Genomic DNA, 72,089 nt, shown 5'->3' with positions numbered 1-72,089 from the left:
GTCAGGACAGCATGTTCGGAGGACCAGAGATCAGGGACCCAACTAAAGGACGTTTGAGGAATTAAGGGGTGATTAGGGTCACATGTGAGGGGATGCACTATAATTAGTGTTTGGGTGGTGAACATGATGTAATGTATACAGAATTCGAAATATGATGTACATCCGAAAAAAGTAAAAATTTAAAAATAAATAAATAAATAAAATAAAAGACATTCAATGGTTGAAAATATGTCTCCCAAAAAACTTGCACATGAATGTTTATAGCAGCTTTATTCATGATTGCCAGAAACTAAGAGAAACAAGGATGTCCTTCAATAGGGGAATAGATAAACACACTGCGGTACATTCATACAGGGGCATATTATTCAGCAGTAAAAAGAAATAAGCCTGGAAATCAAGGCTTATACCTTGATTTCATACCAAGCCATGAAAAGACATGAAGGAACCTTAAATGCATAATAATCTAACTATATGACATTCTGGAAAAGGCAAAACTATGGAGACAACAAAAGATCAGTGGTTGCCAGGGCTCGAGGGGAGGAGGGATGAACAAGTCGAGCACAGGGGCTTTTAGGTCAGTAAATCTATTCTGTATAATAATTTAGTGGTGGATACGTGTCCTTGTACATTTGTCAAAACCCATAGAGTGTACAACACAAAGAATGAACCCTAATGTAAACTATGGACTTTTATTAATAATAATGTATCAGTATTACCTCATCAATTGTAAAATTGTACCACACTAATGCAAAATGTTAACAATAGGGGAAACTGTGTGTGTTGGGGAGGGTGGTTAGGGAGTATATGGGAACTCTCAGTATTCTCTCTCAATTTTTCTATAAACCTAAAATTGCCCTAAAAATTAAAGACTATTAATGAAAAAGACATTCAGTGTAGCTGAATTATTAAGTACTAGATAGGGTGTGTTTGCTGGGATGGAGCGGGGCAATCATGTCTGGGGAGGAGACTGGAGATGTAGGCACTGCTCGCAACATGAAGGCTCTGTGAGTCATTAGACTCGACCTTAAAAGGAATAGAAACCATTAGGAGGAGCAGAGATGAAATCAGACATGCCTCTTCACAGGACAGCTCTGATTGCAGTGTGGAGACGGCATTAAAAAGAGGAAAGATGAGAGGTGGGGAGGCCAGTTGCTGTTGCAGTCATCAAGGAGAGATACGATGGCCTACTCTGGCATCATGGCAGTAGGGACACCATGAAGGAGATGGAGTAAAGAGATTATTGAGCCTGGAACAGCTTTATCTATCAGATGGCTGGATGTAGGAAGAGAGAAAGAGGATTTTGAGAGATTCTAAAAACGTTTTTCAAAAACAATCATGACCTCCACGAATAAAGTGTGAGAAGCGTGTTTGCCAAAGAGGCTTCTGGAGAGAAAAAAAATGTAGGCAAGTTCCTCAACAGGCCATTTGTCTTCCCTGTAACTGCCCTCTTAGTCTGGGGTGCGTCAGCAGCTGTATAAGGGTCTTTTTTAAAGCTGGGGTAAGCAGTTGGTAATTATTATTATAGTTTTTCCGTGAAATTTGAAGTGTTCTGATAGATGTCAACCAAGTGTTGAACAGGTCTTATGGAATTAAAAGATAAGAAAAAGCACTTAGAGCTTCCTCAGGGCATTTATCTGGTCTAATGCTCCCAGCTTTGAAAAACCTGTGGCGGTTGGAGAAAATAGTAGTAGTTAAGTGTGAGGGAGAGAAACGAGGGATCCTGGATATTTATCTTTAAAAAATAGTGTATATAGGTGCCTGTTTAATTATAACAATAATATCTATGCAAAGTTAAAAAGTGGGAAATATGGAAAAACATAAAGAAGAAAATGCAATTCTTCATATTATCATTATCCAGAAATAAATATTTTGATGCTTAGCTTTTCAGGTTTTTTCTATGTATACATACATTTTTTTAAAAGATTCGAGATCATAATGCACATCTTGGTTAGGTTTTTTTTTTTTACCTGATTGATTGAGTTTTTAGGGTAGATTGAAACTACCTTACAAAGAGACCCAAAATATAGTGGTCCCATCAAGATATAAGCTTTCTTCTCTCTCATGGATAGATGCAGAGGTGGACAGAGGTTCCAGGGCGTCATAGGCAGTTCTGCTCCTGCAGTTGCTCAGGACCAGGTCTATGCTGTCTTGTTCCACATCCCCGGGGTGCTGCTCTAGTCTGCGTGGTTGAAGCAGGCCCAACAACACCCATGTTCCAGCCCAGGGGAAGGAGACAGAGAGGCGATGGAAGACCGGCAGCTTCCTCTTTTAAGAATGTGCTCTAGTAATGGCTTACTTCTTTTCTCCCCACTTACCGTTTGCCAAAATTCAACCACACGGCTGCACTTAGCTATAAGGGAGGCTGGGAAAACTTAGTCACCCATTGCCTAGCCATATATCTTGCAAAATCCCAACATGAGAGAGCTTATTGCTAAATGTAAGGAAAAAATGAATACTGGGAACAATTGCCAGTCTCTGCCTCAAGTCCCCCAGTAACTCATCTGTGCCCTCCTAGCCACACATAGAAAATACTCACTCCTTCACCACGAAGACAGCCTAAAGAGCCATCCAGTTACTATATCCAACTCAAAGTTCAAGATTTCTGGATGACATCAAGTCTTCCCCATCAGGGCTGGAGGTGCCTGGATCTGGGGATTTCTAAACTAATAGGCATGTTTTCTGGCACTTGCCCCAAACTTACTGTTCAACAATGTAGTCAAACAGGATAGCAGCAATCAAAGTTCTCATTTGGAAAAAGGGTGAATGAGAGAAAGAACCGTTATGGTCCTCAAGAATGATGAAATCTTCCTGGGAAGGAACTGTGACAAGCCTCTGCCGCAGCCAATGAAGAAAATTCCTTGGTCTCTGGGAGAAAGTCCTTTGTCCACTGACCTCTCAGAGACTCTGCTTGTCCACTAACTTCTGTAGCCACAACTAAAGTGAGTGTGGGAGCGCATGCCTTACTTGGGGATGCACAACTCCCTGGGGGTTGCTTTAGGGATCTGAAAATTACAGCTTTCACAGGCCAGGTTTGTGGTTTCTTTGATTTCACGATTCTTTCAAAATTCTTAGCAGTTTTCTAGACTATTTGCTACTAGTCATTTCCATGAACATGTAAAGATAGCCAAAGATCTTGTCTGCATAAATCTCAAGTTTATGAACACTCGTTTGTTTACTCATCTCTCTACTTGGACTATTTTCTTTCTAATTCAAAAGCAACTTTGAGGTCATTTGAAATAACAGGCTTGGGTGAGACAACAATACACTTAATTCTATATTTGCCATCAGATTGGCTCCTATGGTTCCATTAACAACAGGCCTTGGAGAAAGGCTCATAGACACAGTATTATCTCTTTTTGTTTATGGTACTGAAGCAGTTCAATTTTCCAGCTCCATGAGGCTTAAGTTACTGGACTGCAAGTCAATTCAGACTGCAGTCCCAAGCATAGGGGACGTCCCTATCCGAGCTGTATTTCCTTCATCTCTGCTGGCAAGCTGACAAATTCTTGCCAAACTTCATCTCTGTCTTCATCGCTCCCTACTAAAAGCAGCAAGGAGCAGCTGACAGAAGCCAACATTCCGATTTTGTCTCACCATTTCTCCCAGAGCTCTAGACCTGGTAAGCAGGTAACCTGCCTTCAAAGTTACCACAGGGACAAGTTTTACCAAATGCTTTGCTTTGGTTTGACAAAAGTCACCAGCTTTCAGCCTGAAATATCTGTTTTCTTGCTTCATATCACACAATTATTAAAGGATCAAGTTTAAACACAATCAATTTTAACACAATTGTTAACAGATGACACAATTGTTAAAGTGATGTAGTTTGTCTTTGTGTTACCCCTGCAGGATACTATTTCTTGTCCCAATTTATGATCCAGACTAAGCCACTGTTAGAAAAGACCCAAAAATACAATATTGCAAAATAGATTGAGTTTTCTCTCACAAAATAAGGAGTTAGGGACATGAAAGTGTCTCGGTTTATGACATCATCCAGGGACCCAGGTCTCCTCACCTGCTGGAGCCCTACCCCAGATGATGGTTGGAGCTTGCGCCCAAGCACCGCATCTGTACTGCAGCCTGGGGCAAGTAGAGAGGAAGCAGAGGGCAAGCAGCTCCTTGCTTTTTATGGATGTACCTCCCAAGTGCTCACATCATTTCTGTTCACATCTCAGTTGTGAGGCTGGTGGGAGACCACGTGCCTTGCTAAAGCTTGGTGGGGGTGGGGGTCTATTACTAAATGCATGATGACTAAATATGTGGATACTAGGGGGCAATTAGAGCTCGTCCACACTCACAAATGATGAGTATTTCCCAATAATCTTAAATGATTTTGCAAACAAAACCTTCGCTGGCTGTAGAATATTTTACCACGTCCCTCTATCGTTGGACATTGTTTCCCAATTTTGGCTGTGCTGCATAACACTTTATTGAACATCTCTCTCTGGAAGCTTTACTAATCAGAGATATACTCAGAAATGTTACTTTAAAGGATTGACTAATTGCCTTCTAAAGGTTTGTAGGTATTTGTAATTCCAGCTGGAGTATGTAAATCTGCCTCCCCACATCATCTCCAATACTTAATATTTTTACATTTTTAAAATCTCCTTAATTTAATGTATTCTTGCCTTTAGAATTAGTTTTTACTGCAAGAAATGAGATCATCAATCACAAATATTTCCTGACCACCTATAATAATACTTTCTCTGAGGGACCAAGGTAAATAGAATGATTTTTAAAGGGCTCTCCCTGTTTTAAGGAAATATTTGGGGAGGAGAGAAGAGTCAGGTTGAAGCACTTGAAACAATTTTTCTTTTTTTTTGAGGAAGATTAGCCCTGAGCTAACATCTGCTGCCAATCCTCCTCTTTTTTGCTAAGGCAAACTGGCCCTGAGCTAACATCCATGCCCATCTTCCTATACTTCATATGTGGGACTCCTGCCACAGCATGGCTTGACAAGTGGTACATAGGTCCACACCCGGGATCCGAACCAGCGAACCCTGGGCCACGAAAGTGGAACGTGGGAACTTAACCGCTGTGCCACTGGGCCAGCCTTAACAATTTTAAACTGTGTGTGTTTGCGTGTAAAACTTATTTTCTAATTTAAAAAATAAATAGAATCTCATTGGGAGAAAAAAACAGAAGAAATTTTTTAAAAATAAGAATCATCCCTAATTACACCACAATAGAAAATCACCTTTTAACAGTTTATTGTATATCTATCTATCCTTCTTCCTAAGTATTTATATTTACGTTTATGTTTATATTATTTACAGATGTTTTCTTGATGCATATATCATTTCATATCGTTTCTTCTTCACTTAAATACATATTCATGTATTTTCCCATGATATTAGAAATCTTTCAAAAATCTAATTTTTAATAAATACATTATATGGCTATAACACAATAGAAGCTAGCATTTATTAAACATACTAAAATATCAGCAATTGAATTTAATCCTTTGATAAACAATATAAGGTCAATAATTTCATAACCTTCACAGTAGCAGATTTCATTATTGTACCTAATTCTTCATCCCTCCCTACAGAATAGCGGTTCTCAACCAGTGACCAGTTGTGTCCCCTAGGGGACATTTGGCAGTCCCCTAGACATTTGGCAGTATCTAGAGACATTTTTGGTTGTCACAATTATGGAGGTGCTACTGACATCTAGTATGTGGAGGCCAGGGATGCTGCTAAAACATCCAATGATTCATAGGACAGCCCCCACAAGACAGAATTATGTGGCCCAAAAGATCAGTAGTGTCAAGGTTAAGAACTCCTGCTATGGAGTCATAACCTTTACTGTGTGATTTTTTTCACTCCTTGACTTAAGGTTTGGTCAATGCAACTTGCTCTAGCCGATACAATGAGGTGGAAATTACAATGTGACGTTGTCTTATGTGTTTTCACATTTCCTTCTTGTGGCTTTTCTATCACCATACAAAGAACACGCTTGTCTATCCCACCAGGTTAAGAGAGGAGGATGAGAAACATGTGGAGCAGGGCAGTGCAGTGGCAGGGCACCCAGGGGATGCACGGACCTGCAGTAAGAAGCAGAGGCGCCCAGCCAACCCCAGCCGACCTGCACAAGTGGAAGCTGGGATAATTAGTGATTGCTGTTCTAAGCCACTGAGTTTTGGGGCAGTTTGTTGTTTAGCAATAGCTAATTAATACATTAGATGAGAAAATTAATTTTCTGCAGATCTCAAAACGGAGACCTGGCTGACAGAGTATAGACCATTTTTAACCTTTAGACTATATTGTTTTTCTAATGCCATCATTTATGTAATCATCCTCCTGGTGGATAATTAAGTTGTTTTCTGTATTTTGCAATTGCAAATAATGCTTCTTTGGTAAACATCTTTTTACGTATATGTTTATCTCCCATTCTCATTTCTCTAGGACAGAATTTCTCTGTCAGAAAATGTGGACTTCTTAAGGAACTTGATGTATTTGACCACATAATTTTTAAAGTATCATCCAAATAATTCTATTAATTAAAAAAATTCTAGTGCTATAATCATTTTGCAATATATGTGTATCAAATCATCACTTTGTACACCTTAAGCTTCTGTAGGTTATATGTCAATAATATCTCAATAAAGCTGGAAAAAATGAAATGAAAATCCACCAAAATTCGATTAATTAAGAGTTTAATTAATATATCCCATAGCCAACATTATAATTTCAGATAAAATATACAATGCATAAGAAATGTATTCTTAGGCAATGCTCATAAAATTTAGACCGCATGAGCAACCCTTCTGTTACAGACAGCCGTGGGATTTTATACAAGATGCAATGTGTTTGTTCTTTTGTCTTGTATATCATTGGCTGCACCTATAGTCAGATATAAGTTGATTTTTACATCTGGAAAAGTGTGGGCCACTTCTGTAGCAATTTATTTTGAGGGGCCTTTTTTAACAATGAATTAGATCGCCCCAAAAAGTGGCCCCGTCTGAACGAGGCTCTCCTTGAAGGTGAGGTTAATAGTGATTGTGTGGCAGCAGAGGAGTTAAGGCTGGCCGGAGGTGATGATTTTTAGAGGGCTCACGTCTAATAAAATGCGTGTCGAACAGTGACATGTGAATAATGTAACTTCACCACTGTGAGCATCGGTAAAAAATATAGATAGATGTAAACGGCTCCCTAAAGCCAGCATGTGACCCAGTGTGTAAAGCAGGATTTATTAGTGTTTGTTTTCACTTAGCACAACTGCTTCAGCCCTTGAACCTCAATGCCCAAGCCCTCCTCCCAGGGGGCGGCGCTCAGCAAAAACCAATGCAGAGGAAGACCGTCCTTGGTCTCCCCAAAGGGAGGGCGGAGGAGGCTGAACCGGTAGATCGGAGCCAGGGAAACTAATAAACATTCCTTTGTCGCTGGGGCTCTGCGTTTTGAAACGTTGCCTTTAGAGACTGCAGGGGTGGAATCAACCCCACCTCCCCCGCAAGCCCGCCCCGCCTTGCTGCAGAGCACTCAATTCTGTGACTGCCCAGAGCAAGGCACGCCCCCGAGTAAATTATTCACTAATTTAGTATTGTCAGCAGTCAGAGGGGTCTCTGTCCAAATGTTGTCTTCCTCTGACTGGTTGCTGCCACCTCTCCCTGCCTATCCCAACAGTGAAGGGCATATCTATTCCCTCTTTCTGTGTCCCCTCCAATTCCACAGTCATGAAGATAACAGCCATTTATAGTGTGAGTATCTTCATTTTGGTAATGAGAAACTTTACACTGAGAGAGGTTAAATGGCTTATTCAGAGTCACAGAGCTAACAAATGGCAGAGCGTAGACCCGAGACAGATCTTGTGACTGAATCCAAATTCCAGATCCAGACTTCCTCCCACTGCAACACTGCTGAGGCCCTTAATTAGGAGACCTAATACACGATGTTGAAGCCCGAAGCCTGCTCAACCTCTCCTGTCTAAATGTAACGAAAGACTGCAGTTAGCTCTCATTAACTTCTGTTGCCAGGTATTTAGATAGGAAACTGATGGAAAATGGAAGTCAATGCATTCCAGGCCCATTGTAATATACATAATACAGTGTTGATTAGTGGCCTCTGGAGTATGACTGCCTAGGTTTGAACTCTGGCTCTGCCACTTACTGTGTGCCCTTGGCTGAGTTGCTGAACCTCTCTTGCCGCAGTTTCTCTATTCTAAACATGAGGATAATAATAGTAATTATTTCACGGCCATATTAGGTTTGATGGCATCTCAATAAATGTTAATTATCATTATATAATAATATATAATTGTTGTTGCAATACAATCTTTCACTATTTTTGCAGCTGGAGGGTAGGAGGGTTGAAGTGTATGCTATGTGTCCTTACTACACTTTAACATCAATATTTCAGATGCTGAAATCTGACCTTGCTGCAATAACCTTCTGACTATTCTCCCCATACTCTTGCTTTCCTCCCCTTCCACCCCCATTGTCTCCACTTAGCCTCTGAAGTGACACCCTGTAGGAAATTCAATCACTCTGAGGCAGCCATACTGTCAGGAAGCCGAGGCTGTATTGAGAAGACATTTGAAGGTGCTCTGGCCAGCAGCCAGCATCAACTGCCAGTCATGAGTGAACATGTCTCTAAATGATTCCAGCCACATGGTTGCTTTATGCAACTAAGTTTTGGGGTAGTTTGTTAAACAGCAATAATAACCAGAACAGTGACACAGATATTGAAGTAATCAAACATCAAACACAGATTAATCAGCTAGAAAAATAGATGACAAAAGGGAGAAGTTCAGCAGAAAACTAGAAGCTATGAAAAAGAATCAAATAGAAATTCTAGAACTGAAAAATACAATAACTAAAATTTACTCACTAAATGGGGTTAGCAGAAGATAAGAACAGCAGAGGCTAGGATGGGGGAGCAGGAAGACGGATCAGTAGAAAATACCCAGACTGAAGCAGAGGGACAGACCAAAAAGGATGGAAAGTACAGGAAGAAAGTGTGAGATGCATATGAAAATAGTAAAAAGGTCTGATATATGTGTAATTGGAATCCTAGAAAAGGAGGAGAGAGAGAGTGCTTTGAGAAGCATATTTGGGAAGAAAAACCAAATTAAAAAGAAATAAGAGTCTGATCATCTGACTTCTGCATTCAGGTTCAGTGTGGTGTGAAAATAGGGGCTTTCTCAGGACTTTGAGCAGTGACGTCCAGGGTTCAGAAACAACAAAGAACAAAAAAGAAGGGCAAGTTTTATGAGATGAGAAAAGGGTATAGAATCTGAGGTATCCAGAAAAGAAGATTGAGATGACCAAATTGCAGACCACCAAAAACTGTGTCTAACTCATTTTTCTCCCCAGAAGAAGATTTGCCCTCAGCAACCACCTGTTGCCAATCTTCCTCTTTTATTTTTGCTGGAGGAAAATATGCCCTGAGCTAACATCTGTGCCAATCTTCCTCCATTTCGTATGTGGGTCATCACCACAGCATGGCTGCTGATGAGTGATGTAGGTCCGTGTCCAGGAACTGAAATCAGGCCGCCAAAGCAAAAGTGCCAGACTTAACCATTAGACCACAGAGCCTGGCCCCATTTTCTTTTTTTAAATATCAGTGGCACTTGGCACATGCCTAGCATAGAAGAGGTGAGGAGCATCTGCTCCACGGAGAGAAGAAGGCTGTTGCCTGCCCTCTTCAGGCTGGCTACTGAAGCTAGACACTCTCTAGAGGTGACCTTTTGGATGCTTTCCTTACCTTCAGGCTTAATTCATACTCTCACCCGGAGACAAGACTCAAAAGGGAGACAAAGAGTGCTAGGATTTAGGATAGCCTGTCGACCTGCTTTCTTCATTCCCACTTACTCCCTCCTTACCTCCCTCCATCCTTCCTTTCCTCATTAAATATCCCTTGGACAGCCCCTAGTTGCTGGCCACTGTGCTAGGTACCATGCCCACAAGATGAATAAGACACAGTCCCTGCATTAGTGAGGGGAAAACCAGATGGATAAATAATTACAGTTCAATCTCTAAGCCCTGAACCAAAGCACCACAGGGACCTAGAGGAGGGACTGACTGACTGACGGCCATAAGAATAAAGAAAGCTTCATGCGGATAGTGATGTTTGAGCTGCATCTTCAAGGATGAGGAGCAGATATGAGACAGAGAGAGGGAGGAAAGGCCACCCAGGGCTGCATGCACCATCACGTAGGTGTGAAAGTGCGTGCAGGGTCAATGAGGCAACAGGTAGTTCTTGGTGTGACCGGGGCGTGGTGTGTAGAGGCCAGGCGACAGAGATTTCAGGAGAAAACTTTTTAGAAAGAGGTTGATGCGAGCAGATATTTTGCACTTCATCTGTTGGCATTGAGAAATGATGTAAGGCTTTGAGACAAGTGAGTGACATGGCTGTAACCGTGTTTTAGAAAATTGTCCTGCCTAGAGCTGTGAAGGAGGGTTGGGAGCAGTGCAGAGGCAGGGTTGGGTAGGGAGAGCAGAATAGGGCCTGGCCGCATCAACTTGCTGACACGAAATCAACTGTGGTTCCTTTAGGACATGTTTCTCAGTCATCTTAATGACCCATTTCTGCAGTCATTTGGGCCAGTTATGCAGTTTATCCAAAGCAGTTGTTAAGTCATCTGGGAACCCCAAGTGGTTATCAATCTCATGTTTTGAGCAGGCAAACAAGTTTGGAAGAAGAAGCCTTGAATAGGCTCCATCAGGCCAGAAAGGGCTCAAGTTAAAGGAATGGACATTTTTATCTCCGATCCTCAGCATCTTGGCTAGAGAAGGAAATAGAAGAGGAATTTCAGATTTCAGAAAAAAGCATGCATGCTGGAAGTGTAGCCCCAAAGCATTACTTGTGAGCCAAGGGAGCACAGGGGGCAAGGGTCAGGTGAAGGTCACACAGCTGTGAGGGGATTAGTGCTCAATGGGGTTTTGCTGCAGAGAAATCTTCCAGTTTGTGTTCTGTACGCAAAAGTGGCATAAAAATCCTTATCAGTATGGTTTTCCATAAGCTAAGCATATAGCTCCCTCTGCTCTCGTTTGACTTCTGACTACAAGCTGGCTTGTGGGAATTGCAAAACTTACTCTCTTCACCACTGAGAGCCCTCATGGCACTGGCTGAGCCTGGACCAGTGGTGCTTATTGTTGCTGAACAGCCATAAAGGACGGCAACTTTTCAAGTCCAGGGGAGGTGGTAGCCCTTCTGTCTCTGTCAGGGTTATGCTGCATCAATAAGTAACTCTGAATTCAAAAAACTAGCGTTTGTATCTTGCTTACAGTGTGTGTTTACTGTGTTATCGGTGGGAGGCTGTGTCTACATCCTACTCACTCCAGGACCCAAGATGTTGGAAGCTATGCGACATGGAAGGCTACTGATTTGGGTAGCCAAGTAAAGAGACCGTCAGAGGGTTCTGTACCAGGAAGTAAATGCTCCTACCTAGACGTGACACACGTCATTTAGTCTAGAACCCACCGTCTAGACCTAGTTATTTGACCCCCATCAGTTACAAGGAAGTAGAGATGTGTAATCTGCCCGGGTGTGGGAAAGGACAGGAGAACTGAATGTAAATGAAGACTAGTAGTTGCTACCTCACCTTCCAAAGCAGAAGCAGGCCTCTCCTGAGCTGAGCCCCTGGAGAAAACTTCTGACTGTATCTCCATGAAAAGAAATGTACCATGGAGGGGCTGGTTCCCAAAGGGCTCAAGGTGTGACAGCTCCTTTTGGGGACCTGCCCTTTTCAGACCTCACTCCCCATTTCAACAGGAGCACTCATCTGCCCCCAAGAATTGAGGGCACGTCGTTCTATAGAGGTCCGGAAAACCCCATTTCTGCAGGAAATACTTTTGTTGACTCCACACTTGAATTTTAAGTAGGATGGACAACTGCTCCCAGTGTGACAAGGAAGACCCAGGAAACACTGTGAAATCCACCATTGCTGCTCATTCTCATATCTCTATTCTCCACTCCTTCTTCTCCACTCTACCTTTATTGGGGTCCCTTTTCTCTCTTCAACTGCACAAGGTCTTCATATTCTTTCAAATTTCTTCTCAACTTTCCTAATTAAACTCTTTTCTCCACTCCTTCTCTCTCCACTCCTTTATCTGCTTAACAACTACCCAAACCTTAAGACTTGTCTTAGCTGTCACCTCCTCCTGGAAGCCCTCTCTGAACTTCCTGGGATGGACACTGTGCCTCTCCTCTGTGTTCTCAAAGCCCCAGGGACATATTCCTATTATAACACTTTACCTAACGTGGAAACTTACAGCTGCCTCCTCTTCAAAGTTCCTAGAATTCAGGAACTCTGTCATTCATCCTTTTGTTCCCACTGCCTGTCTGCCACCAGTCAATGCTGAATAAATAGAGGGCTAAATTGCCACGAAGCCTCTCAGCTTGGGATGGTGCCCGCAAATGTCCTGCAGAGAACTCTGAGGTTCCTTTCCTCTGGGTGGAAAATCCAAACACTCCAAGAATTGTGAGTTGCAACCCTGATGAGGCTGTGGCATTCCTGAGATCTGACTGTTCATCTAGTACCTAGAACGAGTACTGGGCAGTGAGTGGGTATCTGAACGAGGAAGGCAGTTTCCATTGTGAGAGTTGGAAGCTTTCCAAGCATTACCGACATTTATTCTTCCATCATAGCCCTTGTTCTGGTATCAGCCCATCATATGGAAAGGAGAGTGGAGGGAAGAGGAATGAGAAAGAGAGTGGAGAGCCTGTGACAACTATCCAAGGGAATTTGCAACATAGTGGGATCTCATGAGTTCAGCCTATACAGATAAAGACTGAGAAAGGGGCCAGCTCTCAGGAGAATTGATCTGTCCTAATTTAAGGCATGCAGCTCCAGCTGGAAGAGCAAAACCAACCAGAGCCCCCACCCGCCCCAATTCCCACATCACCCAGCCATACTGGAGTGACAGCTGTCCCCCACTGAGGATTTAATCAGTCTCCTACTTGTCAAAGCTTCCTTTACTAGCTAGGGAAGCTACCATTAAGTTATATATAAATATGTACCCAGTTTATTGTCCCCAGCAGACCCAAAGTGACCCTCTTTGAAAGAAGAGGAACATGAAGAAAAGGGGTTAATTCTGGTCTGCAAAACGGGACTCATGCAACTGTTCTGAGAGCTGGTAGTTTTCGTACTCCATTGAGAGAAAGCCAGTCTTGCAAATTGTCTGGACAGCTAGTAATATGTTTGTCTTTTTCATAATGGATTTATACTATATGAACTTCATAACTTATGTTTGTCTTTGGGAGACGTGTGTGTGTGCATGCTTGTGTGTGTCTTATTTAACAATTACTTGCTGAACAAATGGTTGACTAAAGAGGGCTGTCCGCACCTCCTGCTGGGAGGAGATCTTGAGGGGGACTGCCCTTGGAGTCCCACGCCCTGGACCTCCCTGTGGACTCAGAATACAAAGAGCTTCCTACTCACCCTCCTTTCCCCACCAACAACCCCAGTCTATTCTGAAGGACTTGCAGGGCAGAGACCAACTAAGAATTGTCCTGCTGGCCTCTGCCAAAGTTGGGGAGACGTACTACTGTAAGCATGAGACTAGGATGAAAGGTGGGCATTTCCTGATAAGCAGGTGTTTCACATAGAGAGATGAGAATAAGGAGACTGATGCTGAGACATGCAAAACCTAGGACAGAGAAATAACTTTGGAGATTGGGATCTTCATGACTGGAACTTTAAAAAGGGCTTAGCTCCTGCATTTTTCCTTGAAATATGGCACATTGGTTGGGGTAATACTAGCCACAGTAATAAATAAACACCAAAATATCAGTGGTTTACCACAATAGAAGTTTACTTCTCACTCACATAGCAGGTGTTCCAACAAGGAGATGGCTTTCCTCCACATGAAGATTTAGAGATCAAGACTCCTTCCATCTTGTGGATCTGTTATTCCTTAGACCCTTAGAGTCTTCTTGCTTCCAGCCAACAGAGAGGAAGGAGTGCTTCTTAACCACCTTGGCTTGGAGGTGACATTTCACTCTGCTCACATGCCATTGGCGAGAATGTGTCATATGGCTCCATGACACAAAGATTAAGAAATATAGTCACTAGGTGGACAGCTACTTCCCAGCAGCAACCCCAGAAAAGAGAGGTCCACACTTTTGGTAAATGGTTAGGTGTCCCTGCAGCCTGGGTCAGTTGGAGAAACGTTAGCATTCAGTCCTCATTCAAAGCTCTAAGCCTTTCAAGTGACTTCGCAGAAGAGTTCAAGATCATCCCAAAGGGATATGTTGTCTTCAAAACCCGGATTAGTCACAAAGTGCTGAGACTCTCTGCTAGCAATAGAGAATTTAAGATGGGGCAACTTGTCCTACACTTTAAACCCCTACATCTTTGATAGCCAGAACTACACGGGATTTCAGAACGGACCCTTGACCCAATCCCTGGGTCATAAGCAGGGAGTTATGATCACTCATAAGTGAGGAGATATTGCCTGGGCTGCTGTGGGAAAGTTTTCCCTGCTACTGACAAAGTGATATGAAAGGGTAGCCCCTTTCTTCCTCTGAACACTGTTGGATCTGGATTCAATGCCCAGAACTGCTGTGACTATTTTGTTAACACCAAGAGGGTGAAGCCGATACACGCAGGAGAACAGATCAAAGAGAGCAGTAGGAAGCAAGAGCCATGACATACGACGCCTGCAGCCTAATCGAGTGCTCGACTTCCTATTACGCAAGAAAACAAATGTCCTAATTTCTTCATTGTTTAAGCCACTTTGAGTCAGGATTGTCTCTTCCAGATAAAAACATCCTAAGTTATACCTCCCAAATATACAGGGACACAACACCCCCCAAAATATCTCTTCTCCATCCAACCTTTGCTGTCTAAAATGCTTCTCCTTAGTGAGGCATTCTTTTCATTGAGGAATTTTCTTGCTATAAGATGCATATCTCTGGGAGATTCTCTAAGTCTTTTCATTTTTCTAAAAAATTGGTTTAAATTTTGTTAAGTATTTTATTGAGTCCTTACCAAGTGCTGGACACTCCAAGCTGTGAGGATTTTAGGTTAAGGGAAAAGGCCAATAAATGGGGGTGGTCTTTAAAGACTTGTTTTTTAAAAAATTAAGAAGAAGAATTGTCTAGGCCGCCATCTTCTTGGACTCCCCTCATTTTCACTGCGGGACTTGCCACAGGCTGACCGGCTCCACCGGGCTGAGAGGGGAGTACAGCAGTACTCGGTGAAAAGAGAGAAGAAGGTGGATTTGGCTCTGAGGCTCAAATTCATTGCTACTTGGAGGACATTTTTACTTTGCCTGCAGGAAAGAGAGTGTGCTCCATCGCAACTGTGATGGAAGTGCATTTCCCTTCCACCATTCCTCTTTCTCTTCTACTTTAGAAAAGGGAAAAGGGGGAAGAGAGAAGTTCAGTCTCTAGAATGTGAAACCAGAGCTCAACAGGAGAAACCCACTTGAAATACGAAGTCAAAGTAGAATTAATTTGTATATCTGGGTCACCATAGACACCAGGGCACGAATTGACCCCATAGACCTCTAAGATCTTTCCCCAGAAATGATTGCTAGTTTGGGGGATGGCACCAAAAGGGGTATGAATGAGCTGGAGTGGGAAAGCAGCTTCAGGAAAGGAACTAGATGTCCATCAGGTCAAATTGTGTAACTAGTGTGACTGACTTCAGCAATAATAACATTGCTCAATTCATAGTACATCTTTGTGACTTGTTTGCACATTTGTTGTTTTACTTGAACCATAGACAACACAAAATAGTTGATGTGGCTATTCTTATTTCAAGTTTATGAATAAAGAAGTGGAGTTACAGAAAGGTGAAATGTCTTATTCAAAGCTATGAAACAATTATTGAAGAGACAGGACTAGATCTCTGATCTCCCAAGATCAAATTTGCTTATCTTTCCACTCTGTCATACTTCCCTGCTATAGGATTCTATGTGGAGGCTTTACAACTGGAAAAGCTCATAATGCCAAATGGCCCCTTTGGCTCCATCCTCACTCCCACCACCCACCCAATTCTATATAGCCCAAGCAAGAAATTGGGGTGAAAATTCAAGAGATCCTTGAAAGCCACACAACAAAAGCTGGGCTGTGGTTGTTCATGATTGACAGGGGACACAGGTGAATTCGTCAATCACATATTCAAGAAGCCTGTATTGAGTTCTTCTCTGTCCCAATTATCTGCTCAGCATCTTTGGGAATATAAGAAAAGCACAGAGAACAGATTCTCCCTGCACTGAAGTAGCTCGCTCACCTCTTGGAAGGCAAGACAAAGACTTAGGAAACAATTAGAAGCTTGTAGAAGATAAGAGATAACTGCGCCTTAGACTCTGTAGTTAAAACATGAAGAATAATAGGAGTTCACAGGGAAAAGGTGACTGATGAATTCACGGGGGAGGTGGGGTTTGCCCAAGAACTTGAAGGATGATGAGAATCTGGCCAGCTGAGAAGGGGGAGGACATTTCAGGTAGAAGGAACTACATCAGTCACATTGTCTGTCACAACAGGTGTGTGGAAGAAAGTCCTATAGGGTTACAGTCAAATCCCAGACACACACACACATTCCAGATGTCACTATAAAGTGGGACAGTGATATTTACTGCATAAAACTGTAGTGAGGGTTAAAAAAGATTGTGTGTAAGAACAGCCCGAGCATAGTGCTCAATACATAGGAGGATCTCAACACTTTTTGGGTGAAACTGAAGAGAAAAGAAGCAAGTCTTGCTGCTGTCCTAAGCACAATTTTAACCATAGGATGAATGCTGATGGGGATCTCCTAAAGAGAAGAAACAAGTCCAGATATTTTTCTTTTTCTTTTCCTTTTTTTTTTTTCTGAGGAAGATTTTCCCTGAGCTAACATCTGTGCCAATCTTCCTCTATTTTGTATGTGGGTTGCCCCCACAGCAAGGTTGTTGACAAATGGTGTAGGTCCGTCTCTGGGAACTGAACCCAGGCCACCAAAGGAGAGAGTGCTGAGCTTAACCACTGGGCCACAGGGCTGGCCCACAGATATTTCATAATCATTGATCCAGGCAAAGAAAAATGAATAGAAATGCATTAATAGACTATTGATAATTTTTGACAATTTCATGTGATATAGTCAGTAAGTCCTTTTCAGTGATGAGAAAGGAAATCATTTTTTGTGGAAAGACTCATGACAGCAGTGCTGTGTTTTATAGAGCCAAATTTGGTGGGCTGGAGGGGCTGGTGCCTGGGGCACTTGAAATGAAATGAGATAGAGATGGAGAGAATAGATTTACTCCTCTGTGTACTAGGAAGGAATTTGTTTTTGGCCCCAGGGCCATCCACAGTGGTCAAGATCCTAAGGGACATGTTCCTTTATTGAAAGGGAGCTGCTCAACAATTTAGGAGGATTCTGATAAACTGCAGGAACCCTTTTACCGAGTGGTATGTGCCAATTTGGGCCAGATCTGAACTGTTCAGGACAGCCACAAGGAGACTTATGCTGCCACCAGCAACCCCTTTCTCTGTTTTTTTGTATACATCACTCTCCTTCTCTCATAAATAAATCCTGAAGAGGTATTTTAAAATATTCATTGAAAGTGGACTAAACTGGTCAACCCCTTGTGGTTCAGGACCTGTGTTCTGGTACATCTAGGGCATTGAAGGACTTCCTCCTTCCAAGGATACCAACAACTACAGAAATCTCCCTTACACCCCTATAAAAACAAGATTATGTCACGTATAGCTTTTTAAAAATAATTTAAAAGCTGCAGACATTAATATTAATAGTGTACAATGAATTCCAAAGGATTTTTTTGTAAAGCACAGATAAAGAAAGTTTTCTAACCACGTTTGCTTGTTTCCCTCCCTTTAGCCAGCTTTTACTAATAGAAAATCAGAATTTTTGTGCTGTTGTTGGGTCAGAAGCTTACCCCTCTTTTCAGGCCAGCAGATGCCCTAAAGCCATTGTAGCTTACAGTGTTGGACTTCTGTGGGCCAATATCTCAGGTCTAAAGAAGAACTCCTAGGGTGTTAAACACCAAATTTCTGTTTTAAAAGAAAGCTTTTATCACCAACCCTTATTATATCACAAACAAAAATGTCCAGCTAACTTAGAGTTCCTTTCAACAATCCAGTAAAAAAAAAAAAAAAAAAGAGAGAGAGAGCGAGGAAGAAAAGCACCTTATTAAACAGCCACACAGCAGCTTTACCCAAGCAGCTTGCACGCTAAGGGGACATTTCAATTAATTTGTCTCTGTCAAGCTCACTCCCTTGTCAAGGGCAGAAAACAAGGTGAACAAGTTGTCAAGTTATCTTTTAAAACCTCACTCTGAGCCTCTTGGGTTTGTTTAACACATTCAGGAAAACATTCTTCTTCTTTGAAACTGTCCTGCTTCCTCATTTTGTGTTCTGAAATCAGGGAGAATGGTGAAAAAACAAACGTTAGGAGGGAAGAGGGGAATGGTCGATGCTAAACCTGGTGCCTGTGGGGCATTCTAGCCCCTAATTCCGAATGCAATCCAAGTGAAAGGCTGGAAACAGGGGAAGGCGCTGCCTCCCACTCTGCAAAGCTGGCTCCTCTCTCATCCAGCTGATGCACGGTCTCCGAGCCTCGAGCCTCGGGGGAATTCTGTTTCAAAAGTGAGCAGGCCTACATCTGGGCCCTAGGTTCACTTATCGCCAAAAGCTGCAATGTCATTTCTCTATTGAAAAGATCAGCTTTAATGCTCTGTATCATTGAATTCAATGGCAGTGTAACAACAGTCAGCGAAATTTTGAAAAGAAGGAAATATCCATAACCCCAGCTCTCTAACACAGCAACACTCTCATATCTCTCTATCTCCTCTGGGACCCGTCTCCGTGCGTTCACCTTTGAAGAAAGTCGCAGATCTGGGGATTTTATATCATTCAGTATCTTACTTATTAATGGTTTTCCCAGTCTCAGCGTCTTCCCAGTGGCTTCCCCTTCTCCCCCTAGCAGCCCTAGCTCCAAAAAGGAGGATCCCAGGGTGACCGGCCCCATTGATGGTTGGGAGTCAGAAAGTTTAGTAGGTCGAATGGTGGTCTCGAAAAGAAATGTCCACATCCTGACCCCTGGAACTTGTGTCTGCGACCTTATTTAGGAAGCAGGTCATTGCAGATGTAACTAAGCATCTGGAGAGAAGAGCCTGCTGGATGATCCAGGTGGGCCCAAATCCGAAGACAGGTATCCTTAGAAACAAGACAGAGGGAGAAGAGAGGGCCGCGGAAGACAGAGGCAGAGACTGCCGTGAAGCAGCCACAGGGAATGCCTGGAGCCGCCAGAAGCTGGAAGAGGTGAGGAAGGATTCTTCCCCACAGCCCTCAGAGTGAGTGCAGCCCTGTGATGCCTGGATTCTAGGTTTCTGGCTCCAGCATAAATTTTTAAATTTTTTTTTTTTTTTTTTTTGCTGAGGAAGGTTTTCCCTGAGCTATCATCCATGCCTCCATGCCTTCCTCTGTTTCTTATTTTGTGGGCTGCCAGCACAGCATGGCCACTAGCAGAGCGGTGTAGGTCCACACCTATGAACTGAACCTGGGCCGCTGAAGCAGAGCATGCTGAACTTGACCACTAGGCCACCCGGCCTGGCCCAGATTTTTGTCTTTTGAAGCTACCAAATTTGTGGTCGTTTGTTGCAGCAGCTACAGGACACTCATTCAGAGGGTTACAGCCTTTCATAGTTTCAGGGACAGGATTGCATGGCAGCTTCCTGACTCTTCCCCAAAGGTCATCTGCCTGTCAGGCCCATTCTGCCCCGGGGACCACGGCCACTCAGGGGCTCTTTCCATCCTCAGGCTCTGCAGTGTCTCAACAGGAAGCACCGTCTATATCCCAAGGTGGCCAGAGTCTGATCCACTTCTGGGGATCCTGCAGTCTTCTTTCAGAGCTGAATCCCCGCTTGAGCCCCTGGCCACACGCTAACATCGCATCCCTGAGCAGACACGCACCCCTAAGTTGCATTGCTGTTTCATTCTCTTGGGCCAGACGCTCCTCACCACTCCCGCGCTATTGACCTGGGCCTGAATTTGGATGGGACTTGCCTTTTGGATTATGGGCCACCTGTGTGGGTGATTTTGTAGAAGAGGAAGTGGTGAAAGGTGCTGCTCCTGTCCCTTGTGTATGTCTGATGCTCCGTGGGGGCCTCTTTTTCCCCTGCTGTGTAGACAATGTCTCTCTGAACCTTGGGGTTTGGGTAAACTCTTCTAGCTGTTCCTCTCCTATTTCATGACTTATTTCCTCATTTAGGCATTTTGGAAAGTCTCATTTATTATTTGTGCTTTCTCTAGAGCTGTGTGTGAACTTTCTCCTTTTACCTATTAGGGCCTAGGACATTTTCCTTCTCAACTTGAATACATTACTTTAAACCTGACAAAGTATCCTCAGGGCTGGCTTCCCCTCCCAGAGAGGGTTCAAGGACACCACCTCACAGGACCAGCACCTCCATCCCACGGTCATGGCTGTGGCCTTATGCTTCCCTCTGCTCCTGCTCCTGCAGGCTACTCTGCTCTGCATCTCACAGTGTTTGGGCAAATGCTGCCCTTCCACTGGCTCCCAAAAGAGCAATAATAAGAAATTTATGAGGAGGCTGGTAACTTCACCAAAGAACTCAGGATCGCAGGTATGGTTCTGATCTCTCCACCCCTCTGCCCTGCCTGCCATCACCCACAAGGCCATCTTGCAGCCCCCTGGCATGAAGGAAAAGCTCGTTGCTAAATACCAGCCCTGCACATCTCCCTGGGCAAAGCTCCATCAAGCTGGTCTGTCTTCCTCTGTACTCTGGAACTTCAGCAGAGTAACATTTTCTCCATCTTGTTCCATGTTTATTGGAGAGACCAACTCTTTAAAAGCGGTTCTTTTTAACTCCTAATCCTTGAGCAAAACTACACTTGCTATTAGAAGGAAGGCACAAGTACAAATCCTGGTAGCTGTCATCAGCAGAGCTAGGATGCCCCGGTGCAGGGTGGTTGAGTTGGGAGAAGAGGTGGGGAGATGTCACATGAAAGGAGGGTATTGGAGGGTGCCTAATAGCCTGTCCTAATCCACATGTCCATAACCTCATGAAAGTACACAGCCAACACCAACACATCACAGTTATTTGAATCCAAATATTATTTTATTCATATTTCAATGAAAATTAGCCCTCATTGGATTAGGTGAGTTGAACAGCACATTGCTTGTACTTCTACTTTGGCATTAATTTCATTCTAGGTTAGTTATGGTTTGGGTTTTTAGATATTTATTTAATTCCTGGGCTCTTAGTGCCTTGATATCTGTAATGGGTTGAATAATGTTGCCCAAAAACTCACGTCCACCCAGAACCTGTGAATGTGACCTTATTTGGAAATAGAGTCTTTGCAAATGTAATCAAGGTAAGACGAGATCATACTGGATTAGAGTGGGCTCTAAATCCAATGACTGGTGTCCTTATGAAGAGGGGAAGATTTGGAGGCACAGAGAAACACAGATACACAGGGAAGATGGCCATGTGACAATGGGAGCAGAGATGGGAGCAATGAAGCTACAAGCCAAGGAATACTCAGGATTGCTGGCAACCATCAGAAGCTGGAGAGGCAAGGAAGGATTCTTCCTTAGAGCCCTCAGAGGGAGAGTGGCCCTGCTGAGACTTTGATTGTGGGCATTTAGCCTCTAAAATTGTGGGAGAAATTTCTGTTGTTCTAAGCCACCCCGTTTGTGATCAATTGTTACCTAGGTGGCCCTGGGAAATTAATACAGTATCTATCCTGGCATCTCCCACAACTCAGAGCACAGTGCTTTACTCAATGCAGGCCCCGCACAGCAGCCACAGAAAAAGAGAACAAACTGTGTGCTTGACATAGAGACTAAGGATATAGCAAACGGGTTGGCAGCATGATAATGATGGCTCCTGTTTGAGCCCCTCCCATGTGCCCATCCTCACACCTCCTCAACAGAGACAGGCAACTCCTGCTTTACAAGGCAGGAAACTGAAATGCACATGATGGCCACCTGCCCGAGGTTACCAGGCTGCAGAGTTCAGATTACAACCCTGGTTCTGGCTGATGCCCAAATCTGCAATCTTTCTTCCAAAAGATGTTCATGTCTCATGAGAAGCTTTCATTCTACCCACATGAGATTGTTGAGATCAGTCTTTTGAGGAAATGAAGCTGCTTCAGAATCCATCGGAAAAGGGAGAAAAGGGGTTTTGCCCAAGAGAGTAACAGCTCATGACTTTAAGACCCTGATAAAGGAGACTGAAATATCTATCTCTTTTGGGAAATCTTATTGTCTCTGAAATCAGCCCTGATCCCCAGGTTCTCAGCTCCAGGTGCTGTTCTATCTCATTCCTTTGCAAGCAGGAAGGGATGCTTCTCAGAATTTTCAAAATGGAAGACTCTACAGAATTTCTCTACAGACACTGAAAGGCAATAGCCATATGAATAATGTTATTATAACTGGTCCACATCTGATAATATTTAAGAGGTCTTCACTACAAATAGCCAGAGTACTGGTCAAGATGCAGTAACAATAAACTGCTGTAAAGAAAATCAGCCCAGAAAAGAGAGAACGTGAAGGTAGATGATTAGGAGACAGAATTTTTAGATTACAAGAATAGAAGAGTAGAAGTATCATAAAAGGGTTATTAATCAAAAGGATAGATTTCTGTTTTATAGCTAAAATCTAACACTCACAGTGTACAATTCTTTATTGTAAAAAGTTACACAAGGCTAAACCATAATAGTATGAATCACTAACTAATTAGCGTTTATAAATGCAGCTATCGGGAAACATAATTCAATTTCGTAGTAAGAAAGACAGAGAGTCGATAAACAGCCAAAAGTGAAGCCAGCATGTGCTTGGCGTGCCCTGAATGACTCTACAGCTAAACGTGGAACTGCAAGTCGAGTCAAAGTTGTGTCCCCAAAATGGACAAGTATAACCTCATGCCACTATCTTAAACCGAATCAATGATCGGACACAGAAAGAAAGGATGAGGCATGACGTGCTCAAGTTCCCACCAAAGTCACCAGGGAAATAGGTCATCTCTGGATATATCTTTTCTAGGACGGCCTCATGGAGATGGATGAGACAAAAGGAAGAAGGAGGAAAGGGAGGGAAGAAACTTCACTGAACAAGAACTGCTGCCCAGGGAGTGTTTTGGAAATCTGCAAGGGTGCCTGAATCTGGTATAGCTGTGAAAGTTGACTGGAGAAGACAGACGACTTCAAATTTGGCAGGCTTTTCTTCCTTCAGATTTGGTGTGTGTTGGGAAGAAGATTGAAATGGAGTAGTTAAAATGAGCAAACAATTCAATTTGCCGTAGCATCCAGTATGTTTGTTTCCTGACATGACTTTGTCACTCCTAACACGTTCACTTAGCTGTTGCTGACTGTTGACATGATCTGGTTCTATCTCAATCAGATGCAGCAGCCTCCTTATTCCCCCAGGGCCACCAGAGAAATTAAATGGTCCTCTGAGGCAGGGCCAGGGATTCAGGAAAAAAAGGCAAGGCTTAAAACACATACGGAAGACTGGAAATGGGAAAAGGAATAAGTGAGGGAAAAAAAGCAGGAGTAAAAAAGTAGCATGTGAGTGGGAAAAGTAGGCTATCAGATCCTGGAAAGCCTTGAGCATGACTGGGTAAGAGAAAAAGCTTTCCCATACCTTCTGGCACAGCCACTTGCTACAGTTGCCTCCTTTGAGGCACAGCCAGTTCACACCAACATTTCGTTAAGTCATAGATTCATTCCAGCAAAGCTCAAAAAATTCCTAGCCTACCAGGTTGTTAATGGACATAAAATTCGCATTATAGGCAGGCTGAATTTTCAAGGTCCTCTATAAAGGATCTCCCCTAGCATTGCAGACCATCCGCCATGTTAGTTCCCCAGTCTGGCTGGTGCCACCATGTATTGTCTCACTAGATCCCAGGTTCTCGCCATCCCGACTTTGGGTTTTAGCTCATCTTTGAGAGGGCATGAGTTAGTGGCCTTTAAGTTAAAAATAGCAATGGATATTCTGTATTCACTTTTGGAGCCTTTCGACTCACCTCCTAGCCAGCCTGGTTTCATTTCTAGACCTTCTGTGATCCCCAAGATTGGGTTTGATGGCCTCCTCTCTGTTCCCACAGCATGCTTTACATGCTCATACCCTGGAGTTTACCAAACTCTTGTGAGGTTGGCTCCCCACTAGAATGTAAACTTCTCAAGGGCAGGAAGAGTGCCATAGCAACACCAGTGCCTGGTTCCGCGCCTAGCACATAGTTGGTTCTCAATAAATAATGTGGAACAAACAAACAAATGAATGAATGCTATTCACCTTTGGAAATGACAGAATTACATTATAGGGGCCAGGGCACCTAATAAGGCTCTCTATGTAACAAGATTTCGTGTCAACGGAGAGTAATTTTCCGATTGCTTATCAGAATTAATTTTTCCTTAACCCAAGGCTCAGCAATGGGGATATGCAATTGGGATACAAAATCATATTTTGTATCAAGCTAACTCAAATTGGCTGATAGTTTTAAAACAATAGGCATATTTTGGTCAATGATTGAGTCCCATCATCAAAGCTCTGCTGTTTAAAATTTACGATTTCTTCTTTATAACATCTACTATTTCTTTTCTCCTTCTATCCTGTTACAACCATTGAGAAACATTTATCCACAAATGGCCGAGAGCCTTAAATTATGGCTTCCTGTGCCTTCCAAGCTGCTTGTTCTCTTATATCTCTCACGTGAATAACCAACCCAGGTTGGACAGCTCCCCCACGTACCTTTCCATGAGGACAAGTACCCAGTCTACCGTTAATCCTTCTTCACTGGGGTGAGGCATAAAATGTTCATGGGTTCCTCCAAGTCAAACGGTTTTGCATGGGGTATTATGATTTTGTAAAAGACACCATATTTTTCTCATGATAAGATAACATAAACCCCGTTTTTTTGCTGAAGAAGATTGGCCCTGAGCTAACATTGTGCCAATCTTCCTCTTTTTTGTGTGTGGGTCCCCACCACAGTGTGGCCACTGATGAGTGGTGTAGGTCCACACCCAGGAACTGAACATGGACCACCAAAGCAGGACCCACCAAACTTAACCACTAGGCCATTGGGCTAGCCCCGTAAACCTTTCTTTTTTGAGTGAAAAGACTCTGTTTTCGAGCTAGCTACATTCTTACATACAAATTTCTTGCAAATTATTTTTCAAATTCCAAGGTTTATTAATTTAATTGAATCTGTTCCTAATTTTTAATTAAATCTGCATTTCTCCCAGTAACTTTTGGAAAGATAGAAGTCACATCACCATATTGAAAAGAACAGGATCACAGAACAAGACAGACATGAAAGAGAAGTACAAAATCACAAGGTATGTCTTCTTATAAATTTATTTTTATACCAAAAACTTAACATTCAAAGGCAATGTTTTTATTGTACAGTATAAAATAACTTCCACTAAATTAAGAACAGGATCTTTTTTGCCGATAAGCCACTGACAAATTTTCCATTAAAAAAATTTACAATTTGCAGCATTTGTAGAAAAACACCTGTTTAATAATTATATAAATACTCTTGACAGATTCCAGTAGCCCATTATGTATCCTTTTTGGCAATGTCAGCTTTCTAAAGTCAATTAGTTTCTAAATTTGAAAGGCACCTGGTGGCCAACATCCTGCTTATTATTCAAGGCATCCATTTAAATTTTTCTGCACAGACTTGACAAGTCTGAAAAATCTGTTAAGTTAAAAAGAATGAAGAAATATAATACAGTTGATATTAGCAAACAACGTTTTTTCCCTTAGCTGCAAGTTTTCCCCAGGGGATTTACAAAGTGCACCAGTTAAATATGTCTGTACATTTAAAACATTAAATATGTCAACAGCAAGACATTTTTAAATATTTTGAATCAAATACTATAGCACAAATATAATTTACAATACTTTGCACAGAAAACATTACATCTGAAATATAACTTTAGATATTATATAAAAATACATATATTTTCTCTCCTCATTAGAAAAAGTATTTATTTGCAGGTTCCAGCATGATGTAACAATTCAAAAGAACTTAACCCTTCTGATGACCATCCATTTACAATTAGATGTCATCCTCTCCACTTCAGCTGCCTAGTGGCACATAACTGCTGGCTAGATCCAGAGAATTAACCCCTCTCACAGCCCAAATGCAGTTTTTCATAAAGGCAACATAATTGCTCCAATTTGGTTTAATTCTAGGAATTCATTACAAAATTTAAAAACCATTGTGTAAGAACGCCTTTCGACTGTAACATCCCTTGCCTCCAACATCTCCCTTTGGCTGTAAATACATGTGCTCTCTACAGACTCAAAAGCATGGATAGAGTCTTCTTGTACCATGTGGATTATACCTCTTAGTAGTCTCACACACCTATATACATCTTTTTGGCTTGTTAAAAAAAAAGTTTTTCATACATCCTAGGAAATACATGATAACACTCCACAAAAGGGGGCTCAATCTATATCTCGAACTTTAAAAGCCCCAAAGTACGTTGCGTCTTGATCTGGATCCAGTAGCGAAGGGTTGGATACCTCGATGCTTATTTCCTCACCAGACCGTAGCTTAAAAAATCCTCCAACGTTTATAGAGTAAAAATGGAATTCAGAATTCCCCGACCAGTATTTGGTGCTTCCTCCTTTCATAAGGGTATGAGAACTTGGGATTTTGATGCTGGTTTTAGTGACATACACCATCAGCTGAAGATACTCCGTAGCGAGGTCTCCTGAAGTTTCATGATGGCGAAAGCAAATGTTGGCGTACAGGTAATAAAAGCCATCTTGGTTAACTTTGAGTTTCCCATTGCTGAAAGTCATGTTGGAGATCTTGGCCCACCCTCGGTCATGGTACCAGGAAGACAGACTCACTTTGTGGGAACCTGAGGAGAGGAGAGGTACATGATTTAAAATCCACCCCTTCAATGAGAAGGACATCTTCCCAATTCTATGAGGTTGGAGAAAAACATATTATAATAGTCATTGTTCCAGTGGGAGATTAACTTCTCAGAATTTATTTTCTAAACGGGGAGAAACACATTAAGATGCACTTAGTGCTCTCTACTAAGCCTTCGAGAGGGTACAAAGACAAAATCTCATTTCTCCTGACTTCAAGGAAACTACAGTGCACGAGGAATAAGTATGATGTGTGTTCAGATAAGAAGCAAGGAGTGAGCCCCAATAGGAAGGGTGCAGATAACTGCTAAGGAAATTCAAAGGAAAGAGAGATTATTTTCCCCCAGAGGGATGGAGTGACTCTATTGTGCTACTGAGCCTGAGAACTCAAGGAGGAATAAGGTGCAGCCAACAGAAGCGGGAAGATTATTCAAGGTTGAAGGAAGGGAATGGGCCAAGGGCAGTTGAGACAGGAAAGCAAGAAACAAGTCTAGGAAGAGAACTTTCGCACTTCACATGACTCCATCTTCTCTTTTAATTCATGGAGAGGGGTAAGTAGAAGGAGATGAAAATCTGGATCACAAGAACTCTGACCAAAGAGTCAAACTCCTAACTCAATTCTTATCACTGTCGATTTTGCCCTCCTCCAATAATCCTAATACCTCCTAGGTTCATACAACTGAAAAGCTGCCCCCAAAGAAGTTCACAAAAAAAATTCTTGGCTTTGCACTCCCCAGCTTCACAACTTCACACAATCCTTTGTGACCAAAGGATCATAAAGTCTCTCCTGATCGACCAGAATTCTCCTTTAGCCACTTCTCACACCTGAAATGTGACCACTGATCCTCATGCTACTGTTTCTGGAGCAGTGAAAATTTCTAAAATATCTTCTAAATCAGCAATGTATCTAGTAATTTCAACATTTCAGGTCTTTAGTGTATTTTACTAGTTCTTGAAGAACTGGCAATATCTCCATGATAAACCCAATTAATCAAAGGTTTGTATTTATGTGGACATCTATGATCCAGCTGGAAAAGGTGTCAACTGGTGGAGGGAAAGTGGTTATACTGAGGAAAGTCCAAAAACACATTTTTCTTCCAGAGGATTTTGTGAATACTTATGCTAAGTTAAGTTTTGTCATCTGTCAAGATTTCAACAAGGCAAAATGAGAATCTCAGAGCTGGGGTGGGATTAGTTTCTGTGGTCAGGGAGAAGTTCTTCGCTGCCTGCCACCCCAGAGAAATCCACCCACGGGACTCAGGCTTAAGGTGGATTCCACCGATCCATCAGAGCTGACAACCCTCTGGTTAGAGTGGGTCCTTGGGAGATCCTTGTAGAATCAGAAACCCACACTTGCTGCCTTCCCAGACTCGCCTGAATTCTGGGGAAACTCAACACCTGCATCTTTCTCTAGAGAGCCAAAAAAGGAGAATGTCCTATTGTCTCTGGAGGGCCACTGCACAGCTAGAATATGGTCTGGGGACCTCAATAGCAGGCTGTTCCAAGAACCAACCAGGTCGTGGGGCAAGTGGGAGAAGAAAATGCAGCAAGGGCCCAGCTATAGTGAGACAATCTATCATTAGATAGGCCTGTGAAGGTGAAGAATCCAGTGGTCTCAATCCCTCTGTCCAGGGACATTATATTTCCTGAACTCCACATCTTATCAAAAAGAAGGTGCTAGAGTGAGCCTGAGAAGCCACCACAGACACTGCTGCCTCCAGGTCCCACCACAGCACATGCCCTTTGTCATTGGAGGTCCTACCTCAGGTCATCCTAGTTTAAAGCATCACAAATGTAAATATCATTCCATGGTCCCAAATGAATCAAAATGAGACTATAGGACTTTATTCATCATATCCTCATAAACACTAGTAAAGTAATTCCTCCAGGCTGGTAAACAGCCACCTAATCCATTGATAAAGGTAATAAAATTCAAGATGTTTCCTATCTCAAAAAAGCTCATGTCTCTCTCCTTCTTACCCAACTCTTATATTCAATCCTTTATTCAATCAATTATGGGTCTTATAGTTTATCTCCTATGATGGCTCTTAACAGAGAGCAGTAGGATGACTAAGATAAAGTAAGCTAGTGTTAGATCAAGGGCTTGGAGATATGGTCTGGGAAGGCAAGCAAGGAATATGAAATAGAGAGGGGAGAAGACAGGAACTAGGACCACATACCACTCCCATTGTTAGCTAAAGTCAAGTGGAAGGAGTGTACTTATTTCCTACTAAATGTATCTTTATTTTTAACGTATTCACTGCTCAATTCAGTTGATCAGTCATTCAACAAATATCTAAGTGGTGCTTTCTATGGATATTCACTCTGCCTATAACTAAGAATTTTATCAAGCAATGTACCCTCAAGGTACTTATCACTAGTAGTGGAGAAAATAAGAATGGGCATATAAAATGAAAAATATAACATTTTCATTTCTGCATGTCACATAGCACACAGTTGAAGTTCAGTTAAAGCCACTGCCAAGTGAAAGCTGTAGAATTTAATGGCGATCAGGAGAGCTCAGCCCAGTGAGGGGATGGAGGAGCCAGAGGACAGGGAGGACTTGAGCCAAAGGTGGATGCGCTGAGAAAAGGCAGAGTGTTGTCAGTGAGAGAAACTGTCCGAGCAAAGGATGGAATGCACACAGAATGCAGAGGAGAAAGGGGAGAAAATCTGTCAGTGTGAACTAGAGGACTCATGAATAGACAACATCGGGAGAAAAGACGAGGAAAATACGCAGCGATCAAGGTGAAGGACTTCACTTGCAAACCTGAGTGTCCATTACTAATGAAGCATGCTGATGACCTCTTACCCGAGCTCCTGAGCCCCTATGGTCACTGCTGTTAGGTGTTGGAGAAAAGGCCTCCAAATACTTAGCCTGAGCATCCCCTAAAGAAAGCCACATATTCTGACCTCATGAAATACTTCCCAATGCATTTATTCAAGTCAGTGTAAGGCAGATTCTGACTTATTTCTTTTGTGTAAATTGGTATGAATCAGAGGTCCAAAATGAACTGGCAAAACTAAAGCTATCTTCCTCTGAAGTAGCCAGTACTGGCCCAAACTGAGAGAGAAATGGACTCAAGAGGTTTTGGCTCAGTCAGAGGAGCAAATTCTATTTTCTTAAACAGAAGCATACACTAACTCATTTCACTCAGTCTCCAACTCAGTAACCATCAGAAAATAACCAGGAATTTGCTTTACTTCTGGGCAATGATTTGATGCTAGGTGCCTGGAGAGAGAGCTTAATAGCTAAACATGCTGTTCCCAAACAGACTTTGGCACACAGTCTAATGCAATATTTATCACATGCCATTTAAAATGAACTGAAAAGATAAATGCAGAGCACGTTCACAGCACACCCAGCTGACACATCAGTATTAATTTGATTGCCTTTGCTAAGATGCAAAGTAGTTTTCCACTCAGAAAATCAGTGTAGCTCCACTGTAAGGTGCGCGCGTGCACACACACACACACACATTTTGTTTATGAAGCAAGTATCCGGGACAGGATGGATAATTTAGGAAAATCTACTAAAAATCAAAGAGTTGGTTTCTTACTTTCTCCATCTGCAGTCAGGAAAGATCCTTCCACAGCCCATGCTATGATAGTGGCTTCAGAATCATTTATTAAAACTTGGATTTTTTTCTTTGTTTTGGAGGAAGATCAGCCATGAGCTAACATGAGGAAGACTGGCCCTGAGCTAACATCCGTGCCCATCTTCCTCTACTTTATATGTGGAACACCTGCCACAGCATGGCTTGATGAGCGGTGCCATGTCTGCACCTGGGATTCGAACCAGCAAACCCCATGCCACCGAAAGTGGAATGTGTGCACTTAACCACTGCACCACCGGGCCGGCCCCTAAAATTTGGATATTTTAACTCTAAGAAAACATTGCCTTGAATTGTTTTTGGAAAAAAGTTAGAATATGTATAATTATTTAATTAAATTTGAATAATAATAACAAATTACATTCACTGAGTGTTTACCAACTGCCAGCTTCCATTTAAGTGTTAATAGTTTGTTATCTCAGGGAATCTTCACAGCTGCCCCATGAGGTAGATGCTATTACCATCCCCATGAAGAAGCTGAGGCCCAAGTGATTTCAAGGATTTGCACAAGATCACTCAGCCAGAGAGTAGCACAGTGGGGCCTCTAACCCAGGAAGTTAGTCTTCAGAGCCCCTGTTACTAAAACTACGTTAATCTATTTCCTTCGGGAAAAGAGGAACATAGGGCTCTGACTTTATTTCCCTCTGACAAAGCCAACTGGCCACAGGCACTTATATGATAACCTATAGTACAAAAACCATGGACTGGGAATCAACTTGGACCTTGGTTTCCCTGTCTGCAAAATCTGAATGATGCCAACTGCCTTGCAAGGTTGTAGTAAGGAATAGAGATCACGAATACAGAGCAAAATGCCTGATACATAGTGTGTGTCCACTAAATGGCATAACAATGATATCAACGATGTTCAATGGTCACTCTATGATGATGTTCTCTGCAATCTTTTTGATGCCCACCTATCCCAACATGAAGTAACCAGCGGGAATTATATGACGGAACAGCTGGTGAATTAAGATAGATGTAGGCATACAGCTCCGGGTTTCCTCATTTCCAAAAGATAATCAGGTCTCCAGTCTATTGAGCTAAATTCTTACCCCCCAAAATGATAACTCCCTGGAGAAGGAGTATGTCTCAATTTCTAGAGGGCTACTGCCTGTTAAGTTTCACTCTTTTGAGCCCCTATCTGAAACTCTGCAGGAGATGGCTGAGTATATGACTACCTGCATGAATCCATGCACCACACAGGTCAGCAAAGGGAATTGTCAACTTAAGCTTAGGTAAATATAGATGAGAATAAGAAGGGATTGTCCTTCTCAGTTATGCAACCTCAACTGGCAGTCACTTAAAATAAACCCGCTCTGATGATCTGAATCTGAATATAGTAATGACGTCCATTCTGGCATGATTGAGAATCACTGTTTCCATGATGTGCATTATGAACTAAAGTCTAAATTTTGGTCTAAAAGTTAAGGGCTCTCAAAATTTTAGTAACAGGCTAATAATAGGTTTGAGTATTCAAATGGGCTGAAAAATGACTCTTGAAATACTTTTCAGGCCGGATGCAAATGGAACTTACCTGATGGGATGTCGGTGGCATTAATAGTGAGATGAGCAAAAGGTTGAGTGTCAGGCTTGCCCCTCCTGGCCAGATCTAACCAAGAACCTTCCACCGTAGCTGGAGATGAGAGAAGCCACATTAGCCCAAAGAATAATGATCCTATGGGTTTTTAAACATTCATACAGATCATCCATGCTTACCTTTTTCTGCTCTGATGTGTTGTGATCTAACAATATGTTGTAATTCCTGAAATAAAAAGAATAAAGACTCTTACTTATACATGTACTCTTTTGATAAAGCAGTAAGAATTCAGGACTGTTGGACATACAATAAATTAATCCTCTTTCCTTAAAATATGCCAGAAGTACATACGCAGTGAAATTCCTTGATGTTCTAAGTAGCTATTAAGGAAAGTTTAGCCCAAAGAATTGTGTTGATGTGCTCAAAAAGTAGACCACACATATGCCACCTAACAAGATACTTTGGACAATAAGAGGAAATAAAAGGCAATGTAAATTATAAGACATGGAATAATTGAACATAATTAAACATTTGTAGCAGGTACACAAGTGGAGATGAAGTTAACTAGGAAAATAACAATTACCGCAGAATAAATGACCCTCTTAAATCTTTAGGAAGGCTTTTCTAATGTCTATTTCATTAGTGAGTTCCTGTTATAACATTGAAGCTCAGCCCATAGAAAAGAGAATGATGCCTAGCTCTCAGTGGTTAATTTTTTATTTTAAAAAGTCACAGTGTGTTTAAAGTATTACACGGAAGTCTAAGAGCTTTTACAGTACTAATAATTAACTTAAAATATTGCCACAAATAGAGGTTTAGACACACAAGCCAGAAAAAGAACACAAGTACCTAAAGAGCGTAGGTAATTGCATATCTCAATTTGAGCCCTGAGAATGAAGGAGCCAATAGGTAACCACAATCCCACCTGAATCAAGACCTTCGCTATATTAAATAGTAAGGTGGAAGAGATGAAACTTCAGGCTTTGACCCCCGTTCAAACCCCTTCTCAGCCACCGACACATACTGAGGATATTAACAGCACCACTATCATAAGTTGGTTGTCAAGATTAAATGAGACAATGCATGCAGGCACTTAGCAGAGAATCTGGTAAATTCATGTATCTAGATCCTAGAAACACCCTGGAGAGATTTCTGATTTCTCAATTATTGAGATGACCATCCATGCTAACCACCATCATGATGTTTAAAAGATAGGCTGTATCTTTGAGTGTCTGGAGAGAAGAGCTTTGAGATAGATAGATAGATAGATAGATAGGTAGGTAGATAGATAGATAGATAGATAGATAGATAGATAGATAGATAGATAGAGATGATAGGTGGGGCAATAACACAACTTCAACTGTTAACAGTTGGGAGGGTTATAGAAATAAGATAACATTGATTTTTCTCTCTGCCTTTAGACCCCCAAGAGAGACGAGAATTTATTCTATTTTTAAAAAGACCCTTGGAGGAGACAGCACAGCTATCTTCAGTACCTATTCTAAAGCTCCAAAGAAGTCACAGTGTGACTGACTTTTAGAGAGAAACCTTAGGGGCTCATCCAGGGCTGCCGTCTGCCTTTGCCTTCACCCAGGGCACTGCCCTGCACAGCTCTGGGAGCACCAACTGCAGGAAATTCTAGGCAAATAGGGGCTGACCTCTTTTGAGTTTGTGCAATGCAGTGGCCCTTACCACACCTTGTTCTTCTTCCCACTCTTGTTTCTGTCCCCTGCTGACCTCCAATCTCCAAAGTTTCCTCTCATGACCTCAAATTCCCAATGGTGCCCTGATTCCCAGAATTTCCTGGTTTGCTCTCCTCTGCATTTACAAGAGAGATTTAAATATGTACAATATATCTTTATACATCGTGTGTATCTTTATACCTTCATATATACAATGTACCTTTATACATTATATATCTTTATATATTTGTAGTGGAGAAAAACATATACAATGTATACTTATATACTTGTATCTTTATATATTTATAATACAATATAACTTTATACATTGTGTATATCTTTATACATTTACATAGAAAATGTACCTTTATCTGATGACTATACTTTAAAAGATTGGAAGAGGAACCTTGATGAAAGAGTCATTCAGAGATTAAAGCTACCCCTCATTTTCCCTCTAGCCCTGATCTGCCTCATCATCGGAGGGGAGAAGGAAGAAAAGCTAAGAATGGCATATGCCTACAAATGCCTGTTTCATGCCTTTCCATTGAGAAAAACACACTAATAATAATTGAAAAAACAAGGAAAGAGCCTGTGCAAGCTCAGTGGTTCTCAAACTTGAGCATGCGTCACAGTCTCCTGGAGGGGAAGTTGAAATGCAGTTTCTGATCTAGCAGCTCTGGGGTTGAGCCTGAGAATTTGAATTTCTAACAGGCGAGCTGGTGCTGCTGTTCTGGGGCCTCAATTTGAGAAGAACAATCCTCTCACATCCCAAGAGATTTCAGAGATGGGCAAATCTGAGATTTTCTTGAAGACCCAGGCCGAAGCAGCAGCAGACTAAAGTCATTGATTACGTGGGCAGGGAAAGTTTGCTCTCTCCCACCTGAGGTCAGAGCTGTCATAGAACATTTTCGTCACAGGAAAATCAATAGACATCACCAATCACAACCACTATCAATGTCTGCTAAAAAAAAAAAGAAAAGGCATCAAGACCCAGGATCAATTAAACTCTAGCTAGAGACCCATGAGGTAATCATGCTTTTATGTTAATACATGTTGTTGGGTATCCAAGAATTTCAATTACTCTCAGAAATCCTATAAGGTAGTTTCTGTGTGAAAAAGGGAGTACATGATGTATCTACAAGCTCAGGGTACAAAAAAATGTATTCTCAATATCTGTTCTTTTATCTCCACCCACACCCAATTTTTTGAGTTCTAAGATCATTGTTATTTAGATAACAACCACTAACGTAAAATTCTTCTAAGACTACACTTTTAGGGTGCCCTAGCCCCAACCCCAGCCAGTCTAACTCAATTAGATGTCAACTGGTTAGTTTTTAAAAGAAGCTCCCAGGTGGTTCTAATATGTAGCAGGCGTTGAGAAACATTATTGCTAATTGAGTGTTCCCATGAATGGCTGTTTGGTGACATCTCTATTTGGTCATAGATTTATCATTTTCTCACAACACACACACACACACACACACACACACACACATATATATTCCACATACTGAAAATTAAATAATCCCTTATATTCATAGCCAACAAAGAACTTCCACTTGTATTATCATGTTTGATTCTTACTAGAATGAAAGTCTGGGTAACTATTACTAACCTCATTTTTCAGACTGGGAAATGGAGGCAGAGAGTAAGAACTCCCCTAATAAAGCTGAGACTTGAAGCTGTGACTTTCAATGCCCTCTTCTAGAGCTACAAACCCATATCCTTTTGCAAGACCTAGTTATCAAATACACTCCTGAAAACTGGAATAAAAGTACCAATGCTACCCCAAAATATGGCACCCTGCATATTGAATATTTTAAGCTGAAGGAATTTGAGAAATGGCAGGTGAAGCAACGACTCTTTGACCTCCTCCTTCTCCCCTACAGCAGGTCATAAGACCCTCACATGAGAGATGCTCTCCCCTTACCTGGAGGAAAGGAGCATCTTTATCTCCACAGACAAAAGGACACCAGGAAAAATCTGAGTGAACAGGCCTTCTAAGTTTCCCCCAGTTTACTGCCCTTAACTTAGGCCTTTCTGTCCTATCACATTTTTCTACATCTTTCCGTTCATCACCAAACCTAGTATAACCACTCAGGTTAACCATTTCTTCAGGCCTTCATTTCCTTATGAAGGCTCCCACGTCACATAAAAGACAAATAAATTTGCGTGTTTTTCTCTTGTTCCTCTGTCTTTTGTCAGTCAAATTTACAGAGGCCCCAGCTGGAGGACCTGGTCGGTAGAGGGGAGAAGATCTTTATTTCCTTCCCTACACCTGTCAGGAAACCCTTAGAGGGTGGCGCCCTCCCTGAAGTAGTAACTCTGAAAGGAGGCACACTTTGACTGGGGCTGTGACAAAAAGGAGCCTGGACCTCAGGAAATATGGTCTCAGAATTCCCAGGGGCTTCAGAAAACAATTGGCTCAGAACTGTCTGAGCCACATTCAGGGCGTGGCTGATGAAACCCCTAAGCCAAGCCCCGCAGGCCCTCGGCATGAGGAGCATCACGTCTCCAAATGTGACTCTCTCATGTCCACTCCACAGAGCAGATGCCACTTTGTTTTGTCATTTTTTAAAAGATCAGACACTTTGCTGCGTACATCCCAAGTACAGATCCGTATCAAATGCCGCCCTAATATTTTTCATTTTCAAGATTATAGGAAACCTTTCTGAAGGAGTATCCAAACTTCACCCCAACTGACAATTCCATTTACCTTCTAAGCTTTGCATTTACATTTATGTCCATTCACATTAGTCCTCTACTTCTGTCACATTAATTAGTGTTTTCAAATTTTCAGAGTTCTTTATTCTCAAGTCTTATCATTCAGACATTGCTTCTGGTTTCTTTGAATTCAGAAAATTCTGATCATCTAATTTGAGGAAAACACAACAAAGAACTTCCTAACTCTTGTCCTCTGAACAAGTTATTGAGATGAAAGAGATCTTTTTTAAAAAATGTTATATGTGTTTTGTCTTATTTTAAATTAACTCTCTGGATAAACATCCAATGCAATTATATGTTGTCTACACTATCAGAATGCCCACAGATTTGCATAAAGAAGCGTAGGTAGCTTTGACACACATCCCAGCAAACAGCCTCCAGCAGAAGCCAGAAACAGTTTCCAGGGTGAGGAAGCTGGGCAGGCGGCCCTCCTTGCAATCTTCTCTTGGCCGAGAGCCACTAAAGAGAACCCAGTGTTCTGCTTCCCAGGAAGATGGGTGATCTGCCTTCTCAGAATAAAGCATATTTAGCATCTGTTACATGAAGGGACAAAAAGAATTGCCCGCTGGTTTCTATAAACTACCCATGACAACTAGGATCATTACCTACATGTCACTAAGAAAATTCACATGAATGAATGAATGACTTTATTTACGGTCACACTGTAACAAGTAGGCTTTCCAGAGAATTTATGCGTTTTTAGATAAGCATAATTTGGGTCTAGACTAAATTATGATAGCTTCATTTAACCCTTCAAAACAGGACAAAAAGGAAAACCGAACTATTGGTAGGCAGCCAAAGAAATCGCAGCCAAGTCAAGGATAAAAGAAATCCTCTGACATACTGCCACCTAGTGGACGCTGCCCGACATTGCCGAGCCTGGGACGCCGCAGTGGGGCTTTGCAGATTTAAAACTGTCGTCTGCCCCCATTCAGAAGTCTAAAAACAATAGAGATGAGGAAGTTTCACAACATTCTTTTAATCTTCTCATTGTGGTATTTTCCTATTTAGACTGCACTAACTTTTCATCTTTGCTGTCAGAGTACCATTTGAACAGACAAGAAAACAACCAATAGGATTTTTTTTTTTCAATCTCGACTTTTATTTCACTCATAGAAAAATGTTGGGATTTCACAATTTCTCCTCCAGGAAAGAAAGTACACATAAGATCAATGTGATTGTGTAACTGTGGTCTCTAGGACTGCTTCTCTTCAACTTTCCTGAACTCTATATCCAAGAAGCGCAGTTCCCAGGAGTGTGATAGGGAAAATGAAAAGGGCGGACTGTGTCTTCAGGCTTTGGGGAGCAGGCTCCCTTTTTAACATCTTTTAAGATGTTTTATGATCTTTTGCCAAACATAGGGAAATGCGAGACATCCCAGAACTGGCACAATCTTGATAAGTCAGGGCCACTTAGGAGGGATTGTCCTGTACAAGAACAAATATAAGCATCTACGAGTACTTTCAACTCCTTTGAGTAGTTATGGGAATTTTGCTCCAGGTAATTTAAAAATTTACAGCAAATGCTAAGCCTGCCTTTGCAAATTCAGCTGGATAACTTCCCCAAACAAGACTTTGATAACATCCCAATTCAAGAGCCAATGTTTTTCAATTGATCTTAAGTTTGTTTGACAACAGTTTGTTTGGTTTTTTTTGTTTTTTTGTTTTTTTTTTGCCTTACGAAATAATATAAATAGATTTAAGCTCCCACGGAGGACATTCCCAGCTATAAAGATTCCCTGAAAAGGTCAAGTTGCTGGAGTCTGGGCTTATCAGACCGAAAATCCCACCTGTGCACAGTGATGCGAATTGTGTGACCCATGTGGTACCTGTCAATCAGAGCACAGAAGCAGCAATTTGTACAGCCAGATGCTTCAGGAACCACTGGCACCAGCTCATAGCTGGGGTCTCAGGTGGCTGCCTCCCTCTGCAACACCAGCGGCAGCTGCAGGGACATCTGGCTGGTTGAACAAGGATTTAACACCCCGTTTGCCAGATATAATACAGGGTTCATACACTTGTTAACATATGTAATGCATTCATTTTAACATCTTAATGATACCCTTCTCATAATTCTTCTCCAACCTAGTTACAAGAATAGTGTATTCATCAGCTGAGTTAGCACATGAATGCCACACATGGGTTGTTTCTGAAAATGAATAGCGGGTTTCCCGTTCCTGCAGAGAAGTCTTGCAGTCTTCCACCTTGTTAATAGCTCGGAAATCCATCCAGTCCTCTCCAGCCAGAGTACCACTGCCTTCCTTCAAGCTTTCATCATTTCTCACTGGGATTACAATAGGCTCCTATCTCCTCTCCCTGGCTCCTGCTCTCCTCAAACCCAGCCATCGCTGCCAGACTGAGCATCCTAAAGGACACATGGGGGCATGTCTCCTCTCTTCTTAAAATCCTCCAGGGCCTGCCCACAGACTTTAGGAACAAATCCTTATCCGGGCTTAGGAGACCTTGCACAATGGGGCCTGGTGACGGCTCCAGGCTCTCTTGCTAGTCCTCCCCAGCGTTCCCAAACCCCACCACCCCTAAGGACCCTCAGAAGGCCACGGGTTCCAGCCACACATAACTACATATGGTTGGGTCTCCCTGCCAGCATCCTGCTCTCCTGTTGTTCATGCAGCTTTGCATACACTGCTCCCTGGAGAGATGTCTTACCGTCTTCATAGCACATCTTTAACTGCAAAGCTTTCACCTCTATGGTATTCTTGGTTTACCAGGTACAGAAAGAATGCCCATGGGGTATTGCAGCAACTAAAGGGACAGGACTAAAATAGATGTCTCAGCCTCTCACTTTGCTCCTCCCCTGAAGCTCACACAGACCTAACCCACAGGGTGTGGGGAGACACTTTACGTGCACCCGGATGGAGCTGGTGACCTTCTAGTTCCTTAAGAAGAGCCAATGGTGACAGTTCAAAAGCACCTCAAAGTAAAGAACTTTAAGAGCAGGATCCACTGAGTGGTCTGTCGCCTAAATACACTTTATGAAAGGTGTAGTGGAGCTTACGTTTCTCAGCCCAGGTCCCTTGGGGCAGAGCCCCACAGGGTACAGGAGGGGAGAGGATGGGAGCATCAGAGAAGGGGAGAAGGCAGCTCCTCATCATCCCCACTGGCGGGACGGGGTGGGGTCCAGCGGCCCAGAAAGTAGCAGGAGAGAGTAGATGGTAGATAGGGCCTGGGCACCACTCATCCTGACTTTGTGACTTTACATTTTGACACCTAAAATTCTTTATTTTGTAATATATACTACTGATTTTAAGAATTCTCCCACAGCCAAAGTCTTCTCAACACAGATTCTACCTCTCCCCTGACTTGAGCATCCTGCTCTTAAACCCCTAATCTCCTTGCCTCCTAAGTGAATCGGCCGCCATTAGCCCATGACCATCTCTGAAAATTCTCAGTGGAGAACTTCACCAAGACGTAGAGTGGCCTCCTCCTCCCCTCCGAGTATAGCCACCGGGGTCTCATTTCTTCCAACGGGAGGCTGCTGATTGGAAAAGACACGTCTTTGCAAACAAATAATGAACTCTACCCACAAAGGGCTGAAGAATAGTGTGCCCTTGTTTTCCTAAAGCAGAGCGATGCTTTCCCAGCCGTGCGATGGCTAGACTGGGAATAGAAAATTAGTTTTTATTGTTTAACCTTCATGGTTTAAATGAGGAAGCTTCTGCTCCAGTTAAAGGTCCCCTCAGGGTTTCATAAAGTAGCCTTATGACAGCAATATTAGTCTTCATAAAGAGCCCAATTTTAAAATGTCTTGCCCTGTGGTACTCGTTAAAAAAGTTTCATCTAAGGGCTTGGCAGAAGACCTGAGGTGCGGCCTCTTGGGCTGGCTGTGCTATTTACCGGGTCTCTGCTTCCTTCTGCCACTTGAAGCACAATAATGCCACCTTGCACTGGCAGAGCCGTCACATTCACAAAGCCTCATCTCTGAAGAAGGCTTACTCTCACAGGCCCTCCCGAAGAATTTCTGACTGTGAGGAGAGAGACTCAAAGGGGAACAGAGGAACGAGGCCAGCCACTGTGGACAAATAAGGCCAGGGAGGGAAGGGGCAGGGTGACCACTGAAGGTCCTCCAGCCTCAAGGTCCCTGATGGGTTCATGTCCCAAAGAGGAAAGACGCGCCCATCTGGAAGAAGCAGGAAAAACATCAGGCTTGGGAGTGGCCTCCAGCCCTTCAGGAATCTTTCTGGGCATTCATAATGTGGCTAGCTTCTGGCAATATTATACAACCAGCCACCCGATGACACCAAGAGCAGCAATGGGCACAGATCACTCCTTCATTAAACTGGTTCTTTAAACTTTTGTTGAGCACCTACTGTGTGTCTGCCACTAGGGAGAGAAAGTGAAGATCACACAGTCTCTGTCCTCGGAAAGCTCACATTCAAGTGAGCCAGACCAATGCTGGGCTCATGTGATCTATGACAAGGGCACCTACAGGAAGCCCTGGGCATGCATGAGAGGGGCTCCTAACCCCAAAGGAGGGCAGGTGGGCATCAGTGGGGGCCTCCTTCAGGAAGTAATGCCTGACCTGAACTTTGAAAGACAATTATTAAACTGACTATATAAAGGTCCACGCACAAAGATCCCTAATTCACTCATACATCCATTCCACAAAGTTTACTGAGGGCTGTGTTGACAAAAATAATCCATAACCAATCTATAAATGAAAATTTGGGTGAGTTTATTCTGAGCTTAAATCTTAGGATTATAACCCGGGAGAGTCTTTCCACAAAGGAACAGAGCACTCCAAAGAAGTAGGGATGCATAGGGTGGTTATATACTCTCAAAGAGTATGTTTCACATATGATTGAAATGTCCCTTTTATAATAGTCACGAGGCTGCTCTGTCAGCACAGCGATTGATGGAAACGGCAGATAGATCTGCTGTCTTAGTGAACACTGCGGGGTGGCAGGTGTGTTGCCTCGGGCTGGGGGGGTCACAGATGAGCGCTGCATTCGGTTCCCAGCCTAAAGAAAGATGCTTAATCTTTAAGGAGATGCCAACATTGGGAGGGGGAGAGAAGTTGCACCTTTATCTCAAGGGCCTTTTGCTCTTGCCATAGGGAATCTCTAAAGCAGATACACAATGCATGCTCAATGGCCTCGGTCAGGCCCTTTTGGAAAGACAAGGTCAAGCCAAATTAGGTTTACACAAAATGGCTTCCTCATATTCTCCAATATATCCTATTACTTGCCATCTTTATTTGTCAATTGCTAGGGGCCAGGTGTCCCGTGGGTGCTAAGGATGCTGTGTTTTCAGGATAGATATCCTCTTTGTCCTCACTGTGCTTATGGTCACAGCAGGAAGGCAGAGGGGGAAAGGCACAGCCAGGTTAGGGAACTTCTGGCACTTCACTCTGGTGCCATCACTGAGCACAAGCTGAGGTTGGGTGACAAGATGGCGCCCAAGGTGATGAGCCTGGAGAGCTGAGATTGCCATGAGGGTTTCCAGAACACAGAGCACTTGGTGTTACATGTTCAGCAGCTCAGACTTATCCTCATGACTCCAGGGGTCCACTGAAGAAGGTTTTTTAAGGAGTAAAGGAAGCGACATATTCAGATTGCATTTTAGAAGTCGCTGAGCTGTGGAAAGGATGGACTAGAGACAGTGAGACTGTGGATGGTCTTTCAGTGATCCAGGCAAGAAATGATGGTGACACCTGTATGAAGGTGACAACAGTAGCAACACGGAGTAGAGAGAAGTAGTTGAAGCTTTTGCAAAGTGATAGAATACACAGGATGGAAGTGAGAGGGAGAGTTAGTGAGTAGAAGGACAAGACCATCTTCTGGCTTCTGGTTTGGGGTGAGGGAGATGACGGTGCTGTCATCCACCATGAAAGGGGGGAGCAGATGAGAAGCAGGTATAGGCACCAAGAAGAAGAGATTCTGAGTTCACCAGAGCTTTCTGATGAATATGAGCTTAACGGTTTACAATTATCACTACTATTTTTAATCCTACTGCTACTACCACCACCACCTAGTGTTATCAAAGGGCAGAGACTGAGGACTGGGGTAGCATCCCCGGTGAGGAAGCCTCATGAGAATGGAACTTCCTTAGACTGTGAACTTCAAAAAGTTCAAGCAAACATTTGGTGTCTGGCACCTCAGATACAGACTGCTCTCTGCAACTCCCAAGACCCGCCTTTTCCACACCAGACAGGCTTGATCCTACTTCTCATATATAGTCACTTCATTCGCTAATGGCTTCCTATCCTCCAGTGACTTTCATCTCTTCTTAGGATGCTTAGAACACCTCCTTAGTCCCAGGTGCTATATCAGTGGCAACCTTGAAGCCTTCCTTCAAAGACAGACCAGCCCTTCTACCAGAGGATTTCTGAAATCACAGTCTACTCTGAACTACCAAATCAGAATCCCTATGACAGATCCGAGAGGCTTTTACTTATTTTTTTAAACAAGGTCCCCAAGTGATTAAGATCAAGTAGGTTTGGGAAACACTGCTCTGGGTCCACCCTTCTCTCAATTCCACAGGCTGTACTTCTCCTAGGATAAGCCACTCCCGGTGGCGGAATCCAATCCATTCCTTTATTCCCTTCTCCTGCAACCCAGGCCCTCAGTTTTACTCACTTCTAGAATCTTAGCCCAAGATCCCATGCCACATAATGAGATGCTCCTCTTTCAGGCATGTGCTTCCTGTTCTCTGTTTCTTTAAAAATGTCAACCCAGAATATCCTTTCTTCCATCCTGGAGTACTTCCAGCACTAAGATAAGCCCACCTCTGATGACTGCTTATTTCCCTCTTACAAACCCTCCTACCTTTTGCCTGGGGCCTCTCCTGAGATTGAGCATATCACAGCCAATTGCCTATTGTTGGACAAAAGGCAATAGATGGCCTTGGTTTTGTAGGAAAATTCTGTGGGTCATACTTCAGCTTTCCCATAAAGACAGCTTTTATAAATGCTAGATATGATTGGGGTTGATTGAATTGCAGTTCCCAAAACTGTTATGGCAAACAGAGATGAAATCCCATTGGAAAACCACTACATGACTAACATCTTGATTTGGGAACATCAGTGCCCCCAAACCCCAAGTTTCCTTGTGGGTTTACAAGAAACTTTCTTGGGACATATACTCATGTATACAAAGGCAAAGAGATAATGAATGGGGTTTAATTTTTTCCCCCTTGTTTTGGTGTGTATGTGTGTATGTTTAACTAGAAAGCAAAGGAGAAATAATGGCTATATAACAACTCCAATGATTACAATTTCATAAGCAGTTAAGATCTACTCAAATTTTAATTGATTTCTCATGTGCTTTAGTTTTAAAAATAGGAATAGCTTTCTTGTAATAATTGACATTGGAATTCTAAGGGATCAGCTTTGCATGTGGAGAAAACAACCACTTAATCTGATGAACTTTCTGGCTTTAAGTTAATGTTCTTAAATCCACAAGACCTACTAAAAACTATGCAAGCGACAACCAAGTTTTATTCAAAGATCACAGATGCCTATGCCTAATCAGACCTTTGAAAAGTCCTCAAAAAGATGCCTGCTGTTAAATCTACTTTTTTTTCCTCCCCAAAGCCCCCAGGGCATGGTTGTATATCTTAGTTGTAAGTCGTTCCAGTTCTTCTATGTGCGCTGCTGCCACAGCATGGCCACTGATAGACGGGTGGTGTGGTTCCACAACCAGGAGACAAACATGGGCTGCCGAAGTGGTGCGTGCTCAACTTTAACCACTAGGCCATCAGGTCTGGCTCTAAATCTACTTTTACATTTCTCTCTCTCCTGCAATCTAAATAATCCTAAAGCATTTTAGCCTTCAGAAAATAAAATCTTGACCATGAAATTTTTTCACGGACTTGTGTATCCACACAGTTAAAATTCTTGCTCATACCGTGAGCCCACTTTCCTGCCTAAATAGCATTTAGTGAATATCAGAGACCACTTATTGCCCCTAGAATCCATCCTCTCCTTTTTCTAATTTTTCTAATTTTTCTAATTTCTAGTTACAGGAGACCCCCTTCCTCAAGCTTTGGTAGGCAAATGGCGGCTCAGCTAGGGACTACATTGTCCAGCCTCCCTTGCAGCAAGGTGTGGTCTTATGAGTAAGTTCCAATCCATAGGATGCTACTAGAAGTGATGATATCTCAACTCCCAGCTACTGCCCTTGCTTTTCCTTTCTTCCTTTCCTCTGTCTGGAAATGACAACAAATGGAGAAGCCAACTTGGAGCCAGAGATGGAAGGTACTTGGTGAGGAGGGAGGAGCCTCCCTGCTAGCCACAGACTGCTCACCTCCGGATTATTGCATGTGAGAGAAAAAACTTCTATCTCATTTAGTTCACTGAATGATGGGTCTCTTTGTTACAGCAGCTTAAACTACACCAAATAACAGTGACTATTTCATTGAGGATCAAAACATTGTGAATCCTTGGGTACACCATTCTTAATATCAGGGGATGCTTTGCATTTACATTGTGAATCTTGCAGGAGATGAGGCCAAATACGTACTGATCCCCAGGGAATAAAAAAAAAAAGAATTCCAGATAAGAGTTAATTGTTCAATAATGATGGCTCTCTGGTCCTACCCCTCATTTTCCAGTAAGTCTTTGGAGGCTCAGAAGCTTGTTGAATCCAGGCAATGGTTAGTCAAGAATACACCAACAAGATAACTTATTGGTAGTCATTATTGTCATTGGCTTTTCATATTCTGAAGTGAAATCAGAGAGTTGTATAAAATCATACTTTTATGAGAAGCCAGAACCATGCTTTCAGTTCATATTATAGGCCTGTCACTATACAGTTTACAGGCCATGGGGAGGTAAAGAGACCCGAGGAAAACGTGACTAAAGGGAGAAGTCCAGACGAAGATAACCTTCAACAAAAATTAACCTGCCTCATTGTCTCAGGTTATAATATCAATAATTATTGATTGTAACATTGAAGAGACATCAGCTAAATGAGAACCAGGCTTATAACATTCTGAATGGTTTTATGAGTTGGCTGGTGTCCCATTTTTATTTAGCAATATTAGTTTACAGAGCTCAGCAAGTCACCAAGCATTTATTTGCTCCTTTCTTTCATTCTTGAGACTCAATTAGGTGTGATATATTCAAATATGAGCAAAACGGCTGTAGTTCTTATCCCGACAGAGCTTGTAGCTTTGTTCCACGATCTCTAAACATTTCTGATTGCACAGCTCCTTTAGGGAAAAGAATTTTAATGCTCCCAAAGGTGCATATTTATTTATTTAAATATTAAATTAAAACATTCCAGTATATGAGGTACATTACAAAATATTAATAAAAACCTAGTGTTTAAAAAGCTAATATTAAAAAATAGATTTCCATGTGAGTCCCCATGCTTCCGTCCTACCTCCTAGGGGCTCATCTTGAACACAGGGAATATCGGACTTTGGAGAGTAAGGTGATTGCGTAATTTGTATATTGATCTCTCTCCTCCATGATACTCTTTCAAATACTTTTGAAAGTAAGTTTCAGGAGGCTTTTCACAAGCAGGTACCCAACGTGAAATCCACAACCTGGCATACTAAAGTCGTAGAGGCACAGCCCTGAGTGCTCAGAACATATATTTAGTGCATAAATAGATGGCTTTCCACCGAGACTGGCCGGGAGGTCTGCGGGCCAAGTGCCCTCTCTAGCGTGGAGGGCAGGCCCCCGCTCAGGCCTGAGCTCACCACTCCAGTCCTGAGGCTGGCAGGGGCCGGACAGGCTGCCAAAGCTGGAAACAAGATTTGCTTTATAAATTGGACTCCGTATTTGTACTAGTGTTTTCTTTATTGTCATAGACTGTTATGATAGACTTTGTAAATTGTGGTTGGTAGGGTTGGATCACTAAGAGGCTTTCAGAGTTCTGTGTTAAAGGGGAAGAAAAGCCAAGAAAACCCAGCCACAAACAAAAAAGGGGGAAAAAACAGCATTACTTGTCTGACCAAAGACGGACTGGGTAAACATCACTTTTGCACACATATAATGTGATATTGTGCTTATGTCTAGCATTTGCTACCACTAGATGGGTCAGATCTCTCAATAATGATTGCAGCCACACATGTAATTTTGTTTTATGGGTTCACTCAGTATCTATATCAGAACTAAAACTAAGATACAGACTTACTTATCCATCCTATTTTCAGCACTGGAAAGAGAAATGAGAAATCTGATTGTTTTGGCAAGATGTGTAAAACATCACATTAACCAATAATCCTCATCAAAGGATAACACATTTGGCAAATCATTATTTGGTGAGGGTAAGAGAAGAGTAAGTCTTTGGGTAGAGGAGAAGTTATGCAAAGTGCCTGGCATGGTAGGTGCAGTTAATAAACATTGGTAGATTCGAACAATAAGGTATGGATAATGCTTGTCTCCTTCCTAAAGATCCTCTTGTCTGGGGAAAGAAATGGCATCTTCTGCCCCCACACCCACACTGGTATATCATGACAGCTCCTCATTCTTTAACAAGGATTACCTGTGTGTAATATTATCACCCATGCATAAGAAGTAAAATCCTACAGCACAACAAAAACAAACGTGAAATTAATGAAATAAAGTTCTGCTCATCCTGTGAGTCATACTAATCTATGAGTGTAATTAAAACTGTGTGCCTTTGACAAGACCAGTTGACGCTTCTTGTCTGCCCGCAAATCCTTCTGGCTTGCCAGGTACTCAATCTCTCATAATTAGTGTCACTCATTTGGAACTTGTCTCCAAAAGGCTCCTAAAATAGTGGAAATTCTTCCATTATTACTCATCAACATCTTTAAGCACAAATTGGTTTATCATACTATCTAGGCAGTCACTTAGAAAGCTCAAAGGAAATGGGACAATGGGTGGGGAAGTTCTTATGGGTCAGCTAGGGGCAGAAAAGTTTGCTGAAGCAACAGAGGTGTTGTGGGACGGCCTGGGAGCAGAGCCTGGCCACCAAGTACTCTCTCTAACCGGCCTTTATTTTCACTTAGCATATGAAATAAGGTTATCACTTTTTAGAAAATAGTAAACAAATTGTCCCACTGTACCATTTTTGAATATTTCAAACTATGCCCACTTATTTAAAATAATTCTGAATTACATTAAATTACATACACGCATATATTCACATGCATATAAAAAATTCTACTCTAAGGTGTCTGCTCTCTTTCATGGATTATGACTTTGTATAGTTATGTATTTACATTATCCAATCCTATTTTAAGTGCCTCTGTAGAGTTTTCTAGTTTTATTCCCATAAGCTTTGTATGTTCCTTGTTAAGTTTATTTTTAGGGCTTTTTAAAAAATTATGCAAGGAATCTTTCATTCACGTTCTAATGATTGATTGAAATGGGAACGACTAGTGTTTATTACTTAAGTTTTAAAAACTGATTTCTTTTTTTTATTTTGCTTGTAGTCTTTTAGTTTCTTTTGAATTTTCCCAAGAATACAATAATATCACATGCAAATTCTGCCTTCTCCTCTTATATATATATTTTTTCTTATTTCATACCCTTATGTAATTATATTAGTTAGCACATTCTGAACAATGTTAAATAGCATGTGGACAGTGGACATCTTTTGTACATTCCTGACTTCTAGAGAAATGCCCCTGTTTTTCATCACTAGCTAACTTTTAGTTTGAGCTATTTAGGATAACAGTAAGAATTCCTCTTGTTCTATTTTCTGATGGATTTTTAACATGAGAAATAAATTTAACATTTTGTCGATCACCTCTCTGTTTCTATGAGATAGTAAAACTTTTCTCCTTTGACCTGTTAAGATGAACCATTCCTGCATTCTCAGAAATAAATGTTAATAGTATCTGCCCTTTGTAATATTACTTATTTTGAAAATTATCTTGGCTGATTTTGCATACTTATGCTTCCAAAAGAAACCCAAGGGATAGTTTCTAAGACTGGACGCTGATAAAATTAAAAGTTTATCTCTTCATTTTAAGGATATCCGTCCAATATGAGTGGATCTAAACAGAAAATGAGGAGACAATCATTTACCTAACCAGAATTACCTTAATAAGGGAGTCAGTTTTGAACTAATAGAATACCTCTACTACATGTAAATAGTTGTTTAGAGATAGATTACTCAAAATTCGAGAGATAAGCCTCTCAAATGAGATAAAAAGCAGACTAATGAAAATGAAATATAAAACAAAACAACAAATATGAATAGACTAGCAGAATTGCTGTTACTATACCTCAAAAGTTACAATGTAAATAAAAAGACCACCAGATTTAAACCCACATTTTAAAATATACATCTACCACATAAACTAAGCACCTCGACAGTAATTATAATGAAAATGGGATTTTAATAAGCAATATGCTTTCTTATAGATATTAGAACAATATGTACATTGATTCTATGATGTACATTTTGTTTTACATTTTAATATGGCTGAAATGAAAATGCAACCAGAATCTATGATGGTCATGTTTAATTTTTTAGTCCACTTTTTTTTCTTTCTTAGTGATGCATGAAATAACACGTAAGTTGAAAATTGGTGGTATCTTAGATTTCATAAAACATAGCAAATATTAACTTTATGGGTGTCACAGATATTAACCTTTATTAGCTGATTTTACAAAACAGCTTCACCTCCTTATCTCTACTTCCAATACACATCCTCTTTATAAAAAATGTTATTACTGTATGTGGATCTTCAAAAAATAATCTAAATTAAATTCAATTTAGATTTAAGGACTTTGAGAGCTTTAGAATCTACTCTAAGGTGATCAGAGGTAGGCCAGGGAGTTGCAAAATAGAGGCTGGGATGTATGTATGAGTGGATGCAAGAATCCCACGCACATGTGCATGCATGAAGGTGTGCATGCACTAGAGTCTCTGGGTTCTACCCAGTTGTTGGTGGAGTTAGTAAGTAAAATAATTCAAAGGCTGCAGAATTCTCAAGTGACTACATCCAGGAAAGTAAAACAGTTATTACAGTGTTTCTCAACTGGAGATGTAAGAGCAGTCATTGTTCTTCTGTCCCCATCTCCTCCCTTCTCACCCAGCTCCCCCAAAAATGGGAAAATAGATGTAGGATTTCCATCTCACCCACCGCATCATTTCCTGCTCTGCTCGCTTACCTCCTCACCACAGATGACAATCGGACCAGTTACAATTATTCTCAACAGAGCCCTGGATCAACAGATGTGAAATAGGGGCTCCTGCCATTACAAAGCTAAATATAAAGAAAACAGCTACCAGAGAGTCCTGTGAACTGAGGGAATGGTTTCTAGGGCAGGGAATTCAAACCAGCAAACTGACCCACTGACTACCACAAACCATCTTTGTCCTCCTTCCAAGAGTAAATTTAAATCCCTCCTCTTAAAAGAAAAAAAAAAGAAAGAAAGGAAAGAAAAGAGTATTTGTATGAAACTCTCCAGTCACCATAATCAACCACTACCAACTTCAATAGGATTCTGCTAATCCCTTTTAAAATTCTCTTTAGCTCTTTTATAAATTATTACAATAGAAAAGAACAAAGTCAACAGCACTTAGCCAGTTTTAATTTTCAGTATTACTAGAGTCACAAGGGCCCTTGACTTGTAACTTCAACGTGGACGCACCTTTTGCACAGCTGCTTGAAAGGCCTGTTTAATTCTCTTACACGAGTCGGGTATTAATTTTGTGTCTTGACTCTCCAGAGTTGTGTCTTGCAAATCTGCGTTTTCATGGAGCTTGAAAATTCTATTAATGCAGTGAGTGTCATCTTCTGATATTCTATTAGGATCCATCTGAGAAAAAAAGTTGTAAGTACGTCAGAATGGTTATCATGGATCATTCTGCTCTTTCAGAAAGTGTGACCTAAGGACAAAAGAACTCATTCCTGCAAGAGTCCTTATGTTCCCAACAGTTAACAGTTAATAAAATTACCCTCAAGTTGGTGAAAACATTGACTTCTAATTTATTTTCATGAGTTGTAACTATCATCCACAGCACAAGTGCACACACGTGATTCACGGGGAAATGATTGAAGTTATCTGACAACGTGAAAGTCCTCATAGAGGGGAGGGGCTTCAAGGAAATCACGTGTGGTCAGCGCAGGGAGAGGAAACTTTTTGTCTTTAAGTTGAATGCAGCATGCTAGATGGGAGATGAAGCCCACTTGGATATTCAAAGCAAGAAGCCTTCATAAGTCAGGTGAAATTAACATCATCTTTAGCCACCATGTTTGCCTGCCCATTTTCCTTAATCAATGTATATTTTAATCAGCCAGAGAAGGGAGAGAGAAATCCATTTCCTAGTCCCCAAAAAATCCTGAAGCCGGAAGCATAATTTTCCTTTTTATTGAATCTTTCATCAGTGGTTCTCAACCTGGAGTGGGACGACTGTTGGGGGGCCTGAGAATTGGGGGATATTCGATGTCACATGGGGTGAGCAGGCTGTATGGATAAGTGCTGGAGGGGGGAATGCTAAAATTCTTGTAATATATGAATTCTCCCACCCAAAATATCCCCATCAAGTTATTAGCTGATCATCTGGTTGAAACAGGTGCCAGCATAAGCATTTCCTTAAATACCACTCTTTTCTTTAAATTGCCTGCTTCTCCTGGGGCTCTGTTAAGCCTTTGGAGTGCTTTCAACTGCCAAGAAAAGGGTAGAGATAATTAGCCATCACTGGTTTTAATAATAACAGTTTAATTTATTGTCCTTTTCTTTCAAAAATTCAAGGTACTTCATGGGCATTTACTTATTAGTAGGTAAAAGCTAGGTGAAAAAGGAAAAAAATACATAAGTTTACAACAGCCAAAGCTCAGTCATTTAATACCAAGTCTTTCATTCCCTGGTTTAATTATCTTTTTAAAAGAAATCAGAAAGATGTGCAGGTTTATTAACCAACCCCCAGAAATAAAGTGGAAAGTACTCTGTCCATATCTGAAATTCTCAAAAACAAATGATAGCCCTTCAACAAATGTGCACCCACAAATATGAATTTTATTATTCTAGTCTTGCAAACGTAAGGATGATCTATAATCCTGGGAGAGAGATCACTCATGAAGCAAAACTATTTGCAATCCATATTTATTTTTCATATTTTCTTTAAAATAATTAGTACAAATCAGAATTTGTGAGTTTTTACATAAGGAAAGCTTTCAATCACATACTTTAAAAAATAAGCAAATTTATGCCAAGGTTTCCCACAAAACCAGAGAAGCCTGGGCAACTGATATGAAGGGTCCTTGGGTTCAGACCTCAAGAAAGAAGAATCAAGCACAGGCCTCCTCCGCTGGCTCACCACCCGAAAACTGCTGAGCTGAAGGAACAATGTGGTGTCAGTGGGGAAATGCCTGGGGACCCTAAACTTGGTTAAGCTCACGTTCTGCTGACAAGCTAAGCATCATCTAACAGCAACAGCAGTCCTGAATACTCTCACTCATGAATGTGTAGTCCAAACGCCTGCAGCCTCAGGGGCTCACCAGGAGCTTGTTAGAAATGCAGCATCTCCGGTCCCGCCCAGGCACAGTGCCTGGGAATCTGCATTCTAACTAGACCCAGGTGATTCTGAGGCACATCAAAGTTTGAGAAGTAATGCTTTCAACTATCCAGTATACAAATATAGATTTTCTGCTCTTAAAAGGACTCCAAATTTCCTTCGAGGCCAATTTTAAAAATGTGTTCACAAGAAACACCAATTAGTAGGAAAATACTGCAACAGTTAATAACGGTTAATGATCTGATGCAAAGAAATATAATGCAAAGATTTCGCCCGCTCTCTTGGAAAAGATGTCCATGCCCAGATCCCACCTCTGGCCAATTTAATAAACACCCCTAAGGGTGGGGGCCAACTGAAATCTCCCGAGTGCCTCGAATGTGCAGCTAAGAATCACTGTTTCAGAAGGTAATATTCGAGCTAAAACATCCATAAAATGTCACCAATTGTCTTCCCAAAAGAAATCATGAATGCCCGGCATAATTAATTTTGATATACTCATTTATTTTGTTTCCTTAAGGATCATATGTTAGAAATTTCTTTTTAATCTACAACCAAACGTCTTTCTGGTTCCAATGCTCTTGTAGCTCTCCTTTCCTGAAAAAGGGACACCAGGAGAAAAGGGAGGAGCAGAGGTGTGGCGATGTGGGGCCACCCCCCCCCCCCCCACCAACCACACACACAGAGCCAGTGCTCCTGTGGTCTCTGCACTGGAGGAGCTGCAGGGCAGGGACTGGGATTGGTGCTGCACACTCCACAAATGCTCATCGAGTGACTGATTGAATGTATCTCCTACCCCAAAACCTATCTCCTGACACACAGTCTGGAGACAGAATTTGCATGACTGGAAAATTATACTCCCTAGTCTATTTTCCCTGCTGATTAGATAACCTACATGTTAATAATAATTTACGTGTTAACTAGAAATAGATATATTTCTAGCATTGCAAATTACCTGAAAAGCTTTTGCAGTAAATTAAACATGCCAGGCACTGGGCTAGATGCTGCGAATAAGATAGTGAGCAAAACAGGCAGTTCTTAGCTTCACGGAACTTACACTCGACAGAGGAACACAGAAACGCATCAAAAAATCACAAGCTGAGTTACAAATGAATTCATTGTATCTAGAAATATCTGAAAACATTAAATAAATCTTGAATATCTGGTTTAAAACTGACTTTTAAAATGCATTTGTCAGATGACGTAGTTCGTATGAAATGAACTCGGACATTTTTTTTTTGAAACTTCCTTGAAACTATCATTTGCAGGGTTAAATGAGGCAGGATGCTTGACATTTGTCTACTTCGTTATCTGTTTTTTCAAACAGGCAACCTGCACACACCTACATCAGATTTTCAGTAGTGACTGCTCTCCTGTTTGGGTAACAAACAGCCAGGGAGGTTGGGGTGCATATTGGGGAGCTGGAGGGGCAGGAGTTAAAAGGGAAATAGAGCTCGAGTTTTCTGAAAAGCTTATCTTGTAGCTAAGCTCTAAACTTTGAATATGGTTATGTGGATGTTAAAAAAAAAAAAAAACATGCACATAAATTTTACAAGAACTTTTTGGAAGGTTTTTTTTTTCCCTCTGTAAACCGAAGTATGCATACTATGTGGTAAATATATAGCACAAGCCACACGCTGTTTTTTCTTCGGCAAGGTTGGGGGGGATCTGCACTGGATCTACTATTTTTCTTTTTTAAACCTAGGCACAGGCCATCTGCAAACATTCAGGAGGCTGATTCATTTTTAACTATTCAGACATGAGTTAAGGAGGAAAAAAATTTCTTAAAAGTCACTGTAATTTTTACACTATTCTGGGCATTCTTTTAAATGCACTTAAAACTAAATTAAACTGCTTTTTCTTGAGGATTTGCATAGCTTCCCCCGTCTTCCCCCCACCCCCTTTAAACAAAAACAATAAAACTGTCTCCTTTTCTCATTTTTTTACAGTAAACTGCAAATATGTTACCTGATACTAGACAATTTCATTCTAATTCAAATGCATTCAGAAACCCCAAGTAGTTGATCCACAACTTTAGTGGAAATCAAAAAGTTCTCTCTTATTTGGTACCAAGTTCTAAGCCAAAGGAGCTGATATGAAAATATCAAATCAGTGACAGGTCAAATTGAGTCTATTCTCTTAGCTAGAACTGTGAAAGAAGGCCTCCACATATGTAAAAGTGGAAAGAACTGTAGAGCAAACCCCTAAGTATCCATCATGGAGCTTCAACAATTACCACACAGGGCCAATCTTGTTTCATGTATAGGCAACCGCCTCCCTACCCCCAACCCTCCCCACCTATTATTTTGAAACAAATTCCAGACATCACAGCATTTCATTTGTAACTACTTCAGAATGTAACTAAATGATTAGGACTCCTTCAGGCATCAAATATAGACACCCTACTCAGTAAAATGCAACCAGATCTAGTGGTGTGTTCCTATGAACACATTGCTCCTAATACTATTTCCTTACTGAAGGAGATGACCTTTTAAAAGTGCAGTGCAAAACTGGGTTCAGAGTAATGGCTAGTATATTTTGCATAAGTCTTAGAGAAACCCAATTTTCATGCATTTGGGAAAGTTGTATCCAGAAATCCGATGACATTAAATTCTCCAAATGAAAATTTTCTAGCTAGGCTTACTAACTTGCATGTTTACTTCAGAAAAAGATTTTGAGAGTTTCATGATCATCCATGTGACATCAACCACTAAGTTATGCTAAGTGACCATCCGAAGGCTAGACCTCTCAGCCAGCCAGACCATTGATATCAAGAACTCCTAAGGAGAAGCTGAACAACTGTAATAAGAGCTCAGCAGGTCACTCTTTCCTCCAAGGCCACACGGATTTCCATTGTTCCTGCCAAGCAAGCTGCTCCAGGCCCCTAGAACTCATTGATTCCTTACTATTCTTTTAATACTGAACATTCACTTCACCATTACTGCTATGAAAATGCCATATCCCGAAGGTGGTAGAAAAGATAGTAGAGAAGTACTACATCTTCTGTCTCTTTTCTGAATGCTGCTCTCTTCTTTGACTAGGAATTTTAATTCTCTTGTTGTAGGCCCCTCTGTTACCTGGTACCATGCCATGCACACAGTAGGTGGACATTGTATGTTGAATAAATCATTTTTAACTCACATTCCACAGCATTTAATAGGGTCATGAGCAATGCAGGCACTGAATGCACAAGCATTAAATGGAGGGAAAAGCAACATGCTGGATGGGAAAATGGATAAACCACTCGTTCTTGACTGCACCAGACTCCAGTGAGAGAAAAACCTTCCTCCCTTTCATATAGATTTGTGTGATCTATGTTGCAAGTAAACCACTCAAAAATTGTCTTTTTAGAAAAAAAAATCTCTCAATAGGTAAAGATTATGTATATTAATATACAAATACAAATTTTCCAAAGTATTGTTCATTGTATTTCTAGCTTTGTTTTAGTAGATAATCGAACTAGTTCTATAAAAAGCAAATTAGTGGATAATGAATATTTAACAACGAGTCTATGATTACAAGTAATGAAGTTCAAGAGTGGTGCATGCCGAAAACCCATACAACCCAAGCAATGCCACGTTTTGATGCATCCAGTTTGGTTTAGTAATCACCTTTGAATCTGAAAACCAATGAAGTCCAAACCCAACTCTCTTTTCCCATAAAAAAAAATGCACAGTCAGCCCCCCACTTCCTCTGAGAAAGAGTTCAAGGCACCAGACAAGAATATTTGAATGAATCCAACCAACTGCACTGCAATTTCCAAGAAAACACAAGAGCATAAACCACCAGAAAGCATAATATTACAAATTTACCCCTTCCTTTCTACTATCTCTCTGCAGTTCTGAGCCGCCTTCCTTACTCGCTAGTTTGTAGCGAGGCTGTGCCGGGAGAGAACTTCAGCCCCGGCACACACACACCTTGCTTCCTTCCTCCGCCCACCTCTGTGAGAAGGCACGTGGGCCCTTCTTCCTTCTTTCACCCCGCGCAAGCGGAGCCCCTGTCCTAAGACCAGGCTTCTCTGGTCGCGCTCTGTCCTTTGGCCATCTGGCGACTTGAGCATCACCACTGGTGCTCCGACAGCGCAGGCACCTTCCCCTAGGCGCGCCCCTCAAACCCTGTGGCCCGGAGCATCCCTGCAAACAGCCAGCCCCAGACACCAAAATCCTCCAAGGGGTGGACGGGAGGGAAAGGGTGGATGCCTAAATGAAGGCGCTTGAATCTTTTTCCTAACTGGACGTCAGTTAATTCTTAGCTTCAAGTGAGAACTGGAAGGGGAGGGAAAGTGGGCAATCAGTTCCAGAAGAGGTGAGCGGCCAATGCTGTCTCACCGGGGGAAATTCAAACGCACCAGGCGGGGCGAGCCCGGCTCAGCGCGCTGCGGGAAGGGGGCGTGCGCGGAGCCCAGAGGCGAGCGCGCGGACCCGGGCCGGGCTGTCCCCGAGCCGGACGCTCCCTCTTTAGGGTCACTTTCCCTTCCTGAAGATGCAAGGTCTGGGGAGCGAATCCGAGCGGCCAGCCTCAGTTTCCCACGAGCGCGGGAGGCCGGCGGTGGGGGCGCCGCGCCCGCGCGCCCCGGGGAGGCGGGCACTCACCTGCGCTCTGAAGTAGAGGAACAGGGCGACGCTGCAGACGACCTGGCCCAGCCCCAGCCCCAGGAGGGCCACGAACATGGAGCGCGAGGCGGCGGCGGGCTGGGGGGCGGAGGGCGGCGCGGGCGGCGGCGGGGGCAAGGGACCCTCGTGCGGGGCGCCCCCGCCGCCCATCTCCTCGGTGCCGCGCAGGTACTTGCTGTAGTCGCGGCTGGCGCGGCGCATGGCGCTCGGCCCGCTGGCTCGGCCGCTCGCCTCCGTCCCTCGCTCCGTCCCTTGCTCGTCTGCCCGCCGCCAACTCCAAAGGCAGGAGCGGCGCGGGGCCAGGCGGGCCTCGACGTGGGGCGCTCCGAGCGGGCAGGGCTCCCGGGCGCGGGCGAGCGGGCAGGGCGCCCGGCCGCCCCAACTCTTATAAACCTCTTCGAGAGGGCTGGCCTCCGGAGCCAATCAGCCCGGGGCGAGGCTGCCTCTTCCACTCCCACCTCTGGCTCCCCTTCCTTCCTTTCGCCCTCCCTCTCTTTCTTACTGTCTCGCTCAACGGTCTCCTCCCCATCGGGGCCCTCAGAGGAGGAGGCTGTGGGTTGTTCCAGTGGTTCCAGACGCCGCTGGGCCATCCTCAGCTGCCTTTGTGGAGGTCAAAGAGATGGGCTGGGGGAGCTGCAGATGAGTGCCTTGGTAAAGGAGAAAGGTGACCTCACATACATCCCTCGGGCGGGCAGCTCGCATCCCTGAGCCTCAGTTTCCCTTATAGGGTTTAGAAAGTTGGACTTGGTGATCTCTGAAGGCCCTTCCTATCTGCCTCTTCCCCCATACACCCTCCCCTCCAAAAAATTCAGCATCCTCCGGGATCCTGAAGGTGCAGCCTCTATCACGGTTCCAATTTTAGGTTCCGAATTAAGTATTTGGGCAGTCTTAGAAAATTCCAGAACCGCTTTCCCAAATCCCTGGTTCTACACCCTCAAAGTCGCTTTGAGTGAGGCAGGTTTTGAATGTGGCAGCGGAGGGCCAATAGGCACCACTTCTGGCTTTCTAAAAAAACGGTACAGAGAGAAGGGTAGGACCCAGCAGCTTCACATAAAGGACCGTATATTACATTCCTACAGAGTTCGCCATAGGACATTCCTACTGCTGGGCGGTTTTCCTTCAGTACCCCAAACGTGAGAGGGGTGTACACCCAGATGCAGGCGACCCAGGAGACCTCATCCAACTGTCAATCAGGTAAGAGGGATGTTAAACGAAGTTGAGGTGTAGGTAAATGCTAGTTTCGTTACTAAGGAAAACTTTCCATGGCTTTTAGGAAGCCTCTGCTCAGAATTGTGCCCCTTAGTGAGAAGAGGAAAATGTGGACTTTGCTCACAGATTCTGATACATTTTCAGCTGGAAGAAAGGCAGGTGCTGGCCAATTTAAACACCTATAAAAACTTAAGATAGTTCCACTCTTTATTAATACTTTTTAATTTTGCATCCTCTTTCTGCATAGTTCTGTAATAGGCACTTCCACACGCAAGATTTCTCACAAATGACACATCTTAGAATTGTTAAAGCTTGTGTTCCAAATGAAAACTTAGAAATCAGCACATGTTGAAAAGGATCAACCAGGTTGGATTTTAAAGCACCTGAACAAATGAATGACTTGTTCAAATTCAAAAAGGCTTTTAGCATGTCTATGCGTATGTATATCAAGTTTGATAGGGAAAAAAGCAATTTCAAACTCCAAGGTGGAAACAATTAAGGTTAATCTGCTTCATGCAGTCCTGGGTCTCTTCCTGCTTTTTGTTTGTTAACTTTGGGAAGTAGATGTTATTTTCCTCTTCTTCCTTTTCTTCCTCCTTCTTCTTTTGGGAAACAATTCTATATTGCATCCTTTTTATAAATCTTTATTAGGATGAAAGATTTTTAGAATGTATTATAGCAAGAGAACCCACAATGACCTTCTTGTAGTTCTTTCCATTCTTTTTCAATATTTTATATATGTTTTTTATGCCTTGACTTCTCGATCTTCAGATTACAAGAAGGTTACTTAAATCTCTGGATCATGTTAAGGTATGTTTGACCCAGTAGCTTCATATATAGGACTGTATATGACATTCCTACAGAGTTCCTCATCTGACATTCCTACTGCTTGGCAGTTACTTTCCTTTAGAGCCCTAGAGATGTCATCCCATTGTATTCCGGCATCCATAGGCTAGAGTGGAAACTCCACTGTCTGTCTGCTTGTTGGCCCTTCCAAGGTCACCTTTCTGGCCTATTTATTTCCTTATTCATCTGTCTACATTCCACTGCTAATGCATAAACCCCATATGTTCAAGGACTTTATTGTACTATTCACCTCTATATCCCCATTTCCCAGCAAGTGCATGGTAAATATGTGTTGAATAAAAAATGTTTGAAGGGGACTGGCCCCATGGCTAAGTGGTTAAGTTCACGCTCTCCACTGCAGGCTGCCCAGTGTTTCGTTGGTTCGAATCCTGGGCGCGGACATGGCACTGCTCATCAAACCACGCTGAGGCAGCGTCCCACATGCCACAACTAGAAGGACCCATAACGATGAATATACAACTATGTACCAGGGGGCTTTGGGGAGAAAAAGGAAAAAAATAAAATCTTTAAAACAAAAAAAATGATTGAAGGAATCCACAGAGGCCCTGCCTCTATCACAGTCCACGCTACACTGTTTCTGGTCTGAATTAGTCACGCCCCCAACTGGCCCCACTACTTCCAGTCTTGCTTGCCCCTGAACAGTTCTGTACACGGATCAGGATTTCCTTTTAAAGCAAAAAGACATATCACTTCCAAGCTTTCAATGGCTTCTACGTATTGTTGGTATAAAGTCCAAACTCTTAAGACAAAAACTTCAAATGGTCCTTCACAATCTGGCTCAAGACTCCTTTTCTATATCAGCTTCAAATACTACCCCTAGCTGTCGTATGCTTCTCTCCCATCTCCGCACACCTAGATGCCTTCCTTACTCCTCCTTCCCCTCTCAGCTCAAATGTCGCTTCTCCAGAAGTCCTTCTCTGTTCCCCAAACCCAAGGTGGCTCCCTTTGTTTTATGCTCTGATAGCACCCTTGTCTTCTCCTATGGTGACACTCTTGCATCCATTCATTCACCCTACAGATATACTAGTGGCACCCACTATCAACCAAGCACTGAGCTGGATCCTAGCGATGGAGTGGTGATCAAGATAAACTTGGGGCTTACACTCTAGTGGGAACAAAACATTGACAAAATAATCACACAGATAATTAATTAAAACTGTGATGCGTGCTATGTGAATCGTGATGAAGGCAAAGTGTATGCACAATAAGATCATTAAAATAATAGTCAGGCCCTATTCTCTTCCCATTCTAGGGAGTCAGAGAAGGCTTCTTGGGCAAAGATATGATTAAAACTAACCCAAGTAATAGCTCACCAGGGAGAAAGTGACCAGGGGGCTATCTTAAGTGGAGGACGATTATGTTGTAATTATTTGTTTAGTATATCTTCCTGATTGGGGATGTCTGTCTTATTTACTGTGAATTCATTAATATATTTATTATTATCTAAATCTTCAGTTAACCAGTTAATTCATTAACAAAATCACAAAATAATAAAGTCAAAGCCCTAGTAAGCTAATATGTATTAAGAGATGCCAAGACCAACACCCCAATTAAAGATTCCGGTTTATGTCAACACTCAGCTACAAACAACACAATGATTAAATCAACATTTCTCACACTGTGTTTCCTGGTACTGTACCCTGGTGTATAAAGCTGGATTCTTTTGCACCCACGTGACAATTTATTGGTTCATGTAGTTTAAAAATGTAGTGTTAGGTCTAGAGTCAGGTATGGCTGGATACAGGCCTGAATCAAATGCCTTTCCCTTGGGCCGGGGCATTGACTTAACCCAATCTGATCTTCACGGGCTGAGAGGAGGAGAGAGATAATTCCCAAAGAAAATTAAGGCACAGATATCAAAAAGATAAAGAATTGATGCTGTGCTGCTGGATGGGCAAAAATAATAGTTATCCACCACCAGCAATTCTGCTAATTATTTTCAACTCTTGTCTCAGGACTTTACATTCTTAAAAGTTAAAAAAGACCCCCAATGGCTTATGTTTATATGAGTTGTATCTGTAAATATTTGGCATATTAGAAATCCAAATGGAGATTTTTTTAATGTATTAGCATTTTAACATAATATAGTTTTATGGAAAATAACCAGATTTTTTTTAAAAAAAGATATGGAGAAAAGTGACACTGTTTTACATTTTTTCAAGTCTCTTTACTATCTGGCTTAATAGATCCTCTTATCCTCTTCTGTGTGTAATCTGTTACAGTATTATATATCAGGCAGCCTCTAGAAAACTGCACCAAACACTCTTGAGAAAATAAGGGTGGAAAAGAAAAATAATGCTTAGTATTAGTATGAAATACTTTTGATTTCACAGAACCCCTGAGAGGATCTCAGAGACTCAGGCGTTCTCAGAACACACTTTGAAAATGGCTGTTTTAGGTGATAATAAAAGAGGTTGTCCGACATCAGATTAACTTGGAAAATACTGTGCTAAACAAAGTCAGTTGTTTTTTGTTTAATGCACATCTTGACAGTGGCATTAACGTACATAAGTATATTGTAAATCTCCGGAAAAGGAATTCGGTATTCACTGATTTCCAAACATTTTAAATCTTTTGGGGGTTGGAGGGGACTTCACATATCAAGGATTTAAGGAACAGGATTTTGTAAAAACTAAATGAGAGACCCCTGTAGGACATGAATGGACAGTATACCACAAATGGCCTAAGTGTCAGTAAGATGGTCAGTAGCCAGGGGAACATACAGAGACTGAAGGAACAGGAAGAGGAGAGACAAGAGACAAGACATTGGGAATTTTCAAGACAATGGAAAATTGGAGAAAAACATTCCAATCCACTTTAAAGCATCGTGCTGGCCACACAAAACATATCCACACACTTGGAGTTGTCAGTCCTTGCTAGAGCTTTGTGGAGCCCCTTAAACACCATTGCCCATCAGATCACTCTCAAGCTCCTTACCATGGCTTATATCATCTTCTGGCGTCTACTTCATTTGCGCCTCCAGCCTCACACTTTACACCCCAGCAACACAGAACTACTGGTACCCTCCCATTTCCTACCATTGGTCATTCGGTCTCTCCTGCCAGGATTGATCTCCCCTGACTTTCTCACCTGATTACTGGCTTATCTTCAAACATTCAGTTAAGGCCCCTTGTCCTTTTGAAGCTTTTCTTGATACCCTTCCCTAGTTGGGTACCCCTTCTCTATGATTCTTCATTGGTCAATGTGCATACGTTTATTGTAGCTGTGAAACATCTTTTCATAATCTTTAGTTTGCTTCCATGTCTCACCTACTAAACTGTAAGTTCCCTGAGAGAAGTCATTATCTTTGTACCCCTCCTGCCTTACACAGTGCTTAATGAATGTTTGTAAAATGAATGAACCAGTAAAAGAAAAGACGTACAAATGTTCCTGGCATTTTGGTAGCAGAGGGCTAGACTCTGGGGAAGACTAAGTGTTAACGAGGAAAGTGCCCCAAATCATGTCACTTTCTAAAAATACTGATCGCCTAATTTGACTAGGAAAACATGCAGCAAACTTAAAGTCTGGACAACAAGGAGGAATAAATACATGGGTTTTTTTGGTGAGGAAGATTGGCGCCGAACTAACATCTGCACCAATCTTCCTTTATTTTGTATGTGGGATGCTGCCACAGAATGACTTGACAAGCAGTGTGTAGGATCTGAACCCATGGTCCTGCCAAAGTGGAGCATGCCATACTTAACTACTACACCACCAGGCCAGCCCCTAAATGCATGCATTTTTTAATGCTAATTTTGTAGAATTTTAATTTCAAGCTTATAGAACTTAAAACTTGAGCTTGACTGACTTTCAGATTTTATGTAATTATGTATATAGTAGCAGTTCTCAAACTTTTTAATTTCAGGATCTTTTAACTCTTAAAAATCAGAGACCCCCAAAACTTTTTTAATGTGGGTTATATCTATCAATATTTACCGTATTAGAAATTCAACAGAGAAATTTTTTACACATTTTCAGTAACACAACATATTTTATGAAAACTAACTACCACTTTAAAAATAAAAACATTAGTGAATAGAGTTGCATCCTTTATGTTTGCAAATCTCTTTCCTAGAAGACAACTGTGTTCTCCTATCTGCTTCTGTAGTCTGATGTGATATATTGTTTTTTCTTGAAGTGTATGAAGAAAATACAGCCTCAGACAAACATATAGTTAGAAAAGGGAGGGATATTTTAATTGCCTTTCCTGATAATTACGGACTTCTTTTCTACTACACCAACGCTTGACAAGTGGTCATCTCTTAGCCATTATTTGCACTGAGGAATCTAAAACCTTCAGTGAAGTTTTCCTCCTCTATTACAAAAATATCCATTGGTCTGTCCTTCTCTTTGAATGCATCTCTAACCCAGCCACGATTTTGTAACTTCAGGCATTGGTTGTTTGGAAAGTATCCGTTTACTGAGTTCCACAGATCTTCCAAAGGTTGATGTCTTTCATTATATGATATCAAAAACCTGCATTCACTAATATCACCACTGATTTCATCAGGAAAGTCTTTAATATTGGGAAGCTATTAAGTTCACAGTGGCAGATAGGAATTTTTCAAAATTCTAATTTGTTTTTGAAAGCTTGCATTGTATCATAGGCAAAAATACTACCAATTGTTTTCTTAAATTGACAGGTGCTCTTGGTTCATTTTCCAGACAATATCTGCCAAGTACCCAAGTCTGAAAAGCATAGTCTGCCTGTTAGTCCTTCATCTTGAAACTCAAATAATCACGCAAGTGCTTTTCCTTGTGACCATCATGCTTAGTTATGTGGCAGAAGTGCAGACTTCCCACTTTGTCCCATATAACATTAAAAAGATGTATTTTCAAGTGTTAAGATTTAATAAAAATAATAATTTTTGCTGTTTCATCAAGGACATTCTTAAGTGAAACTGGCTTGTTTTTTTTGATTATGAGGTGTGTGGCAGTGAAGAATACAGTGACTACTAACACAGTTTTCATGTCAACTGTATTTGATTAGAGCTATGGCTCCAGAATTTTACCCATTAGTGCAAATGTCTACACTGTAAAAAAGAAAAATGATCTTAGTATTACTATAAAGATAGCTTTGATCTTAAGGATCCTCTGAACGGGTCTCAGGGACCCTAGGGTCTGAGGATCACATTTTGAGAACAATTCTTCTATTGGATGGAGGCATCTCCTGGTGAGGCTCTACCCAGTGCTACCTAGTTCTATTAGATTTGCCAAATATTCATTCAAAAGAAGGTCTTGGGGACATTAAGATCTGGGGATCATGAACCAAGAAGAAAGTCCCATGGTCCAGAGAAAAGAAACAGGCCAAGAGGAAAGGAGGGATCCTGGAGTGGAAAAACACTGGACGTTGGGCCACTGCTGGGGCTTCTTCTCTATGCCTACTCCGCATTCATTAGCAACCAGTTATGTCTGTTCTCCTCTTTAGGCCCCCAGGATTGCTTCTCACCTGGCCAGCTGATACAGGGACTAGTGGCCTGGCTTTCTCAAGTATCTCTCATGCTGCTTTCACATCTCCCCTTAAGGATTCCTTAGAACCCCTTTTTGAACCATGGGACCATCACAAGGATAGAGCTTCAACCTGAGCTACTCAAGTTAAATCCTTTATTTATCAAGTTTTCTGTTAAACTTTGAATTGAAGAAGAAGTTCTGGGTCCAAAATCAACAAGCCCTTAAACAAGCATACTATTTCCAGCAAAGACAAAAGTAAAAACAAGTTTAAAATAGGAAGCCACTGTTGGATGTTAAGGATGGAAGTGGTATTGGATGGGCAATTTAAATATGTGACTCTGGGAGTTCAGATGAGATTGGATTTGATCTGTGACTCGCTCAAAGCAGTTACAAAGAGGTGTAGGAATCCAGGTAAGAGATGGTGAGTCTTAGTGGGGGCAGGGAGGGAAGGTCAAATCTTGACTGACTCAGGGCAGGAGACCTGAGGAGAGGCAGTCAAGTGCAGAGGCAAGCAAACTAGAGGCAGTGTGTCTGGGTCCACAGTGTAGCTCCACTACTTCCCATCTATGCAGCCACGGGCAATTTACTTAAACTCCCTGAGCCCTCATTATAAAATAAGGATGGTAATAGGAGTACCCGCACCATAAGGTTATGGGTAGGACTAAATAAGTTAATCTGGATAAAGTGCCCAACAGAGAGTGGGCACTATATTAGTGGGTATTATTTTTTAAATATTTAAGAGAGAAAGTAGACAGAACTCGAGGACTGGATGTAAGAGGTAGCTGGTGGGAGGATTAATTCTCTGACCTTTGGCTTGGGTGACTGCACGGATGGTGATGCCATGAGTCCAGATAAAGAACATGGATGGTTTTGGTGACGCTATAGAGGGTGAAGTCGTTGTGAATCAAAGATCACAGTTAACTTGCCTTTTCAAATGTCATCTTACTTGTACTATTTTATTTAATCCATTTGTCTCACTACCTCCTTGAGTTTCCTCATTTTACAAAGTTTTTGATCTTCTTTCTTTCTATTGCATTACTTGAGTATATAATATATATATATCTGCTATCTTTGCAGTAAAGAGTAAACAAATACTTTATATTATATATATATACACACACACCCTTAGTAGTGAAGAGTAGACAAATGTTTTGTAGTCTTGATTTAGTGATATAAAAAAAGTCTATCACCCTTGTTATCCTCCGACTAGACAATTTAAAACAATCCACTGCCTAACTACTTGGTCATTGAATTTATAAATTTTCCCTTTCTATAAAATTGCATTGAAACCCACTACCAAAGATATTGAATCTCTCTCATTCGTTCATTAAATAAGCATTTTTTAATAACCTGAGAAAGACCCAGTTCCTACCCTTTAGACTCATAATTTAGTAGATAAGAGAGATATTTAAGCCAAATTAAAATATGGTTCTCTATGTGCTGTCTTAGAAGTCTGAACCAAACGCTGCAAGTAATCAGAGAAGGTCCAACCAACTCTGCAGGGGCGGGCTGGTCCAGTAGGTTTTCACAGAAGTAGCATTCGGTCTGGGTCTTCAGAGAGCTTGGGAGTGTGCATGGTCAACAAAGCGAAGTGGGCATTTCTGGGAGTGTGGACAAAGGTGTGGAGGCCCGGGGAGTGTGGTATATTTGGGGAAGACAGTGCACTGAACGCAGCTAAAGCACAAGGAGCCCCCACGAGCTGAGTAAACTGAGACGGTAGGTTGGGGCCAAATCGTGGACAGCCTTCTGAACCACATCGAGAGAGCTGGATTTTATCTTGTGAACATCAGGTGTCCATTGACAATATTTAAGCACCAGAGCAACATAACCAGATGACACTGTCTTTAGAAAGTTTATCTTGACGTGATTGAGGATGGTGGACTATAGGAGGAAGAAAGGAGAAACAGGAAGGCCAGTTAGGTGGCAGCTGCCATTGTCCAAGCTGAAATGATGGATGCATGACTTAAGGCAGAAAGGGTCAAATGGAGAAGGGATAACTGATCACAGGGATATTTAGAAGGAAGAGGCAACTTCACTGGAGATGAGAAAGGGAGAAGAGTCAAGGGTGACTAAGGTTTCTTCCTGGATGATTGAATAGTGATACTGTCTTACAATACACATCTTTTGTGTGTGTGTGTGTGTGTGAAGAAGATTGGCCCTGAGCTAACATCAGTTGCCAATGTTCCTCTTCTTCCTGAGGAAGATTAGCCCTGAGCCAACATCTGTGCCCATCTTACTCTATTTTGTATATGGGATGCCACCACAGCATGGCCTGATGAGCTGTGCATAGGTCTGCACCAGGGATCCAAACCCCTGAACCCAGGCCTCTGAAGCAGAGCACACAAACCTAACCACTATGCCACAGGGCGGCCCCACGACACTGTCTTAAAGAGAGAGAGCACTGGAGAAAAATCAGGTGTAGGTAGATTGGTGCAAAGAACAATGAGTTTTATCCTGGACATGCTGAATTTGAAGTGCTTGCTGCTGCCAAATGCAGTTGATTTCACAAGCACTCTTTTATCCTTCAGAGATTAAGTATTTGGGCTGGACTACTAGGATTATTCTGTCAATCACATTTTACTAGAAATCCTAAAAGTAGCTTCCCACGTCTTGGCACTTTATTTTCTTCTGAGCATATACAGGAAAAACTCAGATATTTTAGATCTAATCTTCACTGAAATGACAATATTCCCAGACCTCCCTCTCTTCCAGCTTCTGAGGATGAGAATTCACATCGCTTGTCAGTATTTCCATTATACATTTGCCCTTATGGTTCATGTCTCCATGAAGAAGGTTTCTGAAAGAGACTTCCAGTGAGGATCTATTATCTCCATGTTTAACATGTTCAACATGGAATTTTAAACACCACATCCAACTTTTTGGGCAGTTACAACATTCTTGAAAGTGTGATGCCCAGGCCTTAGAATTCTGTGAAAACTAAAAGCCTGTTAGAAGTCCCCCACTCTCAGAGACTGTGGGATGTGTTTGGTATTCTGCCTCCAATAATGTGACCACACGGTTAAAATTACACAATAATGAGCTCTATGTTTATTTATTTATCTGTTTATTTATTTAGTTTGTCAAGGCTACAACAGTAATTTCTGGTTGAAAAAAGGAGAGGGGAAAAAGCAATTTTCCAATCTCTAGTAAATAGGCTAAGATATATCATGATACAACTCTTTTCTGTATAAAATAGTGTTTAAATGCAGATTATTACAATTACAAGGATGGCATAATTATAATAATCTTGCTCTTTTCAGTATTCTTCGTTTGCCCAACTCCCCTCTCTTCACAAGACTCATTCTCTGTCCTGTTCTGTAGCCAGGAGGCCGACCTCCGACCTCCATGGCCTACTTCACCTGGGATCTTTTGGCCCATGGTTGACTTTCAGTTCAACCAATGGGAGGCACTGGCAGAGGAGAGAGAAAGCAGAGTCTTGATTCTCTTCCCCACCCCCACCCCAGCCTCACTGCATGCCTCTCTGGCCGTTGCTCCCATGTGGCCTCCCCTCCTGCACAGTCACAGCTCTCTCTAAGCTCTGGTAATACCTTCTCTCTCCTTGTCCCCTCAAGCCAACAGGTGTGTATTAGCTTCCTATTGCTGCTGTAACAAGCTGCCACGAACTTAGTGGCTTAAAACATCACACATTTATTATCTTATAGTTCTGGAGGTCAGAAGTCTAGAGTGTGTCTGCAAGGCTGCATTCTTTTGGAGTCTCTAGGGAGAATCAGTTTCTGTGTGTTTTCCAGCTTCTAGAGGTTGCCTGAATTCCTTGGGTTGCAGCCCCTTCCTCCATCTTTAAAGCCCATCATCCCAATCTCTGACCTCTGTTTCTGCCCTTATGTCTCCTCTCTGGCTCTAACTCTATTGCCTCCCTCTTACGAGGACCCTTGTGATTACATTGGGCCCACCTGCGTAATCCAGGATAATCTCCCTATCTCAAGATCCTTAATTTAATCACACCTTCAAAATCCCCTTTGCCATTTAAGGTAATATATTCAAATATTTCAGGGATTAGGATGTGGACATCTTTGGGGAACCATTATTCAGCCTCCTACAGTATGGGAAAGGCAGCCTACTTTTGCTAGTCCCTGGGTTTCTCACCATCTCTTGGTAATTTGCTTAACACTGACCACACCTCTTCAAATTTAAGTCTCTCCAGTTAAATCCCTTGAGTTTGCCACCTATTTCCTGTCAAGACCCTGCGTGATATACTTTCTAAGTCTGAAAAGAATTACAACTAACTTGTAAGCATGGAAATTATAAAATATATATGTATCCCTTCATGTTAATAACATTTTTAAAATGTGTGTTACTGTGATAAGTAATAAGTAGATTGTGATATTGTGGTTTACAATAAGAAATACGTGTTTAGTCTTTGTCCCAGCTCCTGGCAGTGAGCTCCTAAAAACCTTGGAATATCCTAAGTAATGGGAGCCAGGAAGGTGTCTTTTGTTATGTTAATGAGATGACTTTTGGAAACCACCTAAGGATGAGGGCTGGTTGGCAGGAGAACCAACTAAGAGATTAGAGAGTTGAAACTTTCATTTCTACCTCCTGACCTCCAGGGAGGGAAGAGGGGCTGGAGGTTGAATCAATTGCCAATGGTCAATGATCTAATCAATCATGCCTACGTAATGAAGGCTCCATAAAACCCAAAAGGACAGACTTTGGAGAACTTTGGTGTTGGTGAACACATGGAGATTCAGGGATAGTGGAGTGTCTGGAGAGGGCATGGAAGCTCCGTGCCTTTTCCCCATACCTTGCCCTGTGCATCTCTTCCATCTGGCTGTTACTGAGTTATATTCTTTTATGACAAACTGGTAATCTAGTAAGTAAAATGTTTCACGAGTTCTGTGAGCCACTCTAGCAAATTAATCGAACCCAAGGAAGGTGAGGACCATGGGATCCTCTGATTTATAGCTAGTCAGTCAGAAGTACAGGTAACAACCTCAACTTGCAACTGGTGTCTGAAGTGGTGATGGAGAGGACAGTTTTGTAAGACTGAACCCTTAATTTGTGGAATCTGATGCTGTCTCCAGGTAGATAGTGTCAGAATTGAATTGAAATGTAGGACACCCAGCTGCTGTCTGAGAATTGCTTGAGAATCGGTGGTCTGGGGGATGCCTCCCCCGAATTTGAAATTGCCTTTCAGAACCCAAAAAATACATGAGAATATCTTACTCTGGAAACGGGATCAGCCCAAGCAAATATATGAAGCTGGTGTAGTTTGTCTTTTGTCCTTTTAGCGCTCTTCTTCATGCCCTGAGTGTCCCTGCTCTTCTGATCTCAGGTCCAGTCTGTTTCTGCTCCTTGGAGACGAATGAAATCTCTCACCCAGGTCTTGCCTCCCTAAAAATCTAACCCAGCATTTCCATTACCCTTTACAAGCAACCTGCTCTCATCATATTCTCTTGGGCTAACAAATTAACTAATAACTACAACAAATTAACATTGACTTGTGTCAATGGACCGTTGATTAAAGCTTTGTTTGTGGTGAGTGTGCATTTCTAATGGTAAATACTGAGACACTGGGGAATTTGAATGGAGGTGGACAACCTATCTTGATCATGGATGAAGGAAGGGTGCCTGTCCACAACCCCATATCTCTCCTATGCAAATGTTGGAAATATTTAAAGTAATTTTACCTCTAGCTTTCTGGGAAACAACTGTGTTTGATAGGTTTTTAATTAATTAGCATTATCTCAAACTTGTTCTTAAAATGTATTAGACCTTTTAAATAAACTTTTGGGAAATACAGAAGTTAATCAGAGAGATTATAGTTGTTTCTGAAAACATACTCAAATGGTGTTAATGATATCAAAGAGTCTTATTGTATTTATCTTCTAAATGTTTCCTGAATCTTTGTCCTCTTCACTTTTGTTCAGGAAATCATTGTTTCTTTTTTCTTTTCTCTTGTTTCTTTCTCATTGAAACTCTTATTTTCACCAGATTAGGTCTGTGTCTCTCATAATCTCTATTGTTTAACTTGTAATTTCCATTCATTATATTTTTGCTTTTCTTCATGAATATCTTTCTTTATTTGATCTTCTAGATCTTTATTTCATTTTTCGGCACTTTCTATTCTATTATTCAAGTCATCTGTTGGATTTTGAAATTCAGAGTTAAATTTTATTTCAGCTCGGGTAAGCTTTCTCTCCCCACATACTTCTGCTTTATTGTTTGACATGGGAGTAGGAGGATGTCAGAAGTATTTGCTTGTGCTGCCATCTTCCCGGAATGCTTGTTCCCTCCTCTCTGTCTCTATCTAAGTCAGCCTTTCATCATTTCCTGCCTATAGTACTAAAATTAAAGTGTCTTCCCTATCGTCCTCCTTTCCACCAACCTTCTTCCACTTAAACCCATTTCCAGAATGACCTAATTTTCATGTGCAACTAGCTGCACAATTTCCCCATTTGAAACTGGTCAGTGGCCATGATTACTTCAGATAAAGTTCAAGCTCTTTACAGACCCTTCCTTAATTTTTCCCCATCTGTATCTTTAACCTCATCTTCTGTTATTCTCTGCTTTGTATTTAAAGTTCTAGTTTTAGAACACAAAGAATATCATAATTTCCCTATACAGTATGCTATTTATTTCAAACTCTTATTTATTTCAAAGTTCATACTGATAATTTATTCATTCAACATACATTTACTGAACACCAGCTATGAGTCTGGCACTGTGGTAGGCATAGAAGGTACAATGCTGAATAAGATACATAATTGTTGTCCCTACAAAGCTTACATTCTAAGATAAATGTTGCACTTACATTAAAAGAACAAAACTTAATAAAAGAAAAGGATGTATATTATTTTCCCCCTGAAATGAGACCTTAAAACCATTCAGTAAACTCTGCTTTTATTTATTTACTAGCTAGTAGATCTCAACAGACCATTGCTAGCACCATAACCATAACAACTAGGCAAAGCCAGACAAACTGAAAAAAAATTATAGCTTTTTAAAGACATCAACAAGCTGCAAAGATGAAAATGATGCAAAGAAATCCAAAGGGACTAAATTCTATATGAAAAAATCTTTCCTAGCTGAGGAAGTATCAATAGCCACTTTCTTCCCTGGGAGCTTTTGCCAAGCAAACCCAGGCAGGAATAAGATCAAGCTTGCTACAGGCAGAGAGATATTGTGAGAAAAGACATGACACATTGAAATCTGGAGGAGCTCCAAATGCCGAGCTACTTTTCTCAAACTACTTGTTTCCTCCTCCACATGACTTTTCCTGAGTACTGGGCAGCCCTCGAGCCTGGGGGACTGGGTTGGGAAGGCAGAGGGAGAGGTCCCAAAAGTCTCACAGTGTATGTCAGAGAATATTGCTGAAGAGAAAGATTTAGAATAAGCGCTAAGCAAGTATAGCCTTCAAGATACTTGAAACAAAAGTTGCACTAAAGCTGATTAAAGGTACAACCTAGCTTGATTCCTGATTGGATTGAAGTCCTCCTTACATTAACTGCAAAATAACATCTATGTAAATTCTTTCATGTACAACATTGGGCATGCAATTTAAAAAATTACATGACATGATAGGAAGCCAAAATGTGTGGTTCATAATCAAGAGGAAGAAACATCCAATAGAAGCAGACCAACAGATGACCCAAATATTGGAGATGGTAGGCAAGAATTTTAAAATAACTATTACTAGCACAATAAAGGAAATAGAGGAAAAGATAAAGAAAATAAATTAAAAGAGAATTTCACAAGAGAAATGGAATAGTTTAAAAGTAACCAAGTGTATATTCTAGAAAATAAAATAAAAATAAGATATCTGAAATCAAGAATTCATTGGAATAGCTTAATAGCAGACTGAATACAAAAAAGGAATGAATTCATAGACAGTTCTCAAGAGAAGATTTCCAAACTGAGGCACATAGATGAAAAATAATTATAAAATAAAACAATATATCATTAGAAATATGTGGAACATAATCAAATGGTCTAACATATGTGTAATTGGAGTTCCAGAAGGAAGGGGAAGAATGAGGAAGAAGAAATGTATGAGGAGACTATGGGGAGAATTTTTCAAACTGAATAAAGACATCAACCGATGGTTTCAAAAGTCAGAAAATTCCAAACAGGATGTATATAAAGAAATCCACACCTAGGTATACCATAATCAACCTGCTGAAAACTAAAGATAAAGAACAAACCTTAAAACCACTCAGTAATCCATGT

At 41.7% G+C, this 72,089-nt stretch overlaps 1 protein-coding gene across 1 annotated transcript; it reads right to left on the bottom strand.

Annotated features, from left to right (window-relative positions):
- Positions 1-26,364: 26,364 nt before the first annotated feature.
- On the bottom strand, positions 26,365-56,711 carry TNFSF11 (TNF superfamily member 11). Its single transcript, XM_046663757.1, has 5 exons — positions 56,355-56,711; positions 49,899-50,066; positions 32,130-32,175; positions 31,948-32,046; positions 26,365-26,786 (listed from the first exon to the last, which is right to left on the bottom strand). Exons 1-5 carry the CDS (start codon positions 56,574-56,576, stop codon positions 26,365-26,367), a joined length of 957 nt encoding a protein of 318 aa, XP_046519713.1. The 5' UTR covers positions 56,577-56,711.
- Between the last annotated feature and the right edge of the window lie 15,378 nt (positions 56,712-72,089).

Source organism: Equus quagga, chromosome 6, assembly GCF_021613505.1.
Source record: "Equus quagga isolate Etosha38 chromosome 6, UCLA_HA_Equagga_1.0, whole genome shotgun sequence".
Classification (NCBI taxonomy): domain Eukaryota; kingdom Metazoa; phylum Chordata; class Mammalia; order Perissodactyla; family Equidae; genus Equus; species Equus quagga.
The sequence above is the reverse complement of the archived record's forward strand: the minus strand, read 5'-3'. Positions and strand labels throughout refer to the sequence as shown.

Excerpts from the sequence above, each read along its gene's own strand:
- TNFSF11 (XM_046663757.1), bottom strand. The coding sequence starts at position 56,576 with ATGCGCCGCGCCAGCCGCGACTACAGCAAGTACCTGCGCGGCACCGAG. Across the intron at positions 32,176-49,898 it reads TTCAAGCAGCTGTGCAAAAG|GAATTACAACATATTGTTAG; the intron begins GTGCGTCCACGT and ends TTTTTATTTCAG. Across the intron at positions 26,787-31,947 it reads TGCCACCGACATCCCATCAG|GTTCCCACAAAGTGAGTCTG; the intron begins GTAAGTTCCATT and ends TCCTCTCCTCAG.